This window comes from Glycine soja, chromosome 19, assembly GCF_004193775.1.
Source record: "Glycine soja cultivar W05 chromosome 19, ASM419377v2, whole genome shotgun sequence".
Taxonomy (NCBI): Eukaryota; Viridiplantae; Streptophyta; class Magnoliopsida; order Fabales; family Fabaceae; genus Glycine; species Glycine soja.
In genome coordinates, this window is record NC_041020.1 from 10,735,419 (window position 1) to 10,807,507 (window position 72,089).

The 72,089-nt window shown below is 35.2% G+C and overlaps 1 protein-coding gene and 1 long non-coding RNA gene across 3 annotated transcripts; one reads left to right on the forward strand and one right to left on the reverse strand.

The window, feature by feature from the left end:
- The first annotated feature begins 23,713 nt into the window (after window positions 1-23,713).
- On the forward strand, window positions 23,714-32,107 carry LOC114399576. Of its 2 annotated transcripts, XR_003663767.1 has the most exons (11): window positions 23,714-23,772; window positions 23,957-24,374; window positions 24,626-24,739; window positions 25,130-25,225; window positions 25,523-25,648; window positions 27,379-27,419; window positions 28,224-28,274; window positions 30,254-30,517; window positions 30,670-30,721; window positions 30,820-30,874; window positions 31,583-32,107. It is a non-coding gene; the product is annotated as an uncharacterized LOC114399576 (long non-coding RNA). The 2 variants fall into 2 exon arrangements; XR_003663768.1 differs by lacking the exon at window positions 30,670-30,721 and having other exon boundaries at window positions 31,583-32,106.
- A 2,580-nt stretch (window positions 32,108-34,687) lies between these two features.
- On the reverse strand, window positions 34,688-35,721 carry LOC114399575. The gene has a single exon (XM_028361774.1). The coding sequence runs from the start codon at window positions 35,713-35,715 to the stop codon at window positions 35,242-35,244; it is 474 nt and encodes a 157-aa protein (XP_028217575.1). The 5' UTR covers window positions 35,716-35,721; the 3' UTR covers window positions 34,688-35,241.
- Window positions 35,722-72,089: the final 36,368 nt, after the last annotated feature.

The following is a 72,089-nucleotide window of genomic DNA, read 5'->3' on the forward strand; positions in this document are numbered from 1 at the left end:
GCAACAAAGTGTAATTTTGCCACAGTGAGTTGTCAATTCGTTGTGGCTAAATGACCACAAAGAACAATTAAAAGATGGAAGATGATATTGATATTGAAAAGTAATTTTGCTACAATGAGTTGTCAATTCACTGTGGAAAAGTTAGCTAATCAATACCAATATACATTCACTGTAGCAAGGCATCAATTCACTACAATGAATGGTAGAGTATTTTGGATATTTCAGAATTTAAAAAAATAATGACAATAAGGTGGAGAAAGTCTTGCTAGATCTGAATTTTGTGGATTCCTTCATATGCAACCTCGAATACTGATCATGCTTCCCGTTTCAATGCAACCAAGATTTAACTAAAGCAATCTAATCCTAATTCATTAGGTAAGAGATCCTCAATTTCTTGAATAAATTCCTAATTCCTTAGGTGATCTAATCCTAGAAATTGGAACACAATAAGAAATCTCAGCAATGCATAAACTTACTTTATTCCTAGCAATAGATTCATATACATTCTACTTCAAATATGAGATTTGAACATGTTTCCACATAACTCAAATCCCTAAAAGTTAGGTTGATCATTCCTAAGCATGGAAATTAAGAGAAGTAGTAGAAATGATTGCATAAACCGAAAGTTGAACAACAATGAATCACATATGCCGAAAAATCACTTCATTAAGATCAACCACAAAAATCTATATGTAGAAATCATGGAAAATTTCGTGGTTAAAGAAGAATCTATCCTAAAAATTGAAAAAAAAAAGGAAAAGAGAGAGAGAAAGTCACCCTCAAGCTTTTCCCAAAAACAAAAAAGCATATGTTTTTTGTCCCATAAAATACCTAAAGTTTGTTATTAGTCCCGTGCAAAAAAATTTGTCCATTTTTCATCCTTGCAAAATTAAAATGTGTGACGTTTTGACCCAAGGCTAAGTTTGAACGAATCCGGATCTACATGATTTTTTTTAATTTAAATTTTAAAATGTAATTTCTAGAGTTAAAAACTGACCCAAATTAAAAAAATATATAAAAAATCAAAACATACTTTGTTGGGGTTACAAAAGGCCACAAGTTGAAGGAGAAAAATAAAAATAAAACTAAAACCTTCTCCTACGAAGAATGCGAGAGTAGTGCAAAAACTAGACACAAAAATGTTGAACAAGAAACGCTTGTAAAAGAACCATCTAAGAAAAAACCAAACCAAACCCCCCACACCCCACCCACTGTACCCTTTTTGGGGTCGATGCGGTTTTTTCTATATGCTAATATATGAATTTGTTTTGTAATATGTGCAGTGTGAACTTCTTGCTAGTAGGAGCTTACGTTATTTAAATTTATGTCTAATTATTGATACATTATGATGTTGGGGGGGTCGATGTGGTTAAGGGGTCGCAGAACTTGCTAGGGGTGGGGGGGGGGGGGGGGTGAAGGAGAGGATGTTGTCACAGATTGGGGAAAGAGAAAAAAAAAAGACAAAAAAGTTAGAGAAACACATGTTCAACTTTTAGTGATTAGACATGAGACATGGAGGTTCGGATATAATGAAACTTAACTCTGAATAAAAAATCACACATATTAATTTTGCGGGAATGTAAAATGAAATTTTTTATTTTTGCAGGACTAAAAACAAATTTAGGATATTTTACAGGATGCAAAACATATTTTAGTCAAACAACAAATACGAAATATGAACTAATGAGCAAAAGCTACCTATTTATACATTTTCATTTATGCAGAATACTCACTATAGAGAAGACAACACTTGCTATAGCGAACATGCATGTCTTCACTTGATCTATCTGCCCTTGAGTCTGTATAAATGAAGTGGCACTTTCTCATTGTGGCGAAGCTAGCACTCGTTGTGGCAAGATAGTGCTCTTGTCTTGCATTTCAGATTCTCATCTCGTTGTGGCAAGAATAGGCTTTGCTAAGGTGAATGAGCTTTCTCAAACCTTTGATTCTATTTTGAATTTGCTATAGCGAAAGTTGATTCTGTTATGGCGAGCTTGGACTGCAAAAAACTTCTTTTTATGACCAGATTGCCCCTGTGATATGCTAATCTGCACTAAAAATACTAAAAACAACCTAATTATTTCCTAAACTATAGTTTTAAATTTTATACATAAAGCAAGAGTAAAAATCTAAAAACATACCAAGACTCTGGTATCATATGAAATTGTCACGTGTGATGGGTACGGTTTTGACATGTACGATTTAGCACCATCAAAAAGTTTAACTGTTTAATAGGTAATTTTAAAATTTTCATTTCATTTGTATCATCGTTACAACTTAATTAAATTTTAGGAATCAATGTCAGTTATCTCTTCTAATCATGTACTTATGGCATAGACTCTGGTAGTCCAAATTTAATAATGTATGTCATGGTATTTTTCATTACATGTATTCATAGATATTGTTGGCCTTATCACTGGAGTTTCTTCAGAGCGAGAGTAATTCATGAACGGGAGACCAGTCAAGAGGATTTATATGGAGTTTATTGACGAATCATTTGTATTTATTACTAATCAGATTAATTATTTATTAATTTGAGTGCCTTTTTAAGTAATGTTCTCACAGTACACATACTAAACTATTTATTACTAATCAGATTAATTATTTATTAATTTGAGTGCCTGTTTAAATAATGCTCTTATAATTTTATTTTGATATCAATCATTTTGGATATGACTGAATTAATCCTTGTTATATTTTGTTTAATTTGCCTATTAGATACTCCATATGGATTAAGGTGGCTGATGAAACTGGTCAGGCTTGGTTGGAATTAACAGATGTAGACCTCCAAACTCCACGCAATGAATTATACTCAAACTCTTAGGTGTCACTACTAAAAAATAATGTTTTTACGACCCAACCGTCTTAGAATGTGTATCGGTGGTATTTTTGTAATTAATGGCAACATAACTATAAGACGGTTGTTGACACCCGTCTTTGAAGGTAGGGCGCGACTTCATTCTACGACGGGTTATAGTCGAAATCTGTCTTTGTTAATTTACAAAAATAATTAAAATAAAAGTTGTACGTATGTCGCACATATCGTTTGAACATGTAGCTAGCTGCGTGTGTTCGATCTGAACCTAAAGACGAAGCTGACAAACTCAAAGCTGAGATCCTGTGTTGTGTCGTCCCGCAGTGTGTCAGCGATCAGTGACATCGTGGCCGTGCCGCCTTGCCGAAGTCAACCCTAAACCCTAAACGAGCAGGTCGTACCGCGTGCGCCCTTCTCTGCCCTTCCCTGCTGTCGAAGGTGTGTGCTCTTTTTAATTTTTGGCTTTCACCTTGTACCATGATGGAGTGTCAATACGTTTTCTACCATTAGTATTGCTTGTTTGCTGAAATGTAGTTAACTTGGTTAATGTTTGCTTGTATTTCCATACCCAACACCTATACTTATATCATTGGTAGGTTTTTCAGAGAAATTGATTTCTGACCAAGACTAATGGTGTCATGTAGTTTAATCTCACCTAGTGAGATTAAATTATTATTGTTTTATAAAATGGAATGTAGAAAATAGCGAGTATATAGCATGAAGTGGTAGTAGGTTTCTTAAGCAGACTGCAAACTTGTATAAAGCTAGGTAGGAAACAAGGTCTCGAAAATTTAACTACACTACACCTTTCATACACCAACTTATTAGTCAAGTGAATGTTACAAATGTTGGGTCATCTTCCTTTCCCAGCATTAGCAATTGGCATCCTGCAACTTGAAAACTTTCCCTAGTTTCTTGAGAAATCAGTCCAGATTAAGCACTGTAGATCTCTCAGATAACCATATCCAAGGGACAATGACCAACTGGATTTGGAAACCATAGATTCTTAAAAGCCTTAATATTTCTTATAATTTGTTGACTCATTTGGAAGGACCTTTGCTGAATCTTTCTTCCCATTTGTTTTACCTTGACCTTCATCAGAATAAACTTCAGGGGCCAATACCTGTTTTTCCTAGAATTACGTGCTATTTGGATCTTTCAAGCAACAATTTTAGCTCTATTATCCCACGAGACTTTGGTAATTATTTGTCTTTCACATCTTTTCTTAGTCTCTCAAACAATACTTTGAGTGGCAGCATTCTTGATTCCCTCTCCAATGCTTTATATCTTGAAGTGCTTGATCTTTCCAGTAATAACATTTCTGAAACAATTCCCTCATGTTTAATGACAGTGAGTGAGAACCTTGGGGTGTTAAATCTAAAGAACAACAATCTCTCAAGCCCTATTCCTAATACAATCATAGTTTCTTGTGGTTTGTGGACTTTATATCTTCGTGGAAATCAATTAGATGGACCAATTCCAAAGTCTCTTGCTTATTGCTCAAAGTTAGAGGTATTGGACCTTGGTTCAAATCAAATCATAGCTGGCTTTCCATGTTTCTTAAAGGGGTCTTACCCACGCTTCGTGTCTTGGTTTTGAGGAACAAAAAATTTCAAGGTTCCCCAACAAATTTGGCATTGTACAATAACTATCATAGATAGAAAACAAAAAAAAAAACTCACAAATGATTTGCTCATTGCTCTTCTTGTGTCCTCATTTGCATCTTGATATATTTCACAGAAAAATTTGTTCAACGCAGCATCACCATCAAGTTTTTCTTCTTTCTCCTGAAATGAAGTGTTAGGGCAGGGGAACCACGTGTACCAACCTATAAAGAACAAAAACATTTTATATATGTACAACTAACAAATCTCTTTCTTAGGTTGAGGTTCAAGCTTATCCCAATCTGTCTTTTTGCTTTTGAAGATGGATAAGTAGGTTTTTCACCTCTTGCAACTGCCAAATTCATGGTATGAAATAATCCATGTTACATGAAAGCCGTGATAAAAAGGATTCAAGGACAGTAATATGAATCCATATGCCTACAGGCTACAGTCAACCACCCTATCAGAAAGCATAACTCATTTCAAATCACCAACCCAATATCAACACTGTACTCCTATCAGCATGCAAAACACTGCCTAATCAAATAACCTAGGATGTCAATTAATTATTAAAATGTTGACACCACTCCTTGCCATAGAAAGTTCTACAATACTATAGCTAGGGTTTCATAAAACATAAACAGAACTAGAATACCTTGAGGAGCATCCAACCATATGCCAAATGTGAGTAGTTGTAATGTGGTTTTTATTCACTAATCAACTAAATTCATCACACCATTCAACAAATAAAAAATTAGATGACTAAAAGCGAGTGAGAAAATACCTTGAGGAGCATCCAACCAAAGGCCAAAAGTGAGTAGTTGTATTGTGGTATATATTCACTAATCAACTAAATTAATGACACCATTCAACAAATAAAAATTCAGATGACTAAAAGCGAGTGGGAAAAGTAAACAACGAAATAGAATTAATATCAATCAATATTAGAAAATTTCACCACAAAAATGCTTTCATATATGCCACATTAATGAAAAGAACACCAGTTTTTCTGTAGTCACTAAAATGTAAGGAGGGGGAAAAAGAGCTAAATACTGAGTCTTAAGTTTCCTGGCCAAACACTAACCCTCTGTGCAACTGTGCTACCCTTGTTGAATTCTAGAGATGTCCATTGGATATGATCCATTTTGCAAGGCGCATTTCAATTTTGGTGGACAAACACTACTAAAAAAAAGGCTTTCTACATCAGGCAATTAACATTGGTTATTGTAAGAACCGATGTTAACAAAAGCGCGGTGGTATTTTTGTAAATAAATGGAGTTACTTAACATCGGTTTTAGAAAAATCGATGTTTACTATTTGATGTTAACATCGGTTATTTAAATAACCGATGTTAACATGATGTTAAGATGAATATGTTAACATCGGTTTTGGAAAAACCGATGTTAACTTCATAGAGTTAACATCGGTTTTGACAAACCCGATGTTAAGGAGTTGAACTTAACATTGGTTTTTTAAGAAACCGATGTTACCTTGTTGATGTTAACATCAGTTTTCTAGAAACCGATGTTAACTATATTCAGTTAACATCGTTTATCCTTTAAAAACCGATGTTGTTATGTTTATAAGTTAAAACGCTAAAATTTCACAACCCGCGCGCTCGAAAACCTTGTAGTCTCTCTTCTCTTCCTCCTCACACCTGAAATCTGCCGGAAACTGCTCGCTCAACATCCACATTGTTTTCAATACTGCCAAAAATCGGTCGCTCGAAGCCTACACTGCTCTTGGAACTGTGCCTCGAAGAAAACTCTACATACACTCCTCCGCTAAGGACCAAGGGTGCTGAAACAGTCGTCGGTACTCAAAGCTTTCTCCGTGAGGTACGTAGGTCAACTTCGTGTTCTTTGTGTTCTCATCTAGCTTTCACCTTTTCCTTTCAAATTCATGCCTCATTCAAAAACTACGAGATTGAAGTGGAGTGTGTCCTTGGGTAGCCTATGGTGCTGTGTTACTTCAGCTGAACAACAGTGTAATTGATAATTTGAGATAGGTGAAGATGTAACTTTGATCAATATTTTTGGGATGTGGGACTTCTAGATTGAATTGTTGGTTTTTTTATTCCCTTATTTCTGGTTTGTGTGTTTTGTTGTTCATGTGTTCTCTATTGGGTTTCTGATGTGCCATTATTTTCTCCTATTTCTTAACCCTTTTTGCACCATTTTAAGTACTGATTAGTCTTAATTGTCAAATTAATTAGGCAGTTTTATTATTTGGGCCCATTCAGCTAATTTGATGTTTTTAATCTAATTTCAGGAATTAATGAAGCATTGGGCTTGAATCTAGAATTGGGCTTGGGCTTGAATCCAGAATTGGACTTGGACTTGAAGAGGGCAGACTATTTTATTCTACAAAATTAGATCTTATCTTATCTTATCTTATCTAGATATTATTTAGATTTGATCTCATCTAGATATTATTTCATCTAGATCTTATCTTATCTTATCTAGATTTGATTTTATTTTATTTATGCGCTTGGATTTAAAATAGATTTGTAAGCTTTGGGGTTGGAAAACTATATAACAGCACCAAGGTTCTAGTTTAGCTCTCTCTTCTCTCTTCTTTTTCTCCTTTTTCGTTTTTTGCAATTCCAGTTCTGACTTTTAGTTTTATCAATAAAATTTCGTTCTCTATTGATTAATGGAAGGCTAAGTCCCCAGCGTTGTTTTCTCTTGAGGATCAAGCACAATTCTCTTTGAGGTTCTATTGTTATTGTTAAATTCTGTTCAGTTTTTCCTCTTCACTAATTACTCTGAATTTCTTGCTATTAATTCATGCATGCTTAGTGCTTGATTAATTGTATCTGCGCTTAATTTACGTTCATGCTTAATGTTCATTTATGAGTAGTTGGTGTATGTGTTGCTTAATCACATAATGAATGCCTTATGTTAAATTTCGCTTAGTAATTTAATTTAGGGTTGGATTAAATGGTTAAACTGATAAAGGATAAATTCTCGCAACCCAGGATAAGAGACTTGCTTGTGAATCAAGGGGAAGCAACGTGATCGAGGCTGTACCCGAATCAAATAAACATGAAAATGCAGTAACTAGGAAGTGATCCTAAGTCGTTTCCCAACGAGCAGTGACAAGCCAAATGTTCATAATATACTTGCAGTAACAGTAACGATGGGGGGGGGGGGGGGTTTGGTTGTTTGGTAATTAAAGAGCAGAACAAATAAAATGGAATACGAAACTACTAATACTAAAAACGGGTTGTTTCCTCTGATTCAGAAGCCACTCTCTTATCCTGGGTTATGGAGAATTCGTCCCTAACAGTCAACCACTTAATCCAACCATATTTCAATTTACTTAGCGAAAATCAACTTAGGGTTTTCAATACGTGATTAGGCACCACATACACCAGTTAGCCCTTCGTCCATTAAGCATGAACGCAAGTTAGGCTCAGAGGCAATTAATCGAACACGAAGCGTGCACTGATTAATATTCACGAAATTGGGATAACTGGTGAAGGGAAAACTGCCAGGAAACCACATTACAAACGAAACCTCAAAGAGAGTTGGGCTTCGTCCTCAAAAGGAAACAACACCAGAAAATCTAGCCTTCCATGGATTCAAACAGAAAACGCAAATGAAACATGAAGCAGAAACGTAAATGAACAGAAACGTAAATGAAAGTAGAAGAAGAAGCAAGAATGAACTCGTAATTAGAGGCAGAAAACGTAAAATTGCATTACGAACTCAGAAACGTCAAAACAGAAAAACCAAAACCCTAAAACAAAGCTCTGAATAATGAATAGCATAACAGAATAGAATACCCTGCACGAATCCCAAGGCAGCTATTTAAAAAGAGTCACTCAGAGTCACTGGGCCCTATTACAATACTCTGGCCCAAAACGAAATAAACATTGAACAACATAAAATAAAATTGCGAAATTTCCTAATTAGAAATTAACTAAGGTAAGCGCTGCTTTATTTGCCCTCTTCAAGTCCACAACCAAAATCCGGATTAAGCCCAATGTTTCATTAATTCCTGAAATTAGATTAAAAACATCAAATTAGCTAAATGAGCCAAAATAATAAAACTGCCTAATTAATTGACAATTAAGACCAATCAATAATTAAAATGGTGCAAAAAGGGTTTAGAAAATAGAAGAAAATGATGGCACATCACAACTCATTTTAATTCTGATATTTTCTCATTCAATTTTACTTGTTGTTTAATTTACAAAAGCAAACAACTTCCCCCCCCCCCCCCAATTTGTTACTATTTCCTACTATCTGTTATGAACATTTGGTTTATCATTGTTCGTTGGGAAACGACCTAGGATCACTTCCTAGTTACTATGTTTTAATGTTTATTTGATTTGGGTACAGCCTCGATCAAATTTGGCGTCGTTGCCGGGGAGCAATGTCCAAAGGTTCATAATAGCTAGTGATTCATGTTTTATGTTTAGTTGTTTTAAGTTTTCGTGTTGTGTTAGTGTTGTTTAGTATCGTTTAGTGTCTTGTTATTTTGTTTAGTGTGGTGTTTTGTTGTAGTTTTTCTGTTCAGCGCTTTCACTATTTCAGTTTTTGTGTTTCGCTGTGAATAGTTCTTTGCGACGGATTTAGCGACCACTTTTGCTGATCTGGAAAACAGAGTAATAGTGCAAATCCCTTAGCGACTGAATTAGTGATTGTTGCTGACAATTTAATTGGCGATTTTTGTTTTGATAGTTAGGGTTGTTATTTTTGGCTGAATTTTGGTGTGGTAGGTTCTTTAGACTCATATATTGTGTGAAAAATACCAGAAACACTTGTTGTGGCCAGATTTGAGAGATTCAAAAAAATTTGAGAACTTGTGTTTACCAAAACTTCGAACGGCCATAACTTTTGCTCTGGGTATTAGAATAACTATTATTATATATACATTTGGGGTAGAAAAAAATTTCCTATACTACGACAATTGGCTGAGGCTGGTTGGGGACTCCCAAACTCCAAAAATCAGCCGTTTACTAAGTTTTTATTTTTATTTTTTTAAGTATTATTGTCCTATTTTTCAAAACTTTGCTTAGGTAGTTTTCATAGTTAGATTTTGAATTTTTGTTTGAAATTTTTGGTGCTATCTTTTCATGATTTTAGGGTGTTCTTCACAAAATTTCAGCTCATTTTGATATCGTTTGAGTATAGTTGTAGTTTTACCCCCTTGTTAGGTGCTTGTTGAGAAACACATTATTTGCTGCATATAGTGCATCACTAGGGCAATCCAGGTGATTTACAACCCTTTGATCCTGAAATAGATAGAACCTTTCGTAGATTAGTTAGACATAGTGTGCATCCTGGTCATTCTGTGCATTTTGAGCATTCTGTTGAGGGTGATTCTGTATATTCTGATTTTGAGCATTCCACTACTAATTTTTATACTAAGAACATGGCTCAACCTCCACCTCGTGAGAGGACTCTTAGGGAGATGGCTGCACTTGATTTCACTTATGAAAGCTTGTGCATTCAATATCCTGATGAGGGTGTTCCATATGTTCTCAAGACTGGACTAATACATTTGCTGCCCAAGTTTCATGGTCTTGCAGGTGAAGATCCTTATAAGCATCTTAAGGAGTTCCATATTGTTTGTTTCACCATGAAGCCCCCTGATGTCTAGGAAGATCATATCTTTCTAAAGTCTTTTCCACATTCACTGGAGGGAGTGGCAAAAGATTGGCTATACTACCTTGCTCTCAGATCCATCTCCAGCTGGGATGACCTTAAGAGAGTGTTGTTGGAGAAATTCTTCCCTGCATCTAGGACCACTTCCATCAGAAAAGACATTTCAGGCATCAGGCAACTCAGTGGAGAGAACCTATATGAATACTAGGAGAGATTTAAAATATTATGTGCCAGTTGCCCTCACCACCAGATTTTAGAGCAACTTCTTCTCCAATATTTTTATGAAGGACTCAGTAACATGGAGAGAAGTATGATAGATGTTGCCAGTGGTGGAGCCCTTGGAGACATGACCTCTGCTGAAGCCAGAAATTTAATTGAGAAGATGGCTTCCAACTCCTAGCAATTTAGTGCCAGAAGTGATGCTATTGTCATTAGAGGAGTGCATGAAGTAGCCACGAATTCATCTCCATCAGGTGAGACTAAGAAGCTTGAAGGTAAACTAGATGCCTTGGTTAACCTAGTAACCCAACTGACCATGAATAAAAAATCTACACCTTTCGCCAGACTCTGTGGTTTTTGCTCCTCTGTTGACCACCAAACAGACCTTTGCCCTTCTGTGCAACAATCTGAAGCAATTGAACAGCCTGAAGCTTATGCTGTAAACATCTACAATAGACCTCCTCAACCTTAGTAGCAAAATCAGCCACAATAGAACAATTATGTCCTCTCCAGCAACAGGTACAATCCCGGGTTGAGGAATCATCCCAACCTTAGATGGTCGAATCCTTCACAACAGCAGCAACAACAACAACAACAGCCTTATTTCCAGAATGTTGCTAGCCCAAGCAGACCATACGTTCCTCCACCAATCCAGCAACAACAACAACAGCAACAGCCCCAGAAACAGCAAATAGTTGAGGCTCCTCCGCAACCTTCCCTTGAAGAACTTGTGAGGCAAATGACTATGCAAAACATGCAGTTTCAACAAGAGACCAGAGCCTCGATTTAGAGCTTAACTAATCAGATGGGACAATTGGCTACACAGTTAAATCAACAACAATTCCAGAATTCTGATAGATTACCTTCTCAATCTGTCCAGAATCCCAAAAATGTGAGTGCCATTACATTGAGATCGAGAAAGCAGTGTCAAGAACCTCAGCCAGCAAATGAACTTGTCCAACCTCACTCTACTCCAGAAAAAGATGATGCCAAAAACAAAAATGTAAAGAGTAAGTTATCTAACAATTTCTATGCAGGTGACTCTAAAGAGAAGTAGCATATCCCTCTTCCATTCCCTCCAAGAGCAATTTCCAACAAAAAAATGGAAGAGATAGAGAAGGAGATCTTGGAAACATTTAGAAAAGTAGAAGTAAACATACCTCTGTTGGATGCAATAAAGCAAATTCCAAGATATGCTAAATTCTTGAATGCGTTGTGCTAAATTCTTGAAGTAGAAGTAAACATACCTCTGCGGAAGCTTAAAGGAAGCGAAAGAATTAGCATGGGCAGAAATGTTTTCTCATTGATTGGTAAATCTGTTCCCTAAATCCCTGAAAAATGTAAAGATCCAGGTACATTCAGCATACCTTGTAGTATAGGGAACAATAAGTCTGACAATGCCATGCTAGATTTAGGAGCTTCTGTCAGTGTTATGCCTCTGTCTATTTTTAATTCTCTATCTCTAGGTCCTTTGCAGTCAACTGATGTGGAAATTCATTTAGCTAATGGAAGTGTTGCCTACCCTGCTGGTTTCATAGAGGATGTCTTAGTTAGAGTTGGTGAACTGATTTTCCCTATTGATTTTTATATTTTGAATATGGAGGAGGGATTTTCTAAAGGATCAGTTCCTATCATTCTAGGCAGACCTTTTATGAAAGCTGCTAGAACTAAGATAGATGTATATGCAGGCACACTATCTATGGAGTTTGGTGATATAACTGTTCATTTTAATATTCTTGATGCGATGAAACACCCATCTGAAGATCTTTCTGTATTTCGTGTTGAAGTAATTGACCATATTGTTGATGAATACATGACTGATCTTCATTCTAATCTGCATGCCTGTCACTCTTTATGCATTGAATCTGAATTTGTACTTGATCATATGTCTGAATTTGATGCTGAGTGAATCTGAATTTGATATTGATTACATGTATGATGTTTTACCTCTTGAGATTGATTTTATAAAGTCAGATAGAACTAACCATGTTTCAAGAAGTACACATACTTCTAACTTTCTTTATGAGGTATAGGCTGAGAAACCATCTCTTTCTACCACTATCCAGCCGGCCACACCAGAATTGAAGCCTCTACCATCAAATTTAAAATATGCTTACTTGGATGATAGAAAAAGTTTTCCAGTAATTATATCTGCCTCCCTTGATGATGAGCAAGAGGAGAAGCTGTTATCAGTTCTCAAGAAGCATAAGAAGGCTATAGGTTTGACCCTGGCGGACATTCCTGGTATTAGCCCATCCACATGTATGCATCGAATAAATTTAGAGGATGGGGCTAAACCAGTAAGACAACCACAAAAAAGACTCAACCCGGTGATTCTTGATGTAGTGAAGAAAGAGGTAACCAAGCTTTTGCAAGCTGGAATCATTTATCCTATCTCCGACAGCCAATGGGTGAGTCCTGTCCAGGTAGTCCCGAAGAAAACTGGCCTCACCGTGATCAAAAATGAGAATGAGGAGTTGATTCCTACTCGGGTGCAGAATAGTTGGAGAGTATGCATCGACTATAGGAGGCTGAACCAGGTTACCAAAAAGGACCATTTTCCACTGCCATTCATTGACCAGATGCTTGAACGCCTGGCAGGTAAATCTCACTACTATTTCCTTGATGGTTTTTCTAGTTATATGCAAATCACTATTGCTCTTGAGGATCAGGAAAATACCACATTCACCTGCCCCTTCGGCACTTTTGCCTATAGGAGGATGTCTTTCAGCCTATGCAATGCCCATGGTACCTTCCAGCGGTGCATGATTAGTATTTTTAGTGATTTTTTAGAAAATTGCATAGAGGTGTTTATGGATGATTTCACTGTATATGGATCCTCTTATGATATTTGTTTGGATAGTCTGGAAAAGGTTTTGGATAGATGCACTGAAACTAACCTTGTTCTAAATTTTGAAAAATGTCATTTTATGGTTGAGCAAGGTATAGTTTTAGGCCACATTATTTCCAATAAAGGCATTGAAGTATATCCTGCAAAAATTTCTGTTATTTCACAATTGCCTTACCCCTCTTGCGTGCGAGAGGTGCGATCTTTTCTTGGTCATGCAGGATTCTACATGCGCTTTATAAGAGATTTTAGCAAAGTAGCCCTTCCACTGTCCAACTTGTTGCAAAAGGAGGTGGAGTTTGACTTTAATGATAAATGCAAAGAGGCTTTTCATTGCCTCAAAAGAGCACTGACTACCACCCCTATCATTCAGGCACCTAATTGGACAGCCCCATGTGAGCTAATGTGCGATGCATCCAATTACACATTGGGGGTTGTCCTTGCTCAAAAGATCTCCTTACTTCAGCTTACTTCTTTTCCACCATGACTTAGAGAGTTTTTCTTTTCCTATCTCCTCCTTTACTTTTATTACATTTGTTCGATTCTATTTGATGGTTTAATTGCCTTTAACCTTTTAATGGTGCTACATTGAGGACAATGTGTTGTTTAAGTATGGGGGGGGGGGGAGTGTTCTTTGGTTTTGGTTTTGCTAGTTTTGTTAGTTTTGCTTGTGTTAAATTTGTTAGTTTTGTTGGGTTTCTAGTTTAATATTCTAGGTCAATTCTGTTTGCATGTACAACTTTGCATATTTTTCTTTGAATTATAGGATATGTTCAAGAAATGGATAATTGTTCTGAAAATAAAAGTCTCTTGACATTTTGTGATTTGAAATCCTTGTTTTTCCTCTACATGTCATGATAGTTTTGAAAGCTCAATTTGAAAGTAATAAGTTTACCTTTGTGAGAATTTGAGCCATCCATTATCATAATATTTTGGTGTGTTTTGCCCCATTGATTGCTTGCACAATAGCCTAGGCTTGATTCTTGTTAATGCTTCCTAATTCACATGCATATTTGGAAATGATTTAGGCAATTCTGTTCTTATAAGCTTCTAGCCAAATGGACTTACCTTGAATTAATTCCTTTGATAGCCCCTTTGAGCCTATGTTCCCCTTTATTTGTTTTGAAGCTCATTACAAGCCTTCAGTGAAAAACCATGATATCACCTTACCCTTAAGGAATTTTGGAGCTTTGGAATTGTTTTGGGAATAAGTTGGGAATAAGTGTGGGGGGTATGTTTCATTGGAAGATATGATTTTTGGTCATGCTTAATGTTTTATTTTGGCCATGCTTGATGTGTATATATATTGCCTAGTTCTTTCTTTAATCTTCAAATTCGTACTGTTTAAAAAAATGAAAATGAAAAAAAGAAAAAAAAAATTTCAATTGCTGCAAATTCTGCAAATTCATACTGTTTAAAAAAAAAAAGAGAGAAGAAGAAAAGAAGTGAAGTTGAATAAATGAGGTCTTGTTATGAGGACTTGATTTGGGAGCCTTGGTTGATTTTGTTGATATTAGAGGGTTTGGGTTTACTACTTGTGCTTAATTTCCACTTATTCCCCATTGCTCCTCTATTCCTTTGGGATTTAGCTACTTATTCCATATTTTTCTTCCCTACCTTGTCCTTGGCCCCATTACAACCTTTAAAGACCTTTTGATCCTCATGTACATGTGTTTGTCAAGTTGTTGTCAATTTTAGAATTTTTACAAGTCTATGTGGTGCTTGTTTTCATGGGTGCTTCGAGAGTAAACAGTAGCCTAGACACTTGAGAGATAAAGTGTATATCTTGTGAGGCTTTATCACTTTTCATTCTTGAGCTGATTAACTATTTTGCCATGATTGGGTTGCTTGGATGATTTACACGAATGTCTTGACTCTTTGGATCTCTTCATGTTAGATGTTACCCATTCCTTTCATTCCTTGATGTTCATTGAGAAATATGTAAATGTTTGTGTTTGTCTCTCTTTGATATCCTTGGCTTTTGTTCTTTATTTCATTTTTCCCAGGAGTGCAAAAGGCTAAGTATGGGGGGTTTTGATGTGTCATTATTTTCTCCTATTTCTTAACCCTTTTTGCACCATTTTAAGTGTTGATTAGTCTTAATTGTCAAATTAATTAGGCAGTTTTATTATTTGGGCCCATTCAACTAATTTGATGTTTTTAATCTAATTTCAGGAATTAATGAAGCATTGGGCTTGAATCCAGAATTGGGCTTGGGCTTGAACCCAGAATTGGACTTGGACTTGAAGAGGACAGACTATTTAATTCTACAAAATTAGATCTTATCTTATCTAGATATTATTTAGATTTGATCTAATCTAGATATTATTTCATCTAGATCTTATCTTATCTTATCTTATCTAGATTTTATTTTATTTTATTTATGGGCTTGCATTTAAAACATATTTGTAAGCTTTGGGGCTGGAAAACTATATAACAGCACCAAGGTTCTAGTTTAGCTCTCTCTTCTCTCTTCTTTTTCTCCTTTTTTCGTTTTTGCAATTACAGTTATGACTTTTAGTTTTATCAATAAAATTTCGTTCTTCAATCTATAATTTCGTTCTCTATTGATTAATGGAAGACTAAGTCCCCAGCGTTGTTTTCTCTTGAGGATCAAACACAGTTCTCTTTGAGGTTCTATTATTACTGTTAAATTCTGTTCAGTTTTTCCTCTTCACTAATTACTCTGAATTTGTTGCTATTAATTCATGCATGCTTAGTTCTTGATTAATTGTCTCTGCGTTTAATTTACATTCATGCTTAATGATCGTTTATGAGTAATTGGGGTATGTGTTGCTTAATCACATAATGAATGTCTTATGTTAAATTTCGCTTAGTAATTTAATTTAGGGTTGGATTAAGTGGTTAAACTAATAAAGGATAAATTCTCGCAACCTAGGATAAGAGACTTGCTTGTGAATCAAGGGGAAGCAATGTATTTTAATTCTGATATTTTCTAATTCAATTTTACTCGCTGTTTAATTTACAAAAGCAAACAACTTCCCCCCCCCCCCCCCCCCCCAATTTGTTACTATTTCCTACTATCTGTTATGAACATTTGGTTTATCATTGCTCATTGGGAAATGACCTAGGATGACTTCCTAGTTACTACATTTTAATGTTTATTTGATTCGGGTACGGCCTCGATCAGTTTCCCAGTTTGTGTTACTCGAACTGAACTGAGTGTTGGTTTTCCTGGTTGCAGCTATTGTTTCTGAGATGTATTTCTCTATTTATGTCCTCTGTCATTTCTTGCTGGCACTTGGTTTGTCTTTAGTAGTTAGAACCTAGAAGCATTTGTTTTCATAGAAGGCTTGTCTTGTCTTTGGTAGGTTAGACTGTTAGAGGCCTTTGTCTTGTTATAAGGCTCATACACATTACATGATTTTAAAATATTATCAAGCAAAATAATTAAATGACATAGGGAAAAGGACAAGTTTCAGATGTATTTGATTTGATGAATAAAGAGCCCAAATTTGACTCCTTAAATGTACTATGATTATAAACTTGTAGTTGCAATTGTGATCTTGTATTGTACACGTGGGTTGTTAATTTGTGTTTTGAACTTGTTAAAACATTTGTTTAGATACTTGTGTCATTAATATGTACCCTTTGTTAAACATGTGTTTAGCTAGTTGCAACAACAACAAAACCTTATTCCACTAGGTCCAATATATTTGTCTTGTTTAATATGTACCCTATAATATCATGATTGGGCAGATGCAGATTTGGGTTTAGTGTTATGTAAATGTCTTAGGTTTAAAGGTAATGAATTACAAAAGGGTACTGGTTAGACTACTTTCATCATGTTACCCCTTGTGACCCCTATTTGGAAAATTACAACACCTAGAAAGCTTTACTTGTGTGAAAATTACATGTTTCGTGAAGTGTCATGACCAAGTTGTGCTCTTTCATTGTCTCCAAAGCCAAATATTTGTCCCCTGCTAGTGATGAACACAGTGTGGTACAAGCCAGTGCTAATTTGGGAAACATGGTGACCTATCAAGGTATCTAAGATTCTAGGTTTCAATACTTTATCAGATACCCATCTATCCAGGAATCCGAGGCTGCCAAATCCCATTGAGCCAAAGCCATACATTGAACCATAATTAAATATAATTAACCAATTGATAAAAGAAAATAAAACTAATTAGCTTAACATTTTTCATATTTGACCCAGTGAAGAAAAATTTTAAATGCTAAATATTACAGTTGCTGCATGGGTTGTTCCAAGAGCACAGGGCACTGGTAGTCTATTCTGAATGCAGAAACCATAAACCAGAATATAGAATTCAGAAAATTACAAAAATAAATACATAAAATTCTGGGGTAAAATATTTCCAGTTTAGGAATAATTGGCTACTCATTTACTCGCTTCTTGTTATTGCTGCTTATTGTCTATTAATTGAAACCTGAAAGCTACATAGATACATAGATGCAGTTCAAACCTGAAAGCTACCAAGATGCATAGATGCACTTCAACAAGTTCAACTTTATATGCTTAGAAATACAGGCATTCATGAATTATAAAATTAACTATTGCTGCTTATTGTCTATTAATTGAAACCTGAAAGCTATGTAGATACATACAGTTATTGGCAAGTTCTATTCTTTCTTGCTCAGCTGAGATTCCCATTGACTTAGCGGTTGTATTCACAAGAGGACAAGGCAAAGTTAGAAAAATACTTAATTAAGAAAAATTCTTATTGTATGTTAATTGTTTTTTATTGTTGAGATTATTAGCTCTGATTGATGTATGTTTTTTTGTCTTTGTCATGACAAGTTGTATTCTGTGTTTGTACTACAGCATTGTAACCCACTGTTGTTCAGTACAATCTAGCCTCAACACAAGACTAGCCATAAGCAGTCTCTGCTTGAAAAGCACAGGTAAGCCTTGTACCCTTCAGTCTTTTCTTGCTTCTAAACTGTTAGTTTGTAATGATGCCTTTTCATTTTCAAGTAAGATGCAACCAATAAAAAGCTTATATATACTATGAAAGAACTGAAAAATTAACATTTTACAATAATTCATTTTCTTTCATAAAATACTCTAAATAATCTGCCAGCCTTTCTCCTTTTTTTCCGGTACTTGGTAGTTGCTAGCCCTTCTTTGTATACTAGGTTAAAATTACAAGAGCTTTGAAAAATATAGCGTGGCAAAGATCAACATAATATGAAATTTAAGTACCCTGATGCCTAAACATGAATCAACTTCATAAACCAGCACTAGACACCTCTAACACAATATGAAATTTAAGTACCCTCCCCATTTCATTAATACTGCATATACTTGAGGAAAGACATTTTGGTTGAGATTAAACCAGCATCACAAGTAAAGATGTAACAGACCATTATACCACCCCAACAGCACAAGGAATTAGAATGAGGTGCGTACGAATGAAACAATAGACCCATCAAGGAGCTGAACATCATGATGTATGCACTTTTATGTTAGACTTCTTCCACCCACTTGATCCATTGGATAAATAAATCACTAAACTTCTATTATATGGTACGTATTGATATAACAACGAGAACAAAAGCCTTATCCCACTAGGTATTGACACAAAGAAGACAAAATCCGAGTCATGCTTCATGTACTGAGGTATATATGATAGAACAGGGCAGCTGATACTGGACTTGACATTACTACTAAGCTCTTCCTGGTCACAGCTTCGAGTACTGAGTCATTTATGTGGTAACAGAACTGATATCAAAGCAAGAGAAAAATTACCATACGAGCTTTGTGTTCAAGTAACAGAACCATCGGTCAGCACCTTCCCCAGGACAATGAAGTACTTGTTTCCAGCCAAACTAAATATATATATATATATATATATATATATATATATATATATATATATATATATATATATATATATATATATATATATATATATATATTCTAGGAATTGGTATATTTAATTTTTTAGCTCATTCCACCATTGGAATACTATATGTTTATCACCAACCCCAAATGCCAGATATGGAAAAAAAAAAGTTGAAGCATTAATGAACCAAATATTGTCTCCCAACACCTCAGGCAGTGACATAAGTGCATAACCCATATTTATGTTAGAGCCCACCTCAGCTCAGAGATGAGACAATGATGTGAACCTAGTACTTGTAGCATTTGTCCAATCTAAGGAACATGACTTAATTAGCTCTGCCTGGATTATTTTATCTATTTTTTGTCCTTGTGTTTAGGGTTTGAACTTAATATGTTTTAATTGGTGTGAGTTGTGTGTCTGATTTCAGGAAAAACTCTATCAGTGGATCTTGAGGCAACAAGAGGGTGGATCAAGAGTTGCAACTGTTGATATACTCAACTACATTCAGGTTGATTTCATGCTTTGGTTATTCTCTATTTTGTATATCATTGTTTGGCGTACATTACAACGAAATTAGAGGGAGACAAAAAGCGGGTGGGGAATTATAGCTGTGGAAGTTAGTGAGAAGAAGGTGCCTTTGTGTATCTTTGAGATGATTTTCAATTTTACAACTTTAAGCCAAGCATAACAAAATCATCATTTTTTTGCCCAAACATGTTTTTAACCGAGCTGAAAGGTGTTGTGTAATCCATGTACTCGAGGTTGCTTGGTGGAATAAGGCTTTGTTTTTATTTGCCAAACCACACTCCTGAACAATAATGCTGATGGAAAAGAAAACAGAACAAGAAAATAATTTATAAAATATCATGTTAGTTTTGTTGTCTTGAGTGGAGCTTTTGACTATTTTTTGTAGAATTGTTCTCTGGTATTGATGCTTGCTTAACTGATTAGTTGTATTTTGTTCTGTAGGCTAGTTAATGCAAGCCTTCTTTTCTAAATTGCTTTCCTTTTTGTCCTGTTAGTGTTGCAGTTTTAACTTTTTATCATTCTTTCTTATGTCTCTGTTCTTTGTGGAATGTCTAATTAGAGTGTTTTTTCCCTTTTCAATTTATTGATGATTTTGTTAATGAACTGAAATTGAGAAAGTGAGTGTTTGTTTTAGTTTTCCTATATGCAAGTTGTAACAGAGAATGGTGGAAAATTTTCTTAACATGTTCCTTTATGCCATAGTAAAGATTTGTAGGATAAAAAACTTCCCACAAATTGAAATGGCGAGTATTATGATTTTGTTACTTGGATATCAACTCATGTACAGAACCTAGTTACATTGAGGAATTAAACTTAACCACAAAGTGATCATGAAAATTATTGTTGGATCGAGTGGCCTCAAAATAATTAAGAAGGGGGTTGAATTAATTATTCCTAAACCTTTACTAATTAAAAACTTTACTCTTCTAAGGCTTTTACTTATGTTGTTAAGAGAATAAGGAGTAGAAGAGAAACTTAACCAAAAATTAAAATGCATAGCAGAAAGTAAAAGAGTAGGGAAGAAGGAGACAAACACACAAGAGTTTTTATACTGGTTCAGCAACAACCCGTGCCTACATCCAGTCCCCAAGCGACCTGTGGTCCTTGAGATTTTTTTCAACCTTATAAAAATCCTTTTACAAGCAAAGATCCACAAGGGATGTACCCTCCCTTGTTCTCTTTGAACCTAGTGGATGTACCCTCTACTAGAACTGATCCACAAGAGATGTACCCTCTCTTGTTCTCAGTCAACAACCCAAGTAGATGTACCCTCTACTTGTACCACAAAGGATGTACCCTCCAATGTGTTAAGACAAAGATCTCAGGCAGTTAAACCTTTGATGCTTTGTGAATGGGGATACAAAATAATTCTCAGGCGGTTAGTCCTTTGAAAACTTTTGTATAAGGGAAAGGGAAGAATCAAAAGAATTCTCAGACTGTGTCATTTTGAATTCTTTGATAAGGGAGAAGGGAGACACAAAAGAATTCAGGCAGTTAGTCCTTTGTTCTTTTGGAAAAGGGAGAAGAGAGACACAAAAAGAATTCAGGCGGTTAGTCCTTGGCGAATTCTTTTTGCCAAAGGGAGAAGAGATGAAAAGAATGAATAGCACAAGTTTTCAAGGTTTAGAAAACTAGAAAACTTTGGAAAGCTTTTGGTACAAAGAAGAAGAAGAAGTTCAAAGAGATTCAAGGCTTGTAAAGGATTGTATGAATAAGTGTTCAAGTTGATTGAAATGCAAAACAAAGCCTTGTATTTATAGACTCTTCATGTCTGGCCAAGAGGACCATTTAGAAGAGTTATAACTTTTAGAAAAACTTAAAACCAATTTGAAAAAGTCAAAAACCTTTAGAAGAGTTACATCTTTTGATTTATTCAGAAATAGTCACTGGTAATCGATTACCAAATCAGTGTAATCGATTACACAAAGCTTTTATGTGAAAGGATGTGACTCTTCACATTTGAATTTGAATTTCAACGTTCAAAGGCACTGGTAATCGATTACTGAAACATTGTAATCGATTAGAGCTTTTTGAAATTAATTGGAACATTGTAAATTCAATTTGAAAACTTTTTCAAAACAATTTTGCTACTGGTAATCGATTACAACAATCTGCTAATCGATTACCAGAGAGTAAAAACTCTTTGGTAAACATGTTTTGAGAAAAATCATGTGCTACTCAATTTTTGAGAAAAACTTTTCATACTTATATTGATTAAGCCTTCTCTTGATTCTTGAATCTTGAGTCTTGAATCTTGATCTTGATTCTTGAGATCTTGAACCTTGAATCTTGATTCTTGACTATAAACTTTCTTCTTGAGTCTTGAATTCTTCTTGATTCTTATCTTGAACTCTTGAATTGTTCTTGATTCACTTGAATTGATCTTTGATTCACTTGAGTTGTTCTTTGATTGATCTTTGAGCTTTTTGTCATCACCTTTGTCATAATCTTTTGTTATCATCATTGTTATCATCAAAACATCTTTGAATCACTTTTGATTCATCATGAAGCTTTGCTTCTACAATTATCAATTCCATGGGGTTTTAGGGGACAAAACTGAACATTAAAATAAAATGTATGTCTAGAGAAATAAGCTAATTCTAACATGTAATTATAAGTAATCTTTGTATGCATCATTTGAGCACAAAGTAGGTTACACTTATTTTATTATGAATTGTTTTGGTACATGAATATTTAAGTCAAGGCATATTATAAATCTTAAGGAATTAATAGGATATATCATCTGCCCAAAGAAAACAACCAACAAAAACATCTCAGTTGAATTAAATTCCACTACCTAGTTAATCTCTTCTTAAAATAATTAAATAAAAGATTTGAATCAAGAAGTGTCCAAAATTGATAACCCTGTGAATGACACATATAATTCAAATTTTAGACCCTTTTTAGCTGAATGTGTCACTAGCCCTTGAAACTTGAAATTTCAAGAAAATAAATCCAATTGGCTCCTAAACCAAATGCACCTTGCTTTCTCTCAGCCATGATCCTTCATCTCCAGGCAAAGCTAGACCAACATAAGCATTGTTAGCAGGTTGAGCTCTCTTTCCCCTGATAAACAAGTTAAAGGATGGAATTTATTAACTTGTTTCTATATAAGTTAATACTATGTAATTAAAGAATAAAATGAAGTTAAATAAAGCATATACATATACCCATCTAGGACTAGTAGTCGTCCTGTCACTGTTCCCCGTTGATTGGGTGGAAGGAAATTGAGATGAATTGGCATATGCTATTAAGAAGACAGTTGGGGACAAATGGAGTGACGAGTTGAGCAGTGCTTGGGAAGTAGCCTATGATGAATTGGCAGCAGCTATTAAGAAGGCATTTTAGGATCTATAATTGCCGTAAAGTGTAATAAATAAATATTATTTCACTAAAACTTGTTATTAAACAAGTTCTCGATATAAATGTTGGTTAAAATAAGTAAATTATATGGTATTGGATAAACAATCTTAAGTTTTATATTTCCATAGATTTATGTTTGTGAATCATGCATAATCGATCCTTTATACAAATAAGTTCAAAATAACTTATAATCGATCCTTTATACAAATAAGTACAAATTCAAATAAGCTTAACTAAATGGGATAGATGTTTTTCAACGAAAAAAATAAAAATAAGTAACAGTAAAATGCTTTAGAAATAGTTATTGTGGTAGATAAGTTCAAATACATTGAAAATATTTGTAAGAATAGTAAGAGCAAGAGGGGGATTAGTACTAAAAAACTGACATGTAGCAGGAATGTTATCATAGTAACAAGCGATCAACTATTACCACATACAGTAAATCTAAAAGACTAAAATTAATGAGAAATTAGAAGCTCAATTACATTGCAAAATATACTAAAATCACAGTATAATAATTTATCACGTGTAAATATAGGGGAACAGATTGCTGAGAAATTTAGAAAGATATTCAAGGTCCACCTTTGTTATACATTTCCGCTACTAATGAAAGAACATTACTACGCAAATGCCTTATAGAAAATAAATATTTACCCTTCTGAATACTCATTTGCAGCAAAATCACACTTTTTAAGCTAATTGATTGATTAAACTGGTATAGAATTATAAATAAATTAATAAAAAGAGATCAATTCACTACTAAAAAAGATAGTTTTTACGACACCAATTTAAAGACGGTTGTTTAAAAGCTGGCATCGTTTGTGTATAGGTGGCAATTTTGTAAATATATTCAGCATTTTAAAAATAAAATCTTAAAACGACGACAGGTTTTCAAGAAAATCATAGTAATCGAGAGTGAGTACAAGGCGTGTGTTCTCCTAACCAGGTAACTCAATCGACACAGACTTCTTCTCATGTCTCTTTCTCTCTCTCCCTCTCCCTCTCTGTCTTTCTTCCACACACATCACACATCTTATAGTCTTGCTTAGTGTTAATGGCTCTTAGATCTAACAGTGCGAGCGATTCAAATTAGTTTCTTGAGTTTGTTCTTGAAGGCTAGGGTTTTGTAGGCGAATGACTGATGGATGGGGATGAAACGCAACTCAATTCGGAGAAGTCTGAAGCGGTGGTGTTGTTGGTGAATAGCCTCCACTCGTGAGACATGCTCGAACTCCTCGACGCATGATGTATGGCGAGACGAGCATGTGGCAATGGCGCTTCAGGAGGCAGAGTGTGAAGTTGCGCCTCTCCTCGAGGGAGTCCTGCACAGTCTCCACGTGGTGCGTCCATGTGATACGGTGGCCACGAAGGCGTTGTGGACAATGTGGTTCAACACAACAGAGAAGGAGACGCGATTCGACAACAGTGAGCGGGGGAGAGTTAATCGGCGGCACGCGGCGACAGGGATGTAGTTCGCGGAGTTGACTCTGTTCGAAGCATTATCGCTAGGTGCATAGGAAGTCCACAAAACCGTGGAGATTATTATTAGTAAGTCCACCTCGAAATCAGTGTTCATACTTCCCCTTCAATAGTAAATCTTATTTACATTCTCTTGATAAATCGTATTCTCTAATCAATATTCAATAATTTGGTAGCTATATATTTAAATTCTCTTGCTAAGTTTCATGTTCTATTTCTTAAAGTTGATTAATTGATTTTTGTCTTTTCCGTTTCAAGAAAAATATTGTAAGTTGTAAATCTCAGGCTCATCATGTTCTTCAATTCATTTATTTCTGAAGTTTGGGGTGAATCTTGTGACGAGATTTTTTCTTTATGGACCTCCTGGTTGTGGTAAAACACTGATTGCCAAAGCTGTTGCCAATGAGGCACGGGCTGATTTTATTCATATTAAGGTCAGTCTAAATACTCCACCCTTTCTCATTACTTTTGGTATTGCCTTGTTTTGAATAAATCATTTTTAAGAGAAATTAGAGATATCTAGTTAGCAGTAACTTCATATAATTTGTAAATAAAGCTATTGGTGTTATGGTGATGTTGACATGTTAACTTTCCTATAAAAAAAATAAAATCGAAGGAAATATTAAGATGATTAAATTGATGAAACAAACTGAAATTGATTAATTTTGTTTCCATTATTATACAATATAGGCTTGTCCCTGTATTTTTGGGTTGTATTCATGTTTTTCCCTACTTTTATACTGCATTTTTATTTGTCGAAAGTTGTTTCTCTTTTTCTTTTTAAGTTATTCAGTTCATTTAGCTTATATTTGTGGTTTCAACAGATTAAGTTGGGAGAACCTGGCTGGAAAGAGAGGTATTATGAGGAAAAAATTTCTGCCAAAACTCCTGAGGAACTTGAAGCTATACGTAAAGATGTCGTAAGTTAACAAATTGAAATGTTACTAATTTTGATTCATATGGAGATCTGGGTGTTCTTATTGCAATTTAAATTGAAGTGTTACTAATTTTGATTCATATGGAAATCTGGGTGTTCTTATTGCAATTTATTGTTTAGGTCTTGAAATACACTGAAGGCCTATGTTGGGTGATGCACATGGAAATTTGAAAGAAAATTTGAAATGTTATTAGTCTTGAAACATTTATTTTATGATTTATTTTTTAGCTTTTAGATTGATTGTTAAATCAGTTTAATCTCAACTTGTTTGATCCCGCAGAGATCAATTTATGAACTTATGTAGATGAATAAAGGCAAGTGATGATGAAGGGGGTGTGGCAGACTAGGGGAGCAGAGCTGTAGCAGAGGATTTTGATTATAGACTACTAATTAATTTCTGCTAAAGGTAAAAATAATACACCACTTTCTACTAATTAAATATATTTTTTTAATAATGTGTTGAATATATTTTTCAATTGATATTATGTAGACCTGTAAATTGAATTAAATTTTTTTGCTCGTACTGAAGGCACGTGCTGACATACAAGAATCACATTTATATACATTCTTTCTTTTTAACAATGTGCATTAGTGAGATGGATCTGTTTTGCTCACTTTCACTATATTGATTGCTTTATATATTTTGATTGCCATTATAGATTTTGGATGCACATTGTTTCAAAAGCTTTAGGTCGTCCTATGTCAAAATATACAAGTAATTAGGAAAGAGGAGTTATCCAGTTGTTAATTGTATAGTATGTATGGAATATTTTTCCCTGCATTTTCATTGTAGTGTTCTTGAAAGATTAATTCTCTTTCCTTGCATTGAATAATTAGAAATGTATGAGCTTGTTTTTATATAATAAAAGAAGAAATTCATTCAAACAAAGATATGAGTACAGAGAGTTAGGAGGATAAGAGATCTTGTTTAGAACATAAAATGAAAACAAGTAGAAGCCAAATGCCAAATTTAATTACCTTTTTCCTATATTGCCATGGATGTTTATTTCTCTAATAATCTTTGATGTGCTTTGTTATTTCTTGCTTCATGAAAAGAAATTTAAGGTATACTCAGCTTAGTAAGTGGATGTGCTTGAGAAATATTACTGAATATGCAGATCATCTTTATCCATGTCTTTTTCTGATTCTTGGTTCTTCAAAAACTTTTACTTATTTTTTTTGGGAAAAATGTAAATTAAATTAAACCCTAAATGATACAACAATAAACGGGGCATACCCCGCAGCTAGAGAAAATCAAAAACCTCCCTAATACAAGAAGGCCTATATCAAGATGCTAAAACAAATGCAACAGGTGCGCTTGTCTATACATAAGAAACTTAATCTTGCTAATAACCTCTATTACAGAAAATTGATAATCTTCAAAAATCAGCTTGTTCCTAGATAGCCAGATGCAGTAGACTGTAATTGCTATAGCCAGACAACGTAATTTTCCTTGAACACCTGATGTGGATCTGCCCCTAATTAAAGAGTCAGTAATGCGCTGTAAAGAAGTAAAACGCCTGCGGAAAGGAGCCAAACACGAATGTGAGCCCAAACTTGGAGAGATTTCCTGCAAGAAAAGAACAAATGAGCATTTGACTCAGCCTCATTTGAACATAAAGGGCAGAGGGAACCCTTTGTTCAAAAAAGCAACTTTGTCAAGAGTAAGCAGCCTGTTCCTTTTAGCAAGCCACAGAATGAAAGACATCTTAGGGGGATTGTTGGGTTCCATATAACAGAACACCAACTAACAGTAGGCTTGACACCTCTAATGTATTCATAGACTTTGCCAAAAACAATTGTTCATTGGTGCTCCAAGATTGAATCCTCTTTTTGGCCTCTTCCGTACTTAGCTCTTTGAAGATAATAAAGTCCCTTATTTGAATGATTTTCTTTATCAAAACTGAATCTGATGAAGAAGTCAATTGGAATTTTCTTGCATAAGCACAATGGTGAAGCAATTTCTTTTACTTTTAATTATATGTATCGTTGCTAGGATGGTTGTTGTAAAATATACTCTATTTCTTCTATAGATGAAGATAATCTAAAGTGAATGCTGCGATTGCTAACTTTAACTTTGACTAAGATTTTTATTTACTTATAAATTAAAGTTGCAGTAACATTGTTCCATTGCAGAATATTCTCCAAGATGTGGATGAGTTGTCTAGACCAGCTTGGTACGTATTTTCTCAGCCTTAAATATATAAGTTAGTTACACTTAGATCTCTAGTTAGATATCTTTTTAGATTAGAAATATACACTAAGAAGTTAGTTACATTTAGATCTCATCTCCTTTAAATCTAACCAAATAAAAACTAACTTTTTACAGCAATATAGAACATACTGAGCATCTCTTCTTTATTTAACAAAAGAAAAAAAATTACCTAATACTACGTGATCATGATTTCTATAATTTTCAGTTTTTTCAATTTTCTTCTTTAATACTTCAAATTATATAGTTTTAATTTCTAAAATCTCTCTCTCTCTCTCTTTTGTTATGTTAGGGTGCTCAATGGTAGCTTTATTTGAATCATATTTTGCAGCATATAATATCTGCCTAACTGAATTCACTCACTAAATAAAAAATGATATCATGTAAAAAGCATGCATAGAAAACGTATGCATATATCAATGAATAAGTTTTAGGTTGTGTAAAGTCTCATCAATGAATTAAAAATATATAAAAGGTATATAATTAAATAAGAGATTGATAAACTCATTTTTTTTTACTTATATAGCCTTATATTTGTTTTAAATGTATTAATATGATATTTGATTTCAAACATATGCTGTATTTAATATTTATATGTTCGATTAAAGTATATTTTTAATAGAGTTCTTAGTTACAATATAAATAAAACAAATCATGAAATAATAATTTTAAATCTAAATTTAAATTGAAGCAACACATGACATATTTTCGGTTAAATTTGATTTTAGTTTATGCAATTACTCGTTTCAATGAAAACTCTTCTATGCAGAAAGATAGCTTTTAGGTATATGCTTTAGTTCTTGGCCTACCGAGGGAAGAGGTATGCATTCTGGTTGTTATACTTCTTTTATCTGTATTAATCTGTGTTGTTGTGATGAAAATTTAGCATAGTGGTCTTGGCTATTCTCTGCTTCATCCTTATAAGAGCTTAGGTAATTAAAGTGGTTCATTCATGATTTGTTTTTCAATATTTATCTAGTTCATAATGAGCTTTTCCCGTACTAATATCTTCTCGAATAATTTCTCGAATAATTCTAACATGCGATCTATCTTTGAGGTGATTGTTTTTTTGGTCTTGGCTATTCTCTAGTGAGAGAGAAGTTATAGGAATAGTGTTTTTTCTTCTTCTAGTTTTTAGTGGAATGATTTATACGCCAATGTTTGGGTTGTGTGGGTTGCGCCTTATAGGATTTTCTGTGACACAAAAATTGATTTCACACGAAAATTTAGGGGTCATTCCCCAAAATTTTCACCCCCACTTTTAAATTTTAATGGTGTACCAAACTATCTTGGGGATATAATATGTGAAGGCAATGACTCCTGGGTTCCTCTTGTGATTAGAGAGAAAGCTCCAAGAAGTCGATGCGTCGTCTTGGTGTCTCTTCTACTTTGCTTTGTTTTTCCTCCAATCATACAACCATAATGGTTAAGATTAATTGGACTGTTTTGAACTGTATCCAAGCTTAATATATCTAAATATTTATAACACAATGTTTTGTAACTTTTGTAGAATTGACTAGCTTAAATGGCTTGTCCTAGATTGCCCATGCTACCATTTTTTAAAATCTGCGTGTCTTTTGCAGGATCGTTGGTTTTTGTCTTAGTACTTTTACATGCATCTTAATATATATGAGAGTAGGAATATTATTTTTATTCTGTCCTATACGTTGAATAGAATCGCGGAAGTTAATTATTTGCATTCTATCTCATACTTTCATGTGAATATTTTTATTCTTCATAATTTTTAATGCATGATTAATTTTACTGGAATATACTGTAACTCAAAAAGAAAAAAAAATAATGTGATAAATAAAAAATAAAAAATAAAACATAAATTATAAAAATATTATGACAAGAATAATATATTTTTCTTATGTTAGGGGAATATTTATGTAAAGGAATAATATATGTTTTCCAACCATCATTAAACCAATGAGATGTATTGCTTCTTTTTAGAGTTTAATTTTAATATATGGATAGTATTAGAAACTAATTTAAAATTCAATAAATTTAAGTTAATAACTTCTAAAGTTTCTGGTGAGTATTTCAATTAAATTCATACTTTATATTGTGAAATTATTTTATATAGTACTAGTAGTTGGCAAATTATAATTCCATTTGAAGTGTATGAGTTATGTTGATTTTGATTTAGCATACGTGAGACACATGAGTGTAATAATGTACCTAAAAAAAAATACAAACCAAGGGTGTAGCATTATTAGAACATAGTTGACATTAATTCAAGACTATATATAGCATTGAACATACATGATGAAACTAGCTAGAGAATAGAAACTGCGGATAATAGTACACTCCTTACGTAGGAGTGCAGGGAAAAGCAGATTATTTAAAAGTCATGTTGCGTAAACCATACAAGAAAGTACTTTAATTATAGTAGCAGCTAGTAATTTCTGCGATTGTCTTCATCATGCTGGCCCTAGCCAAGGGTTTGCTTCACAGTCTCTGTAGCACCTTGGGCTATGCCCTTCACCTTCTCCCCTGTCTGCTGCAGGAACCCTTTGGTGTTGTCCTTCCCTTCCCTGACTGGAGAAAAATATTTATTAACAAAAATATTTATTTTAAATAAAAACAATTTACACAAATACTAGAGAAAAATTGAAGATTTTTATTTTATTAAAAAAATTAAACAAACTCACCAAAGATGAAAAATAAGTTATTAATATATTTTTTATTTCATAGATGTGTAATACTAATTTTTTCCTTTGATAATATATTTATTAGCACTATTTGGGAATCATGTTGGAGTAATGCATGTAACAAATTTTTTTTTCTCAACAGCTTTTGGAGCGTAAGATACAGGAGGCATAGTCAAAGAAAGATACCCTCAAAGCAAGAGCTAAGTCTGCAAAGTTCTTGTAAAGTATAAGACTTGGTCGTGGTAGGTAAATTTTAGTGTTAATTAATCTTTCACAATGGCTTAACCTCAATTACTTGTCTTGTTGCTATGCTTGCTAGAAGGAACTAATTTGAGGTATAATAAAGGTTCTGGCCTTCTGGGTATTTATACAATTATGCAGCTGCTAGTGATGAAATATTTTGAAGGTAAGCCTATCAAAACCTGATCATGGATGTAGGATTCTTTTTTATCTAAATTGTTGTTTCTGATTGATGTTACATATCTCTAGCTTATTAATGCTGAGCCAATTACTATTTTTGTTATGCTGAATTGAAAATGAAATTTTGTGTTATATTAGATGCCCTTGCTACTTCAATGGTGTCATTTGAAGTTAATTGGTGAATGAGTTGGTTAGAATAAATCTCCAACCTCTGATATTTCTAGCTATTGTGAATTAATAACTTGATATCAAGCTCTTTATCATGGATAAATTTTCTTTATTATGTAGAAAAAGCAAAAAGTGGGTTCTCTCTAGGAGTTTCAAAATACAGAACCGTAGCAAGGTACTTGAACCTTGCCCTGTTCATTGCAAAATGGTTATGCAATTTTCCTTTTTTATATCTAAAAATAAATTATAATTATCTAACTTAAGTCTCGTAAGAGTGATGGAATTATAATAAATTATAATTATCTAAAAATATAACTTACTAATAGTATATTTCTTGAAAATAAAAAAATAAATATGTTAATATTATAAAGTTTGACTTTGATTTAATTGTTAAAATGTTTGTAATAACTTTTAATTCTTTAAATAAATTTTTACCATCAACACCATAAGAATTACTAGCATCATATTTTAGATAAGTTTTAAGATGTTGGCAATATAATTTCAAATTCTGATTATAAAGCATGATTAAAATCTTTCCACGTTAAACAAAAATGTAATTTTTTTTTTCGTATGTCATATAAGGCTCTAATCTTCCCTATTACATGTTTATTATCTTAGGTACATAACATATGTCAGGCAAAATTTTATTAAATTATAACAAAACAAAATTTAAATTAAATAATACATCTGCTATGTCTTTTATGAATCTTTTATATATTTAATTTACAATTTTTTAAAAATATTTATTCTGATTAATTTATAATAATATTTGTTGGGGATAAATGTCACTTATTAATTAATTCAATTTTTTTAATTTAATTTATAATAAATTAAAAACTATATCAGTCAAATACTGACTGGTCAAATGTGTTTATTGTCAAAGGAGGCTGATACAAATTTCAATTTTGGTGATAGAGGTTACTTATCTTTTGAACACATTACCTGGGTAAGTTCTAGTATGTTTATTATTAGTTTGTCTTTAGTTTATTTTCATGGGATGCTTATTTTGAATTATGTAAAAAGCTTCTGCACTTCACTCAATTAATTCAACTCATGTTGACGAAGTTGTCTAGAAGCCAACTGAAATAAAGTGGCTTTGGAGCAAGTTTATAGTTATTGTTATTATTTTTATTATTATTGTTTTAACATGTTTGTAATAGGAATCTCTTTATTAACTACTGTATTATTACAGTTAGTTACTGTCAAAAAACTTTATTAAACTTGGTTCTATCAAAATTTCTTCTGATGTTAATTAGAACTCTGTAACATATTTTCATTTTCCTTTTAAATTTATGTTAGTGCTTAGTCAATTATCAAGTTTAATGAATCAGCATATATTTCATGAATGTTGATTATGACCTGTTTTAGGTTGGTAGTTTATGACCTTTGCTGTTGTATTACTATCTAATTAAAATTGGAGAATTTTCCTTGATAATAGTGTGTTTAAATCATTCACAATGAAATACTATTTCTCATGGTATTTAAGAAGTTTCTAAGACGGTTATTACGAATAATCGTCTTAGAATGCATACTTTCTAAGATGATTATTTCTTAATAAAAGTCTTAGAAAGTATATATTTTAAGACGGTTATTTAGTAATAACCGTCTTAGAAAAACTTGTCTGACATCACTTTTTAAGACGGTTATTAATAAATAACCATCTTACAAAGTATATTTTCTAAGACGGTTATTTTATAATAATCGTCTTAGAAAAGCTTATTTAACATCACTTTTTAAGACGATTATTAGTAAATAACCGTCTTAGAAAATATCTCACTTTTTATGACAGTTAATATAACAACCGTTGTAAAAAATATTTTATTTTTAACATCATTACATACAATGACGGTTTACAACCGTCGTTAAAAGGTCTTTTTAACCTTCGTTAAAAAGCCTTTTGGTAGTAGTAATTCGAACAAAGTGGAGTTATTTTAGTAGTAGAATAATAAGGTGGCTTGAATAAAGTTTTGGATAAATTAGCCTGACCTGCCTATTTGAAATATGAGATTTATTATTTTTTTAGTCCTAAATCTTTTTAGAATTTTTATATTTGAATCCAAATTTTTAAGATTTTTAGTTTTAATTATTGATTTTTTTTAGTCTCATAAGGATGAAAAAAGAGAGTTAAAAAACTAGAAATAAAAACGAAAAAACTTAAAAAGATGTTGATTAGTAAAAAAAATTAAATCTAAGAGCTAAAAATAGAAACTTAAAAAAATTTAGGAACTAAAAAATATAATAAATCTCAAAAAATTTAAAGTTTAAGTTTGACATGCTATTTGTTAAACTTTTTTTAAGGTGTGACACTTTTTATACATTCAAAAATTAAATTTTTATTTTTATTTTTTAACATTAAATTATTACTGATTTATACATTTAAAGACTAAAATATTATTCATCCAATAATAAATATATTACATAAGTGAATTATGCCCTTTAAAATAATTTAATTATCTTATTTTAAAATATTCTTTATTATCTTAATTTCTCAATTAATATTTTTTATTTTTTAGCATTAAACTAACTAGAGTTAATGTAAGGACTTAAAAGGAATATTAAAAATCTAAAACCACACAACAACGTCATTAAAAATCTAAAAATCTATAGTGCATGTAGAAGTGGAAAGGCCATGTCAAGGTAAGATATTTCTATTTTGTTATTCTTAAAATACAGTACATCCTCAATGCTTCTAAATTATATGGTTTTTAGTGTGCTAATAAACTCTAAAATTAACCGTGTTTCTTATTAATATGAATTGTTAGGTATACTATAATTGGATAGGGAAGAACTGACATATTGAACATCGATAATTCAAACTACCAATTTACACCATGTAAGCTCCGAATTACTCATTATTATAGATGGCAAATTATGTGACATGATATGATTCAATGTGGTAGTGCTGAAGCCTATTATGAGAACGGGAAACAATTGAATGATGGAAAATGAAAGAGGAATATATGCAATTTGAGTAGGCATAACAGAGATAAATTCCAGGAGAGATTGGATTTCAAATTCTATGATTCCAAGAGGAATTGGCATATGCATAAACCACAGGCGAGTGCAGTTAAGGGTAATAAGTATATACCTGTTCTACAACATCTGACCAGAGAGACCAAAACTGAGATTTGTTGGGAACAAAGTTAAGGTAGACAAAAACTGGGCCAAAGAGTTATCTCTCCCTTAAATTGTGTCTCAGATGCAAGAGTTAAAAGAACAGTTTCAGGATACGACGATATGTGTTTTCAAATTGTAGAAAAAATTAAGGTCTGGAACAACAAAGAAGTCCATTTCATAAATATCAGTTGAAGGATCATACCTGAAGTAGAGTCAATAGTCAAGGACCAATATGTGTAAATTGAAATCTTCATAATCAAAGAAATTGAAAACATCATCAAACATGAGGGGAATGAATTCGAGAGGAAGGAATCCAAGAGTGAGACTCGACAATGTCATTTAAAAACAACATGTAATTTGCAAAGCCAGTAAAATCAATTAGACATACCATCACGCCTAAGACTAATTAACAAATCAACATAACTAAAGCAAGTCCTACTTCCTCAAAATCATCAAAAACAAATTTCATATAAGCGCCAAAGTCCAAAACAACAAAAGAAAATTTTGAAACTACCATATTTATAAACTAGTTAGCATTTGGTTCAAGTCAAAAGTGGAATGCAGCATAAAGGTAATACCGAGGAAGAGAGGTTGTTGGACTAGATTTATATGAATACTTACATTTTCTTGATCGGGAAAACAAAAAAGAAATTAGGATGTATGTTGAAATGTGTTATTTTATTTCACCCAAAACTTATTCTCAAGAATTATGCAATATTTCTTTTTATATATAATATCATACCATTATTGAAAGTAAGTTTTGAGTGATATAAAAAATTTGTAATGATAGAGTCAAGCATTTTCAGATGATAGACTTGATGACAACACAAATTTTCACTTTGACAGAAATTGCACTGACTACACAATGCCATGGTGCTCAATATTATATCATACTAATCTCTGATTTCATACAAAGCATGAATATTCACATTAAATTTAAAGTGTGACATACAATAGGCATTATGTGCAATTTCCTCATATAACTTACATCAATACAACAAAGAAAGTGTGTTCAACTCTGAACCACTAAGACCCTATAAATAGTCATCCCTCTTATCTTGTTCCTCTGCTTCCTTGTTAGCAGCTTAAACATACTTGAACCACAGAAAAGCCTAAAGAATTAAACATTAAGACATCACCACTAACCAACAAGTTATTACTATTAATGTTAATTGATTTCCTTGATTTTACTTTGGGCTTCTCAATCTGAACATAGATGGATAATAATTACCGATGAGGGAATGTCGGTGAAGACAAAAAAACCAAGCAAGGGAGCATAAAACAGGCTGTCAAAGCTTAATACTCCGAAAATAGGCTTTTGATATACATATTCGAAAAGGGAACCTATCTTGGAAGCAAAAGATAAATAATACAAAATACATATGAGTGAAAAGTAGGAAACAATCAAAAAGAAAAACAATTATATTAATTAGTAATAAGATGTCGGTTAGTTACAGTGGCAATTGCAGTGATAGCAGAGGCAAGCAAATAAGCATAGAACGGGATCTCAAATCCTTCTTGTTGTGAACTGTTGTTGTTGGGCTCGTCCTGGGCCCATGGCGGTGGTTCATCGGAGTTCGGTTTGGCCCACGAAGGGATTTTTTCATCGGACTTGCTTGATTCAGCAGAGCCTTGAGTCACCGCAACCACAACTAACCTGTGCGGTGTTTTCATTTTTCTCTGATTGTTCTTAGGAACTCCCAAAAATGCTGTAGGGTGTGATACATGTTGATTTTGCACTGCACCTGCACACAACAATGTTAAGAAGCTGTTGCAACCCCCACTTGCTGCCATTGGTGGAACCCTAATATAGTGCAACCAGCTTGAGGGGAGAGGTTTAGGGTTTGGAGAATTAAATTGGGGGTTGGAGTGATGTGGGAGAAGCTCAAGTTGAGGCATTGCGAGACGGAGAGAGCGTCCGAGTCTGGCTCTTTGAGAAGCTCTGAGGAGAGAGAGCTAGCAATCTTATCCGTTTGGGTTTCCGATGAGAAATGTCTTGTTATGAAGAACGAAGGGGTGAAGAGAGTTCGAGAATAGAAATGGGAAGAGGAATGTCAAGGAAAATAGAGGAGGGTGATGAATCAGAGAGGGAGATGTGAATGGTAAGGAACGAGAATGGAGTAAAGGCCTCCGAAGTTGCAAAGATGCTAATGGCGGCATGATTAGAGTTCTTCTTAGGAGTCCCACAAGAGAAAGAGAAATATAACATATATATAGGTGCAAAATATTCTAAGATGATTTTGACAAAACCGTCTTAGAATGACAATTTTCTAAGGCGGTTTTTGTAAAACCGTCGTAAAGCTGTTGCATTTAATTTCAAAAATGCCACCGTGTTCTTTCTAAGTCGATTTTTTTATCGACCGATGTAAAAAGAATGTCGTAAAAAATACTTTTTGTAGTAGTGTACGAGCATCTGCAATTGACAACAGATGAATATGTCTATCATTGGTAGAGGAAACTACCTAAACCTATTTATAAGTGGAATGCATATAAATTTAGCTCAGCACTCAAGCCTCATCATCTTCTTAAGTTGAATAATATATGCTTCGATTTCTGTCATAGGTGTTGTTCCTAGTGCTATTTTATTCGATTTTTAGATAAAAAGTTATTCAAATCAAATATAAAATAAAGATACAATTTAGGTATAACATCAAATTCAAATCAAACCAAACCAATTTTTTGTGGTTTGATATGGTTTGATTTATCAGATTTTTTTTAATATATTATTATAATTCAAAATCTATTAAGTAATCATACATAATAATTATTATGTTATATTATTTTAAAAATAAATTATATTTGTATTAAGTTTTAGAAAATATATTTTAGTTGATTTTTTTTTTGTTTTACTTTTATTTAACATTATTATAAAATGATATTATCAATTTTTTTTGTACATAATAGTAAATTATGCATCACTTGATACACTAATTTTTTTTTAAAATATTGGCACATTATTTTTTAACATATGAAAATAATATATTAGTCTTGATTACAAAAATATCATAAATTATTTACTACTTATTATTAATTACCACAACAAAAATCACATATTATAATCTAATCTAATACTATAATTATTTATTATTATAGAAAGAAATACACTATAAATCACATACTATAATCATTATAAATTTAAGATAAAAGTAATGCTAAACAACCATTAAATAAAATCATTACAATTATAATACCTAGTTTTGTTACGTTTTATAACAAGATTTGAAACCAAATCAAAATCAAACTACAAAAAATATATGATTTTTGAGATTTTTAATTTTTACAATTTTCAATATTTTTTTTGAATGGATCTGTTTAGTTTGGTTTTTAATATCCTTACTTTAGTATCAACACTTCATGTGTTTAATGTTATGCATTACCCTAAATCGCACTACTTATTCCTGTCCTATGATAACCGTATGTTACTATTATACAAACAAGTATATATAGCCTAAAACTTTATAACATTAAAGTATTCTTGAATTTAAAATTTAAAATCATGTCAATTCATGTGTAAAGTTTTATTTTTTTTCCAGCAGAGATGTGAGCATTATTTAGGAAATTGACCATGGTGAAGAGAAAAGGGGTACATTTAATTGTTGTTTTCTATGGTGTTTGGGTTTTAGTCAATATTCAACATTTCAATGTTTACTTATTTTTTTTTATAAATGTTTCATTTCTTTTGGATCAATCAAATAGAAAAACTTATTTGTCCAGTAAGAATATAATGTAGATAACTTTGGTACGAATGAAATAGGCAAAATACTATACCTGGGCAAGTATTGGGGAAGCAAGAATTGTAGTTATCATAATATTTTTTTAACGTCTATAGGATAGTGTCGTTTTCGGAATAAAATATATTTTTACTTATTATAAGGACCGTTGATATTTTTGAACATTTTAATTGTATCCCTAATTCAGATTTTTCTTTTTCTTTTTAATGACATGCATGGTAGAATGTAGTAGTCGACCTTTTTGTCTATCCCACATACAAGAAAAATGACCTATACCTACAGACAAAAACTGTCACTATAAATAAAAAAATTCGTAGGTAAATGTATGATAGACTTTGTCCTACAGACATTTTTTCTGTCAACTTTGAGGGGGCGTATAATGACGACTAATTGTCTGTCACTATAGATTTTACCTACTATGTATAGTGTGTAGGTAAAAGTCATTAACTTCTACTTACATTTTCTAACTGTAGGTAAAAAGTCTTTAATATGTATCTATCATCTTCAACTGTAGGTAAAAGTCATTAACTTCTACTTACATTTTCTAACTGTAGGTAAAAGTCTTTAATATGAACATCACTTGAGACCGCAAGAACCTTCTTTCCCATTAACTGATGCCACAAAACTGTACTATTTAGAAACAAGGCCAGAACCTAGGATTAGATATGTTCAAACATGATGTAATAATCACCAAAAATCTTCAAGTAACCTTCAAGGAAAAAAAAGTATTCTCTTTTCGTTTGTTGCAATTTTCAATTAGTACTTACCTGTAGTAGTCAGGATTGAGAGCAAAGGTGGTGGTATTGAGAAGACCATAGTTCCCTCCAATTAAAGTCTGCCTGCAATAGACTTTAGTGTTGTAGCAGGATGCTATTCCAAGTTGATCTAAGTACCCGAGCCATTTAAATTTCAAAACTTACAATAAATCACAACCAATTTAAAAAAGAACCAATTTTATATTTAGCAACATGATTTAGGGTGGATATTACCATATTCCTATGCCATAGTTCAAAAATTCAAAGCTCTCAAGTAATGAGGCAGAGAAATTACAATTTTACACTGATATTACCACTATCCGGTCTCACTAGCCATGTTTACCATCAGAGGAGGCAATCCAAGTACTTTTTTCCACATACAGGCAGTTGATTTACTAATAATCAGACATATGAGTACAGGTTATTCAAGCTCCTACTTGATAAAAAGATGCATTATCAGTTAGAGAGTGTTTGTATCATACTCCCTAGTTTTGAGCATGCCTCAAGTCCCTACATGCTGCAAACTGGACCTGAAATGACCCTTAAAGATCAATTAAATTCCTTATAGAGGACTTGTTAAATTAAAAGGTAGAAAGGGATCCAAAGCACAATTTTTAAAAAAATAACACATGATGATGGGCTAGGACCTGAAAGCATTGCCGCAGATGATCCAGCTTTCCTCTTACTATTCCCAAATGAAAGCAAGAAAACTTAGAAAACCAATTTATTAATTTGACAATCTAACTTCATCTGCATAATGACTATTAAAAAATGTTATAGAAGAAAATAGCACAAAGCCAGCAAATAAAAATTTGAGAAAAAAAAACAAGCAGCATAAGCTAATGATAAATATATTTAGTGTTGGTGAGGAAGCTGAAGCTGAAAGTGGTTAGTGGGGTCCACTTGAGATGGATGAGCATCGTGATGTGTTTCGGAGATGGCAGCCAGGCTGCTGTTGGATCTCCAATAGGTATCATTCATGAGAACTTGTATATATGATTAAAATTTAATACAAAACAAATCAGTCCAATTAAAAAAACAATTCTCTATTGCAGATGCCGAAAAGCATAAGGTCTTCAAAGGTTAGCATATGATGATCCTCAATTTTATATATTTTATAATTAAATTCTTAAATCATGTGACCTATTCATTTTTTCCAACGTTAAATAGCTTTTATTAAGATATGTTATTAAACTAAAAAAAAATAGTATCACGCCATTGTTTGATTTGAAATTTCCATATCAATAATATAAGAAATTTGATATGATTGTTCTCATGAAAAAGTTATAAATCAACATGTTTTTATGACTACAGTTAAAGAGAAATGTTTATTACAGTAATGATTATAAGAAAATTAAATTTAAAATATTTATTAAAAAAAGTGTTAATTATTTCAAAATATACATGCCATTACATTTGGAAGAAATTGCTTTAAGCATGTAAAGATAGATCACCAACAGAAAACTGAAGTTAAATTTTCAGTAGAACACTGCTCAATTTCATAGCAGAAATAGTCTGTTTAATGATATATTTGGAAAGGATATAATATACTATAGAATAGAACATTTCATATTTCTTTTAATTGGTTGTGCATCCTATAAACAGTAATATTCATACCCAAGTTTATGATATAATCCAATCCGCTTTAACAATTGGCTATACTTATTATTCATTCCAACCACATGACATGACCAGCAACATCTATCCGAAGCCAATCAAAGCAATAGCCACTTAACCATATCGAGGGTGCATTGGGATAAAAGATAATGAATTCATGTAACACATAATCAACAGGATTATATCAAAAGATACTCTGCCAAAATCACTGAAAATAATAAATATTATAATAAAGAATGGACAAAACCTGGTATGCCAAGTGTGCGTCAAAGTCCAGAAGCACTCATAATGGGTGAGAGAGGATTCGGCAGTTGAAGTTGACATAAGAGAAAATGTAATCACACAATAGAATAAAGAACTTGAATGAAATAAATAAGGAACTTGGCACATACAGGAGGCTGCAAAGATCCTAGAGATACTGGTGCTGGGGTCCAAAGCTATTACGCGATCTATCAGACAAAATCCGCAAACCAGCTTGTTCGTGTTCAATAGACTTTCCCATGCATCAACACTAAAATTTCATATCAGTAAACTTGATGATGGTTGCAAAGGAGGTAAGCTCATCACTCGATCCCTTTTTGTTCACTTTCCACGAGGATATTCTCTTCCTTTCCATAGCCTTCTAACTAGCACTAGCAGTCAGAATAGAAAGTTGCTTAACTTTGGAATAGGAATTTGTTAGGCTACATGATATGTTAGTATGGAATCCAGTATCAATCAAGGGATTTAGAGATGTATATCTCACCTGCTGTCTCAAATTGTTTATAAGCTCTGACTCAGCCATATCATTCCACCAACCATTTTTTTCTATCGACTTTCTAAATCTAACCACAGGATCACATACCATATCATTTAATTAGTCTGCCATGAAAATGCCTTAATATTGGACTACACACTACCACTTTTCTTTTGAACACACCCAAATATTTTCCTTAGAAAGTTATCACTTATCACTTTACTTCTATTAGAATTGGTCTCTCTTCAGTAATTGCCATTTGAAGAGCAGCTTGAATAACACTATAGATAGCCAGGGCACCCAAAATAATACTACTATTCTTTAAAGATTTTAAACTATAGCAATGAGGCCGCGTGTATCATGTAGTCCATATTGCATCTGGTGGGAGTATATGTGTTAGCTCTTAAATCTAATAGAGCTTTTTTCTCAATTTCAAAAATAAAAAATTATTGCAAAGACAGTGGTAGCATGAATCGCACAAGAGTGTGGGTGAAAAAAGAAAAAAACTATATATATATATACCAGAAACAGAGGCAAAGCAAAGAAAAAACTATATATATACAGGACAAAAGTGTATTGACAAACTTCAATTACCATGTGCTGAAAAGTGTATTGATTTGATTTTTAAATCCTTGATAATTACTAGATTGAAAAGTGTATTGACAAAGATTTGTTTTCAACTCAAAAGTTGGTAGCATTTGAGTTGAGTTTAGCATAGAAGCAGAGAGATAATCAGCAATTAAACTCTTTTTCATGAAGTTACTTAGGTGGCACTCCTTGACAATTCAAGAAAAAAAATCCTCTAAAATGAGCTTTCAGAAAAAGTGCACAAGTAAAAGTGTCTCCACCCTTGAATTTTAGCTGGTTAAGCTCACAATGTATGAAATTAAGATTAAATAAAGTCATGTATGTACTTATCCATAATCCAGAAATTCAAAACTGCCAACATTAGATATGATGCTAAATAATCTAATTAGGCAATCAGAAAGCTAATTTTCCATACAATGAGTCCAAAGTCCCTCACATATAATTTCTATTTAGAAAATGGAAGAAATGACATACCACTTCATATAGGTTCCAATCAATCCACGTTTATATATGGCACCAAGTGTGTTGACCTTAGCCGCAACAGGGACAATGTTCATCACCCACACAAGATCATCAATCAGTGCAGCTGCAAAGCCTCCACCTCTCTCTTTCTCTCCTCTTTCGTCGCCGTCAAATCCCTCTTGGGCCACTCCCCGCTGTCCACAGCCTCTCCATTTCCCTCATCTCCGCCACGATCTTCGTCGGCATCCTTCTCTCTGCCACCGCCGAGATTCGCAAAACACGATTGTTCTGGCGGCGCTCCAAAACCCCCTTACAGTGGCTCCTTTGCAGGGGATGACTGAGGCTGTGGGATCTGAAGCGGAATTGTGGTAACATCAGCTTCCATCTCAATCGCGTTCATATGAAGTGGAATCAGCGCTGGAGGATCACACCTTCCGTACACGTGCGGTTGGTAGCTCGGGATGTCGGGGTTGTCCACGATCCCTGGATCGGAGATCACCGCGTAGACCATCGGCGCCGAGGGGAGGAACGCGGTGGTCAAGCGTGCCATCGGTGACAGATGCTTCGACAGGGACACCACCCTGTCCTTCCCGAAGTATATGCGCTTGGAGAGCTTCAGCCCATCGTCGACCACTTTGGAGAAATCCTCAGGCCATCGCAGAGAGAAGAAAAATTGCAGTTTTGGTGAGTCAGAAAACTTTTATATTATGAAAAAATATGGTTGTGGTTGTATTGTAGTGTGTCAAAAGACATTTAATGTATTAAGAAAACTATTATCATATATTTTTTATAAAAAATAATTTTATTTATATAATAAGAGTAATTTTAGCTACACCAAATGATTGTAGGTATAAGTTTTTTGAGATTTTACCTACACTCACCATTTGTATGTAGAAGTCTTTATGATTTTACTTACACTAATTAGTTGTAGGTATATATTTTTTTGGAATTTTACCTACACCAAATGATTCTAGATGTAAGGAGATTTTACATACACTTACTATTTGTAGGTTGATTTTTTTTTTATTGAGTTTTTCCTACACCAAACAACTATAGGTATAAGTGTTTGATTTTACGTACAATGAGTATTTGTAGATAAAAGTTTTTTCTAGGCTTTACCTACACTAGATTAAACATGTAGTCAAAAGTGTTTATAGGTATATGTCATTTTTCTTGTAGTGTGTACGTATGGTTTATTTTCATGTGCATTTCAACATTCACATGTCAGATGTTTTGGCCTTTTCTTGTGAAGTGCATGCGGCATGTGATAGCTGACTTTTTAATATAACCTGGAAAATTCATACTTTTTGGTAAGTTTACTTTAATATGAACTATTTGATGTTAAGAAATGCTACATAGGGCGTCTCCAATGGGAGATGTTTAAGATACTTATTTTGAGTATCTTGGACAATATAAAATTATTTAGGTCGTCTACATAATACCATGTCATTCTTAAGATACACATAATGAAATTTCCTTCAATGATAAAGAAAGTTAATAAACTTTAAGAATCTCACACTTTTTATGTTTTACTTAATTATGATTTAAATGAAAATTTTAATTTTTTTTATAATTATATATAAAAATATTAAATATTACAGATTGATGAATTTTTATTCAATTTTTTCATGATAAAAAATTAAAAATAATAAAAAATGCATAATATATAAATTTTCATTAGCAGTGTGTCACAAGATTCATTGGATCACCTCTTTGTTTTTTATTTTTCAAATTTATGGGTTATTTTTTTAAGAAAATTGATATTTCCTAAAAAAAAGTTCCACAGTTGGAGATAGTCATTCATATGTTCTTTCTCTCACAAGCTCACGCACTCACGCCCGGGAAATGAATTGTCTCATTCCCAAACAACTCCTTACGAAAATAATGCCAACTTTCTCTCACATAGTAAATTATAATTTCTTTTATGCTTAGGGAACAATTTATTATATAGGATGCATATATTCAATTTAAGAAGCTTTGTTAGCCGCCTATGCTGTCTCTAATGGTAAAAAACAAGGTACCGTATATGCCCTGAAGAAATCGTGGAAGATACCAGTAATGTAGATGCTCAATGTTCCAAATTTTCAAATAAGATCTGCAACCCGCACACTCTAATGCATTTCTATTATAGGGTTGGTTCACTTGAATTTATTGCAGACATGAATTTTCCGTTTCATAAGGTATAGTACATTGGTGTTTACTACTAGCATACTACGAGGAAACTAGTTTCTCATGTGCACTAAGAGGTTTAAATGTATACATGATAAATAAAAATAGTGTATTGCATATAGCATCAACAAGCTCTTGCACGTTGACTAATGATAGTGCATCCCAACAGACCAACGCGTTTCACTTTCATGGACGCAAAAAGGGACACATGAATAAGGACAACAATGTTGTTTTAGATTTCAAATTGAAGAAGTTCACTATCACGATATCACATATAGGCATAACCTAGGCTTATTTGACCAGTCTGAAAAGAGGACTTAAAAGAGTTGGATATTTGCTTTGTTCCACTCCTAGTATGATATTTTGATGTGATCCAATGCGAGATAAAAGTGTATGTGCTTATATGTGAATATAATTCTTTTCATGTGACTCGGAATCGACATAATAGTCGCTGCCCACACTCCCCACCAACTTTATTTAATATTTACTCCATGAAAAGTTCATGACATTAATATTATTTATTTTAGAAAATTCTTCCTAAATTCTTTATACAGAGATCCCTGTGGATAGCATGTTATGCAATTGTAAATTTACTAATTGAGCATTGAGTCATCAATTAGTCACCAACCATCCTTCTTAATAGATTCATAACATTATTTCAACATAAAAAATGTTGTAAGTGAGGACTCTAAGAATAAGAACATCAGAATGATACTCTTAAGACATATTAGAATGAAGACAAGAGAGATTATGAGATGAATATGTTAGAATGATGTATGAAAATCAAGATCATGTAATATCTATGCATCAAAATGATCAAACAACTACATGTCTTCCATATGAAGTCACAATAAAGAGCCGACTCATTAGAAGATTGAAGTTGACATCATAATGGGATACACAACAACATCATGTCTTCCATATGCCACCACATATACAGAGGGAACATCAAAAGATTGGGGTTGACAACATCTTACTTTTCATATGCTGCCACACACACTGAGGGCACATTACAAAGTGAATGCTAAGTACATTAAAAGATGCATAAGTTGAAAGTTGAGAATGTTCTTAAGATGTTCTAGTGTGAAACATCAGAATGAAGACTGAAAAATACTTTGTGAAGTTTGAATCAAGGACAAAACACTAACACACCAACAACAACAATCTTCACATGTGTTACCTATGTTGAAGTATGTTACTCAAAATGATTTGTGCTATGATGAAGTGTTTGGATTGATGGAGCTGAGCTATCTACAATGTCATATCATGTTATCTTCATCAAAAGGAATCTACATTAGAATAGGTCCTTTCTCAACAATATCAGAATGCAATTCTGATGTACCTTTATAAGCATATCATATTTGTTCTTTAGAATGACATATTTCTAGTCCTTTAAGAAGTTGTTGTAGAGCTAAGGGCCCTACTTTCAACAACTATTTTATTGGGGTATTTTAGACTTGAAGGAAGCTTTTTAAGAGAGAGAAGAAGAGCTCAATTGTCACATAATGGCTAGTTTGGCCTATGAGCCCTATAAATTGACAAATGACAACTACAACTCTTGAGAGAAAAAGTAAGAGACAACCTACATAGTGCAGAAATGAAGTTCACATCCCCTCCACCTCCATCATCCTTTTTTGAGGAGAAAAGAAACAAATGGAGAGAATTACCACCAAAGGTTCAATGAAGATTCAATCCATGAGTGTTGTTAAGCTGTAAAATTCCCTCAAACACATTTTCCATGTGTTTAATTTGTATGTATCCCAAATTAATTAACCATGTGGGTTAAGTTTGATGAGAGAGAAGTGATAGGGAGAACCCATGGAAGGTGGGTAGCTTAGAGAGAGTCTCTAAGAGTGTAGCCTGAAGAGGCTAGAGTGAAAAATACTTATGTAGCATGAAGAGGTTAAGGTAAATACTTGTATTGTCTCTCCCATGACCAAGTTAGTGTCATGGTTGAGCGGATTATCTCCAAGACGAGACTTGGTGTGGTGTTGTGGTAAGGAGATGTTGAAAGTACAGTAGGTGGTTGACAAGGTGAAAATCCAACGGATTGTTGGTTTAGCAGTTGACTAGTTTGAAAGTTCAATATGTGGCTAGTAGTTGTAAAAATTCAGCAATTGGCTGGTCTAGCATGTAGAAATTGTTGAATCCACATCCCCAGTTTTAATTATAACAAACCATTAGCAATGCAAGTTGTAAAAATGATTGATTTATGTGATGACTAACCTTCTACTTAAGTGTTTCGGTGTTAAAATTATTAAGAAACATATACGTACATGTATTCTGAGGTGCTCATAAAGGTTATCTCAGTTGACTGTCAAGAGTAAAGTATTCAAATGATCCTTTGAAGCCCATATGCATGATGAAGAATGCTTCTCTTTGAGTACTTGATTTTGGAAAAGTACAAGACAACAAGGCCTTACATAAAAGATACATTAAAGGCTACAAACAAAGCATCCAACATTGGAATGAAGTTGTATCAGAGTTTACATCAGAAGGATGAAGACCTTGACTCTAAAGAATGAACTTCAGAATAAAGTTTAGAATGGTTAAGAATACATCTCAAAACAACATCATGTCTTCCATATGATGCCACACATATAAAGGACACATCAGAAGACTGGAGTTGACAATATCTCACTTTGCACATACTACCACACACCCTGATGGCACATCAAAAAGTGAATCTAACTGCATTGGAAGATGCAACCAAGTTGAAAGCTAAATCTGTCCGTGAAAAGATCTGATGAAGAACATCATAATGGAAGACTAAAAATACTATGTAGGCTAACCTTTTACAAAACACTAACACACTAGTAATTTTTTCTTCACTGTGTTTTTATGAAGTAATATCTATTTCAGAATGCTTTATGTTGTGAATATGTTAAGATTGATGAAGTTGTGCTATTTCAAAAATATATTTATCGGCTGAACTTCATCATAAGGATCTACTTGATTCTGGATCCTTTCTTAGCTAACATCAAAATTTATATTTTGATGTACCTTTAAAATGCTAATCAGAATAGGAACCTTAGAATGAATCTACTAGCTGTCATGAGTTGACAACTATCACCTTTTTTTGCTTTCTCCAGAAGTCTGTCAGTTGAGTAGGCTCCACTTAACAGTCTTCTATGGAGCTTTAAGAGTTCTTCAAGGACCATTATGAAGCAAAGTTGAAGCCTTCCAAGTAAGAGAAACTCGAGCCAAGTTCTCTGTGTGAGGAATCTTCCATTATTGCTTCAACCTTCTCAACAAAGAGTGACCCACTTTTGCAAAAACTTGTAAACTAATATAAATCTAAGATCGAAGTGAGATATTACAATTTATTGAGTGGAAACCCTCTTGTTAGGAGAAATGTCTATTTGTGTAGTCAAAACATAGAGACCCTTTGGTGTTGAAAATACCGTCGCTCCCCTCAATTGGTCAATCAAATCATCTATCCTTGGTAGAGGATATTTGTTCTTGATAGTGACCTTGTTTAACTGCCGGTAGTCTACACACATCCTCATACTTCCATCCTTCTTTTTAACCAACAAGACCGGTGCTCCCCACGGTGATGCACTTGGGCGAACAAATTGTTTGCTCAAAAGATCCTGTACTTGTGCCTTCACCTCTGCTGGTTCTACCGGAGACATTCTATAAGGCGCAATCGACACAGGATTCGCCCCAGGCACCAAGTCAATAATGAATTCCACTTCTCTCTCAGGTGGCAATTCACAAATATCATCAGGAAAAACTTATGGAAATTCCGACACCACTGGTATACTACTAACTTCAACGTCCTCTTCCACATCCATAGAGAACAACACCATGTAAGCTCGAACATCCCCCGTTCCTTCGTTGGCCGCATCCCCTTTCAAAGATTCACTTGGGACTACATCCCCACCAAACACTAGCATCTTCTCCTTACAGTCTAGAAAGATATGGTTAGTAGATAACCAATCCATCCCCAAGATCACATCTAGATGAGCTAAAGGTAGGCAAATCAAGTCCGCCATAAAAGATCGACCCTCAACAATTATAGGACACTTCAAACACACCCGAGAGGTGGTTACAGGCTCGCTCGTCGGAGTAGACACCACCATATCATATGGTAACTCCGTCGCACATAACCCCAACCTCTCCACACATGCATGAGATATGAAAGAATGCGTGGCACCTGAATCATAAAGTACATCTAGTAGTTTATCAGCAATCAAACACTTACCCCGTATCAAATCGTCGGAGGCAGCCGCTTCTGAACCACTCATAGCAAACACCCGAGAGGGTACTTTTGGTCTTCCACCACTAGTGTTGTTGTTGCTAACATTACCGCTCCTTGTGGAATTAGTGGGTCCACGATTGACGGTGTTGGAATTGGCCGTCACTGTCAGCCTCCCGGTCACCCTACATTCTCGAGCATAATGGCCCACCTTGCCACATACATAACAACGGTTCTCCTGTGTCTGCTGGAGCTGTGGGCAATTCCTCTTAAGATGCGGTCCTCCACACTGAAAACACTGTACTCCAGTCCCCCTTGACTGGCTCATGTTGGAGGTAGCCATAGGTTGCTTCCCCTTGTTGTAGCATACGGCTTCATCCTCTTGTTACCATTTCCTCTAAAAGGATGGTTCCTCTGAGGTCCTCCAACCCCTCTAGCTTGCCTCTCCTTCATCTTGTCCTAAAAAATCCTGCACTTTGTCACCAACTGATTAAAATCTGTGATCTGCATGTAGCTAACCGCCTGTTGGATCTCCAACCGAAGCCCATTCTCGAACTGAGCACACAAATCTTCCTCACTCCGAGCATCTTGGTATTGAGGCCAATACTGCAGAAGCTCATTAAACTTAGCCGTGTACTCCCCAACAGACATGTTTCCTTGCTTCAAATCCAGAAATTCCCTCGCCTTCCGCTTCCTGAGATCTCGCGGGAAGTAATTCTCCAGGAATTTGTCCTTGAAGGCATTCCAAGGAATCACGCCTTCAGGTGCAACAAATGAAGGCTTCATGAACTTCCACCAATTCTCGGCCTCCCCTTGGAGCATAAATGTTGCATAAAGGACCTTATGCTCCTCAAGGCAACCCATCGCCTCGAAAATCTTTTCCGTCTCAGCTAACCACAACCTAGCACCTTCCGGATCATAGTCTCCACTGAACTTTGGCGGGTGGTTCTTACGGAAAGCCATGAGTCCCCGATACTCCGCCGACTCCACATCACGTTCCTGCACTAGAGTTTCCAGCACAACGGTGATGCGGTCAAGGACATCACGGTTCTGATCCCTACCACGTCCTGCCATACCTATCCTGTAGGGAAACTATCAGCACCCAAGAAATCCTAAAGAGAGAGTGTACCACACAGGTTATGACAGTTATAACAACATCCTTCTCTTTATACATACTCATACACACAACAATCCTGTGAATCAGTCACACATCCATGCTCAAGACTAGAAGGCAGAAATACACACAATGTGTGACTTAACGTCACTCCCCGAAACCTAATCCCAAGTTTCAGAGATACACAACATTCACACAGCAAGACCATAACAGGTTCACTAGAATCCAACTTTTGCTCTGATACCACCAATTGTGGCGTTCCTAAATTAATGACTGGTTTAATAGTAATAATTTAAATAACAAAAACCATGGTAATTTTTTTTTCTTCTTTTCCCTTTTCATATCTTTCTCTTTTTCACAATAACTAGGTGTAGAAGGAAAATCCTCACTATAAAGTCCTGAATGGACAGTTCACAACTCTATTCGGAGTCATTTCTTTCTTACCGCTCATAATTCTCTAAATTATTTTGCTGTTTCAAAAGGAAGAATATACCAGCCATTACTTTAGGTCGTCACGTGAAAATAAAGGATAAATTACAGTCGATAAACTCTTTTACAAATAAAGTTGCTAATACTTCCTTTTCAAATAACAAGATGGATCATAAATGCATTCATCATTTAAAGCTGTCCAAAATATGGGAGTTTTACAAAATATATATATATAGTGTCATCCAGAGCAAAGGTGTTCATAGTGGTGGCTTCAGCCACATGTATACAATCATCAAATTCCTATACATCAGGTCTACCCATATAAAAACAAAAGAGTAAACCTAACAGTTAGTCCTAGATACACCCACCCTCAAAAAGTATACAGAACTAATCCGAAGAGCTGTCCACTATGATGAAGAGCCTCCGCTGACCGCCATCTCCCCCGGGCCGCTATCCTCCGTAGAGTCTGCCTCAGATGTCGACATGACTTCCTCGGGAGAATCCACCTCAAGAAGTGGATCCTCATCACCCTTTAGAAAGTCAAGAGCATCCGCAGCAGGCTCAGGAGGTAGCTCCTCGGGATCCTCCTCAGGGTCTTCCTCGGATGACGTCACCTCAATCACTTGGACGGGCTCCACTAGACGATATGGTGTAGGCGTGGGTAGTATCCACTCCACAGTGCGCTGAAGCGTCCGTGCAGGTTCATCTGGATGCACCAAAGAAGTAGTCGTGAATCGAATGGTGCCCCGAAATCGGCACCTCGTGTTGCCTTCGAGGGTCTCCCAGGCTCCCTCTAGGCACTCCATCTCTACTCGATCATGGATTAGCTGCGCCGCCATCACGATCTACAAGGAAGAAAAGAAAGGGGTAGACTCTTTCACAAGAATCTAACTATGCCGCCGCACAATACGTTTCATAACCATTACATGCAATTAAAAGGAGTATCTTAAGGCTTTTCATCTCTGGTAATCGATTACACAGCCTTGGTAATCGATTACCAGAGGCTAAACTTGAATTACACAGCCTCAGAACATGAAATATGCAAAAATGCACTGTGTAATCGATTACACATACCTGGTAATCGATTACCAGTGACCCATCCCTCTGTGTAATCGATTACACAGGCTGGTAATCGATTACCAGAGGCTCCCTTAGCTTCCTGACTTCGTTTTCAAGCCTGGTAATCGATTACACCCCGTGGTAATCGATTACCAGAGACCATCTTAGCCTCCTGTCTTCATTTTTAAGCCTTGTAATCGATTACCCACCCTTGGTAATCGATTACCAGAGGCCACAATCCACATGTCACACAAAATTCACAGCTGGCCAGCCACCACAAGCCTCCTTGCTTTGTGGTCTTTGTTCCTTTTATCTGTTGACTGTCAGGAGCTCGCCTGTTTAGGTACATCACAGGTTCTCACTGACCGACTATGCCCGGGTTGGGTCGGGATTGGTCAAGCTTGATTTTGGGCAATAGCACCCCACCTGACGTCCCCAAGGTCTCTTGACCCCTGCGACATATCTCCAGGTACCACTCTGTGGTCAACAATAAAAGCAGGAAGTTTCACCCTTCAACACTTCCTCATCTCAAGCTTGTAGGATTATGGGGTACCCATCACATGTGGTACTAGGTGGCGGTCGGGCGATGGTGCACAACAAGTTTTCCACATCCACAATGCGCGCATAAACCCACCATCCCCTGTTGCCCACCTCCATCTGAGCTCACGTACTCCCACGTAGCCCGTATCCTCGTTTCTCTCAACACCGGGTCCCCATCAATCCTCCCAAGCTTCCACAACATCCAAGCAAAACAACATTCAAACAGCACAAGCTATCACAGCCAAGCAAAACAGGGCAAAGGCAGAAAACTCTGCTCAACACACCAACCAAAATCACAGCCTTTCTCACTTAAAGACCCCAGTAACAATTCCTTTGATCCAATTCGTTAACCGTTGGATCGACTCCAAAATTTTACTGGAAGTCTATAGTACATAAGCCTACATTGTGACCGTTGGGATCTACTAGCAAACATCCAGAACTCATTCTGCACTAGACTTTCCACAGCCAACCACACACAAGCATTTTTCTGCACAAAGCCAAAATCCTGCTGCACCTATTTTGACAGCAAAATTCTGCATAAGTGCAGATTTCGAAAATCACACTTCCTCTCATCCAATCTTGCCCAAATCAATTCCTACAAGTCCCAAATCATGTATCAACCATGTCTAACCCAAAATCAAGCTTCAAAACACAGCAACACAGAATCTAGGTGTCCGAAACCCCTCAATTCAATGGGTTTTGTAGGTTTGAAAAGTGAAATTGAGAATGAGGTAAGTTTGAAGCAAAATCTCACCTCGCACAAGTCCATAACCTCAATCTAAACTTGCTCAAACTGAATTTACACCTAAAATTCCACCGAATCAAAATTTGACTCTTCAACATCCAATTTTGCCCTAGAAATGGCTCTTTGTTCACTTTGATCATTTGTTTTTCTCTCTAGCACAGCCTAACCTTTCTCACATGTTCTAAATGGCATTTCAAGCTAAGATTAACTCACTTTAACCTCCATTTACCACAGAATCCAGATTTAACCTTGCAACTCTCAAAGCCTCACTCTTTTTCCACTCACAACACCACATTCTCACTTTCTAACCCTAGGTTAACTCTACCCTTCATCTCTAACAGTTTCCATAAGCAATTTCAGCACATGAACATCACAAGCATCATCATAAAAACCCTAAAACAGAATGGGTATGTCTAACTCATCGAAACATGGCAATTTCAACAAGCTTTCAACAAATGTCTTCACAAATAATCATCACACAGCAGAAACCTAGCAAGACTACCCATCATATCTCCCAAAACCCTATACCCACAAAATTTAAGAGAGAAAGAAGTCCACCCAAACCTGAAATTTCGAAGTCCCACTCGTAGCCACGCACTTCACGACTCCAAAAATGCCCTCCTTTCGCGATTTGGAGCAGAAATGATGGCCAAAGGTTGGAGCTTTGTGTGGAGCTTCAATGGAGAATGAGGGAGAAGAGAATGGCAACGTGAGGGAGAGAGAGAGCTGTCTGAAAAAGTGTGGGGGCTGAGTGAAGAGAGAGAAAAGCTTTTTGGTTTTTAAATAAAGGGTTTTCTCTTTTTCTATTATTTTATTTAAGCAATGCCACATGTCTCCATTTGAGTGGAGCAAAAAGGGCCCAGTTTCCCTTTTTGACTGTGACCCATACTCAGCCACAAAAGTGAGAAAAATCTGACCTTTGAAACGCTAAAATCCTGCCTCGGTTTGCGTGTCGTTTCTCTGGTTCCAGTTCCTCGCGTTTCTCTGCGTCCGTCGGGGCCAGTTTTCGAAAGCAAGCAATATATGTATCAAAATGCTCAGAATAAAACCCCGAGCGTGGTTCAGAGGTTGGTTTCATTAAATTCTAAGTCGCACGCAAAACGATGATTTTTAGACTAATTACTTAAGAATTAACCCATAACCTCCCAGTTATGGATTTCTCTTCCTTAATTAGCCTAACCCGCGTATCTTGCCCCCACTACTCCTATTTCTACCAAGAACATATATATGCATATACACTGAATAATACTTATATATATATATATAATCATTCAAAATACATCGTTTCCGAAAACTCCGTGTAGAAATTTCTAGGATGTTACACAACTCACCAACAGACAATTCCTCGTGACAAAGACAACCTGACAACCTCCCATCACAACATGAACCAAATCCTAAGAGGGAGGATGTCAATGTTGTGATGACTAGAAGCAAGAGGATTCAAGAGGACTCTGAGAAGAAGGAAATTGTTTTCCCAAAAGTTGCAGATGGCATCCTTACTAAGAAGGACAAGGCATCTCGGAAAGTTGAGGTTCCTACTGATGAGAATCCAGTGGCAAACAAGGAGGGTGAGAATGAGGTAGTGACACTTCCCTAGGTAAGTTTTCCCTTCCCTTAAAGATTGAAAGATACGAGTGAGGATGGACAATTTGCTAGATTTTTTTAGATGCTTAAAATGGTGCATATTAATATCCCCATCATAGAGGCAATTGCTCAAATGCAAAAATACACCAAATATTTAAAAGAAATTCTTTCAAATAAAGGAAACTTGGATGATTTTACTACAATTGGTCTCAACGAAGAATGCTCTACTATAGTTTTAAGGAAGTTGCCACTTAAGCTTAGTGATCGAGGGAGTTTTTCAGTCCCTTGTACTATTGGCAACTTGCAAATCAATAGAGCTTTATGTGATTTGGGTACTAGCATTAATTTGATGCCTTATTCTGTCTATAAGAAGTTGGGGTTACAAGAACCCAAACCACTAACGTTTCTCTTTTGCTAGCAGACAAGACTTTTACTCATCCACAGGTAATAGTGGGAAATTTTCCAGTTAAAGTTGGAAAATTCATTTTTGCAGCTGATTTTATGATTCTGGACATGGAGGAGGATGAAGAAATCCCAATTATTTTGGGACAACCCTTCCTTTAAATGGAGGGGTTTTGATTGATCTCCAACAAGGGAAAATAATTTAGAGGTTGGGTGATGAGGAGGAAGTGTTCAAAGTGTTTGATCTGGAAATTAACTCCTCCTCCTCCCCTACATGTAATTTTGTGCAAGCCACCATAACAAGATGAACACTATTATGGCTATACCTCACCCAAGTGTGGGGAAGGAATACCCTCCAAGGAAGAAAGTCATTCCAAAAGACCCTGGATGGAGTAAAAAAAAAGGAAGATAGCATCATCGTTCAAGCTCTTAGTTATGGAGTGGATGATTATACTGGAGGATCCACGCAAAAAGGGAAAATCACCTTGTTTAGGAGTGGTTAATTTTAAACTCCATCATCACACGTAAAAGATAAGAAGTTTTTGTCATCTTCTTTAGCATTTGAAATAATAGATTAATTGACTTATGGAAAGAGAAGAACATGCCTAGATTTTATAAGTTACCAAGCAGTTACTAGAAGATAAATCTGCCTTAGAATTAGTTGGTTGAAATCAATTGCTGCTTACTGAATTCAATTGCCAAAATTAGCCGAATTAGTGTAAAACTAGTCGAATGACCACCAAACATAGTTGTATAAATCCCAAACCACATTCTAGGAAGTTATGAACTAGAAAAGTGTGGTCCAGTAGGGGATGTGAGTTTGTATCCTATAAATAGACATTGTACTTCAAATTTTAGACACAACCAATCTAATAAAAGCCCACTTTAGTCAATATTTTATCTCTTTGTCCTTTGTCTCTTTACATTACATCTTTACTTTATTGTTTCCATTTTTCATTTACCAACCTTCCTTTATAGCTTTCAACCTTTATGTTCACACAAATCTTATCCTACTTCATCTTCTTTCTTTTTCTTTGTTTACCTACACTAAGCATTTGTTGGAGAAGCTTAGGAACCATAGCCAAGGAGCAGATTCCCCTTCTTAGCATAAATCATTTAATCATTATTTGGGATCATGTTGAAGCAAGGTAGGCAGAAACATATTACAGCTAACTTTACATTTTTACACTACAACAAATTGGCACGCCTAGTGGGACCAAATAGGTGAACATTTACATTCTGGCCAAAAATTTGAAAACCATGGAGTTTGCACCTAAGAAAAGTGGTTCCTACAAATCAACTGAAGCAATACCCTCTATTGTAGCGGAAATTCATGTGGAAGAACAACCAATCACAATATGGTTTGTATGACAACAAATTGATATAGAGATACATAATATTATATATTAGTTATCCAAACAGTTAACAGATATTGTGAAACCCATGGTTCATAACGAGGTTCAACATGCTAGGGAGATAGAAAAAAGACAGGTAGGATTGGTTCAACTAGTTCAGTTGAATTTAGTTCGAGTAGGGTTGGTGCAATTAGTTCAGTTGTATTCAGTTCAGGAAAGACTAGTTCGACTAGTTTAGCCGAATTTTGATTAACTAGTTCAGTCGAATTTGGTTCAGCTAGACCAGCTGAATTTGGTTCAACAAGGCCAATTGAATTTGGTTCAGCTAGTTGAATTGACTTATTATTAGCTAGTTCATCCAAATTTGAGTAAGCTAAGTCAGCCAAATTTGGTTTAACTAGTTCAACCGATTTTAGATCAGCTAGTTCAATTGAATTTGAATCAACTATGTCAGCCGAATTCAATTTAGCTAGTTTGGTCAAATCCTATTCAACCAAGATTGGTTTGTTCCATTCAACTACATCCTTCTTAGCTGATTGACCCAAGCATGATAGGTAAAATTATGAACAGATACTTCGGCATTCAGCAAAAGCTGCTAGACAAGCCCACCTATTGGAAACCGTATCCTGAGTGGTGGACAAGATGAGGCCTTTTCCAAGTGACTTTATAATTCCATATTTCACGAATTTCTCTAGCAAAGATGACAAGTCTACAATGGAACAAATTGGTTGATTCAGTACTCAATCTGGGGACACTAACCAAAATGAATATTATAAATTATAGTTGTTTATGTTGTCTTTAACAAGAACTGCATTTGCATGGTATTTGTAATGCACTACAATTTTGATAACTTAAAATTGATGTTTAATGTAATTCTTGTGTTATTTGATTGATTTGGATGACTTGAGGTGTTGTGTAAATTAGCTATGTGTGATTGTTTGACGTGGATGTTAGGTTATGTGGAGTTTGATTGACCTATGTTGAAACTGTGAGATTTCAAGTTTTACATAAACCTGTTGGATCACCTTCAAATTTGGATTGTCGGTTCATAACTCACATCTTCACACTTTCACTGTTAGGATTTGAAAAATAACACTTTTGGTCATCTCGCTTAGTGAGACAAGCGCACTAAGCGCAATTCCAACACGAGAGGAATTATGCTCAATGCAAATCCCTACTCGAGAGGAATTTGTGCTCAACGCAAAATGTCGCGCTCGGCATCAAAAGTAGATTTCTGCTTAGCAAGACGAGCATGCTAAATACGTTCTTCAATGTGAAAGATAGGATTTCACGCCTCTTTCTCTCAAAACTCCACCCAAACAACCCTAAAAACTCTTCCTCCCCCACCCATGACCACCGGTGGCCACCATGAGCCGCTGTTGCATGCCGTCAGACCACCACCTGGAGAGGAACGCTTTAATTGAAGTGAAATTCTCAAAATCCACCTCAAGGATTCAGTGGAGAACAAGCTCCCAATTCTTTCTTTCGTAGTTTCTTTGAGGTAATCTTAACTTCTATGCCTTTCTCCTAGTTAGTTTGAGCTTCTCTTAGTGTCTCCCTTGTGATTTGCATACATTAATGATTTTTTACACTTCCTTTGAAAAACCCTTAAAAATGAGACGTTGCAAAAATTACCTTTTTATAAAATTGATGTTATTTTTGTGACCTTCGCTAAACCCTAGTTACATTGGCATGGTCGGAATTTCAAAATGACGTCTTTTTGTAGTAGAACCCGAAACAACCCTTATCCTATTTTTGTTTTGACAAGGTTAATTGGCCCTGAATGTTATTATTAACCTTGTTTTTGGAATTTATACTAAATTCACTTTGATTTGATATATAGAACTCTACGTTTGGACCGACAAACGGGAACAAGAGAGGCCTCTAAGCGACATAAATAGTAGCTTACAGAGAGCTCACGATAGGTGAGGGGAGTTTATTATAATTTATGGAAATGTATGTCTGTCCCTGTGCATGCTGGTTTTCAAGAAAAATAATGTTTTCGACTAATGGGATGCAATACATCAGCTATTGATAAATGATAGTATCATTTTATTAGAGTTATGTTGATGATGATAATGTCATTTAGATGAGATGATGTTGATGTTGAAAATGACATTGAGATGAGATGTTGATGTTGAAAATGTCATTGTGATGATGAATGTCGTGTATGTAGATAAGGGGTGCAGTGACCATGATGGATATCCCTGATGGGAGAAATAGAGTGGTTAAAGAGTTTTAAGTATCTTTGGAGGGGGATGACTTATAATATTTAATTATCTGCAATCAGTGCATTGATGGTGTCCATGTTTCATACTTCATATTTCATGGAAATAGTATAAACTTTGTCAGTAAGTACTTGGAGTTTCTCATGAGGGGAAATACTTGTAGTTGGGGGCATGTCATTCGGTTTGAAACTCCTTTGAGACTCAGGCTTATCACCATTGGAGGGGGGGGAGGGAGTTACCTGCACGACAGAGTGACCTTGACACTTGCTACCTAGTTTTCCTATGTGAGAGTGTTGCAAGGACATGCTTAGCCTATTTCCTAAAGAATGGTACCACATTACATTTGAGAGTTGAAGTCGGGTGCATGCATCATATCGAGCATGATTGATTGGAATTATGGAAAAGTTGATGAATAGTTGTTAAGTGTATGTTATATTGATTGATAATTGTTCATGAGCATGGTACTTCTTATTATTTTCTTGCTAATTATGGTTATTTGATAATTGTTGGTTTCTTTTGTAATAAACTCATCCTTGCAATTTTTGTACCGTGTGGTTGGTACCTGTGATGATCGTGAACCTTCGTTCGTGGGAGCAAATGGACAACAGTAGATTACATGGAGTGAGATTCTTTTGTTGGAGCTGCCAAGTTGACATGATGACATTGTGCTTATTTTGGGAGAGAGTTGTGTTTTGTTAATCAACTCCTCTGTAGCTGGTTCTATAATTCTTTTTGAATTGAGGATGTAAATTACAAATTTAATTATATGTATGAACTAATTTACCTTCCATCATGTGAATGATGTGTACTGAATTAATATATCTATATATATATTCATTTAAGTATTTTTGCGTTGTTTGGTGAACGTATATTGCAAAAAATGTACTTTCATTTTTCATAAGCAAATTAGTGAAGTTTTCATTTTAAAAAATTTAGATTTACACGGTTTAGAGTAGTGATATCGTAGCAACCAAGTGGGTCATTACAGTATTCCTCCTTGTTGCCTCATTTTATTCAAAATTGGACAAATATGGAAAGGTGCTTCCATTGCAGGTTTCAGAGAAACCAACTTAAGGCTACAGTAGTTGACTTGATGAATTTGAAACAACAAGTGAATGAGACGGTTGTTGACTTCATAGAAAGATTCATATAGCCAAAAAGAAAATGCATGGTACAACTTCCAAGGTCTGAACGTGTTGCCATGGTTGTGGGTAATATGCACCCCCAACTAAAAAAGATGTTGTTTACACAAGAATATTCAGACTTGAACCACTTGGCAACCAAAGCTTCCATCATTGAGCATTTTGTTATGGACAAGCAAAGTAGATCTAACTAAGAAATAAAGCCAAGTCTAGTCTCTACTAAAGATCATGATGAATTTCGATAAGCAACTAATTATCATGATGATTAGGCAACTAATGTTATCATGGCTGTAACGACCCACGTCGTTGCTATGATATAACTAACTCTAAAATGTGACGTTTTAATTTTAAGTGAAAGCTCCATTAATTTGATTAAGAAAACAAGGGTAATTTTTTTTGCAATATACATTCACTAAACGATGCACAAATACATGAATAATTACACACACACACACACACACACACACATATATATTAAACCACTATACATCATTCACATATCATAGCATAATTCAGTTTTTACGTGTATCTAAACATGGGATTTACATGCCCAATCAAAAAGAGTCAAGGAACCAACTAAGGAAGAGTTGATAACGAAACATAGCTCTCTCCCAAAATAAATTCCAACATTATCACGTCAGCTTGGCGGCTCTAACAAAAGACTTCCCGCTAAGACACCTACTGCGGCTCATATGCTCCCACGAACAAAAATTTTAAGATCATCACAAACACCAACCACACGGTACAAAAATTGCAAGGGTGAGTTTATTATCAATGATCAACAAACACCAGATGACAATGATTAGCAAGAAAGCAATAACAATAACCACAATCATCTTTAATAATCCATCAGTCCATCATACATTTAACAAACTAGTCATCAACCTTTCCACAATTCAAATCAATTATACTCAGAATGATGCATGCACCTGACTCAACTCTAAAATGCAATGTGATACCATTCGTTAGGAAATAGCCTAAGCGTCTACACATGACATTATCACTTAGGAAAACTAGACAGTAAGTGTTGAGGTTACCCTGTCGTACACAGGCAACCCCCCCCAATGGGGATCAGCACGAGTTCAAGGGAGTTCCAAACCGAGTGATATGTCCCCAAGTACCTGTATTTTTCCTCATGGAAAGCCACAAGTACTTACTAACACAATTTATAGTATTCCCATGCAATTATGAAGTATGAAACATGAGCACCATCAATGCGTTGACTGGTGATAGTTAAAAGTTCTAAGTTGTGCTTAGCGAGTCCGTGCGCTTAGCCTAATTCCAAAAATTAAATTCCAGAGAATCTTTTGGGCTTAGCGCAACAGATGCGCTTAGCGAGAATGTTCAGCCAATGATCAGGGGTCAATGCGCTTAGCGCAAGCAAGAGCTCGCTTGGCGCGTGAAGAAAATGGCGCTTAGCGCGAAGGGTGCGCTTAGCGAGTGGACTACTGAAAGATTTTTCTAAGTTATTTTTCTTCCACTGCTTCTTAGAAGCTTGTCAACCCCTTTATGCAATGCAAAACAAGCTGATGAATCCAAGCAATCACAAGCAAGATGATCCTGACTAAATGCAAAAGTAAACAGAAAAACAATAATTAAAAAAAACTAAAGGAAAAGTTGGGTTGCCTCCTAGTAAACGCTTCTTTAATGTCATTAGCTTGACAAGTCAAATGCCTTCAAGGTGGCATGAAGGTCACATAGAACACATCTTCCTTACAGTTTCGCCTTTTAGCTAGAAATTCCATGAACTTCATGTATTTTGGAAGTACATTCCAATTCATTGCAGGAGAGGAGCTGGTGATCAAGGAAGGAATGACACTTAAGGTTTTCTCATGTTCTCCCTACCTTTCTTCCTTGACAATCTGTTGATGAGGAAAGGTATTGACTTGGAGAAACTTTCTTGTTGATTTTCTACTGTTGAGTACTCCTCCCATTGTTGCACTTTTTCCTCACCTTTCTCTTCATCTTTTTCTCTTGATTCATGCTCTTTTACAGGGCTTTCCTCTTGAGCTTCAACCTCTACAAAATCTTCTTTTCTTCTGGCCACAAATTGAGTCACTTCTTCTGCCAGCTGACCAACCTGAATTTCTGCACTTTTGAATGCTTGTTGAGTTGATTCAGTTGTTTCCTTGAATTGCATCAACAAATTATCCAGATTGGAACCTCTTTCTGCTTCATTTTGATTGTAGGGTTGTAACTCAGGTCCTCCTTGGTAATCTTCTATGGAGTAGCTCTTGCCAAATTGAAATTCATGATTTTTCATTGAAGTTTGATCGGCTTTAGAGCTAGCATGGTATGCCATGAATTCTTCAAACACACTTTCAAGACTAGGAGTTTTTTCTTCTTCATGTTGATTGTAAGGACTTAACTCCCATCCCCACCCAAAGTTATTCATGGAGTAGAGATGACAATTGTCATTGTAATGCTCTCCTCCACAAAAATCACAATTTGTCAGTGGTGGTTGGCTGATCCTTAAACGTGTGCTGTCAAGATGCTCATTCCACCTCTTAAAAAGGTCTTCCATTTCTAAAGTTTAGTCATGGAATAAGTTCTTATGGATTTCCACACTGCAAGGATAGGTTCTCAAGAATGAAAGAGTTAAACAAAATAAGTAAGTAACCAAAAATACACGTTAGAAGACAAAACTTATTGCTTAAAGATCTAATGGGTTCCCTCGGACTTAGTTGTGATGTCCTGTATTGCAAGATTTTTTTTTCTTCTTCGCTCTGTGTTTTTTCTCCTACAAGTGGCTTAAATCTCCAAATCTATGGGAATCAAAACACTTGCAGAAGACCTTCTAAGCATGCAAAACAAGCAGAACAACAGTTAACCAATTCCGAAGAAAAATGAATTATATAGTAACTAAATCTTCACAAAATAAACAATGAATAAAAAAAATAATAAATGCCTGCAATTTGAACTAAACTTTTCTAAATAAAAAGAAACTTTCCCGGCAACGGCGCCAAAATACTTGATGTTCCGCCCCTAGGAATACTACTTGTTTGTGTGGGTACGAAATCTACTGGCAAGTGCACCGGATCGTAAAGTAAACAATTAAAATGGAATGATCCGAGTATCGAACTCGGGGGACCTGTTTTACTTGGAAAAGCGTCATTCAAAATACAACTGTTTGTAAAAAGAATTAAGTATCATGAATTGAAAACAAAGGTATATTCTATTGTAATCAAAGAAATAGTAAATGTGAACAATTGAGTGTGAAAACAAATAAGTAAAAGCGTTGGGTCCTTCCATCGAGATACTTGATGCAATTAGGGTTTTTCTCTATTTGAAATTATTCATGTGTTCTATGCTGAGGACAAAAATACCAACACCAATGTCTTGTGCGTTTGGACTAATTTAAACTAAGCTTCGTTCGCAGATGTCTCATGTTGAACTTAGCCTAATTTAAAAAGAATTATAAGGACAACATAATAAAAACTAGAACCCTGTACACTATGTCTAGCACTACAGTTATCTAGCCCTGCTCTATCAAGTTCCAAGGAAACAGTACATTTGTCAATGCTAAAGTTCCTAACAGCACACACCAATGGGTGATCAAACCACAAGCATGCATACAATAAGCATTGATAGAAGCAGTGAACAGATAAAACAACCTTAATTAGATATGAAAAAGATTTTACATCAACTACTCAATAAGAATCTCCAACTAAGGGTTTTAGCCTTTCATGGCAAGGAAGCTCCTTTTACACTGAAGAAGAGGAATCAAGAGAAATTGTTTGCTTACAAAGGAGTGGGGATGTCTCCTCCACCTCTAGGAATCTCACAACAACAACAACAACGCCTTATCCCACTAGGTGGGGTCGGCTACATGGATCAACTTCCGCCATAATGTTCTATCAAGTACCATACTTCTATTCAAATCATTAAGTTCGAGATCCTTCTTGATAACCTCTCTTATAGTCTTTTTGGGTCTTCCTCTGCCTCGAATTGTTTGCCTTCTCTCCATTTGGTCTACTCTCCTCACTACAGAGTCTACTGGTCTTCTCTCTACATGCCCAAACCACCTAAGTCTATTTTCCACCATCTTCTCTACAATAGGCGCTACTCCAACCCTCTCTCTAATAGCTCCGTTTCTAATTTTATCCTGTCGAGTCTTACCACACATCCACTGCAACATCCTCATCTCCGCTACACCTACTTTAGTCTCATGTTGGCTCTTGACCGCCCAACATTCTGTTCCGTACAAAATCGCCGGTCTTACCGCAGTCCGATAAAACTTTCCCTTTAGCTTGATCGGTACCTTTGCATCACGTAACACCCCCGATGCTTTTCTCCATTTCATCCATCCTGCTTGAATGCGATGATTCACATCCCCTTCAATTTCTCCATCATCCTGTATTACAGACCCAAGATATTTAAACCGTGTGACTTGAGGGATAATATGGTCTCCTATTTTCACCTCTGAGTTAGATACCCTCCTACTTTTGTTGAACTTACATTCCATATACTCCGATTTGCTTCTGCTTAGGCGAAAGTCATGTGTTTCTAGAGCTCGTCTCCAAGTTTCCAACCTCTCATTCAACTCCTCCCTCGACTCTCCAAGGAGGACTATGTCATCTGCAAAAAGCATGCATCTCGGCGCTATCTCTTGGATTTGTTCCGTGAGGACATCCAAAATTAAGGTAAAAAGGTAGGGGCTAAGGGTTGACCCTTGATGCAAACCAATTGTGATGGGAAAATCGTCTGACTCTCCACCCTGTGTCCTAACACTAGTCGATACCCTATCATACATATCTTGGATAGCTCGAATATATGCAACCCTAACCCCTTTCTTCTCTAGAGCTTTCCACAAAATCTCTCTAGGCACTCTATCATACGCTTTCTCCAAGTCAATAAAAATCAAGTGCAAGTCTTGTTGGTCCATGCGATATTCCTAGAGGTTATGACATGGACCTCTAGGAATCTCACAATCACTCAAAAAATCACTAATCTCCCTAAAAGATGAAAACTTGGCCCCTTGCTCTGCTTTATGCTCTCTGAAATTCACACTCTTCAGGCCTCTGAGTAGTGAACAGTTCTCTTCGCCCCATTTCAATTTTGTGCAAATTAGGCTTAAAAGGGGCTTTCTGACCTTGACGTTGTGCTTAGCGCCATTCTGGCGCTTAGCACGAGTAAGTGATATTTGGCATAGCGCCAATCTTGCGCTTAGCGCAGAAGAGACAACCTCCTCAATTAACAAGATGCATACGCGCTAAGCGCTTGCTGGCGTGGAATAACTATCTTCAAGCTTATCCTCATGCGCTAAGCCACTGCTGTCTCGCTTAGCGGTTTGGTCTCGCTAAGCGCATGGTTCAAGCTTAGCGAGACAACACTTTTTGAACCTTCATAATTTTCTCCTTTTTACCTAAAATTGAAGTGAACTTTACATTAAATTCAATAGGAAGGCTTCTACTGAGCACAAATGAAAAATAAACTAGAAATATTTACAATCCTACCAAAAAATAACCATAAATTGGGAGATTTATTTACATTTTGGAAACTTTTCTATACAAAAATTAGTTGTAAAAGACAACTAACAAAAGCAATCCCCTTCGCTCTCTAGGGGTGCTCAAAATTTTTAAACCAATCTCTTTCCCTCTCCAGGGATATCCAACAAGTCACTGCACCCCCATGTACATACACAACATACATCCATCATGATGACATCATCAACATCAACATCATCTCATCTCAATGTCATCTCATCTCACTGTCATCATCAACATTAATAATCATCTCATCTCAATATCATCAACATCACAAGCAATCATATTCTACACACACACACACATAAATTCATGCCTGGGATTCACATTCCCCAGGTCTTCAGACAACACAAATCTCATACAATAATAATCCATAATACCACGAGACTGATATTTTAGGAAAAAATCTATATTAAAGAGAAGAACTATGATACACAAAACAAACTCTTATGCCCTTTTAAAATTTGATAAAGAAGTAAATAAAAGAACAAATATAAAATTTTGTGCAGAGTGTCATCTGTAATTAAGATTTTTCCCAAAAATTCCAATTATTACAACAACAACATCTTTCTCAATTCCATTCATCAATATCAAATATATCGTATCCCATTAGTTTAAAACACAATTTTTCTTGAAAACTAGTATGCAACAGGGACAAACATACATCCCCATAATTGCGTTCCCTAACCCCAACTATGGCATCAAGACCTATAAACTAACAATAAACTCATTTCACCTATCTATATCTCTTTGTTAGTTCCTTGCGATGTTATTCTAAGATCTCTTAGGTTCACGTCTATTCATCTGAATGCAGAGCTCTATATACCAAATCGAACACAATTTAGCATAGATTTCAAAGACAAGGTTAATATCAACTTTTGGGGTCAAATACCCATTGAATTTAAAAAGGGGCTAAAGGTGTGTTTTGAGATCCACATAAAAGAGACATCATTTTGAAATTTGGGCTTAGCAAAGGTTATAAAAATGAAGTCTATTTTATATAAAGACAACTTTTACAACATCTCGTTTTCAAGGGTTTTTCAAAGGAAGATTAAAAACATCCAATAACGGTACCTAAGTCATAAGAGATGCAAAGACAGACTAAAACTAACTAGGAGAAGGCTTAGAAATCATAGTTACCTCGAAGAAAATATGAAGGGGGGATTGGAGGCTCCATTCTCTACTGAATTCTCGAGTTGAATTTTGAACATTCCACAAGTGTTTCTTTTCGTGCAATGGTTCGGCGGCAAGCAATAGGAGCTCGTGGTGGTCACCAGTGGTCGTGGGTGGTGGAGGAGGATGTTTGGGGTGTTGGGTGAGGGTTTGGGGGAGAAGATGGAAGAAAATGTGTGTTTTATGCTGCTTGATGTATTTGTAGCTTGCAAGACTCGCCTAGGTGAAACTTTGCTGGCCTGGGCGAGCTGACCCAACTTAGACTCGCCTAGGCGAGTTCTGGGCAAATTCCTAATCCAACATATTTCACTGCTTCTGTGCAAAGGTCATGGCTCAGACTCCAAATGTTATTTTGCAAATCCCAACAATCAAAACCTGAAGAAGTAGGTTTTGAACTTATACTCCAAATTGGAAGGTGATCCAACGGTTAACGAATCAACGATTATGGTTTCACTGAAACTGATTATGGGTCAATCTCAAAATCACATAGCTCTAACGCAGATCAATCAAACTCCACAAAACTTAATATCCGCACCAAGCAATTTGCACAAGGATAATTCACACAATACTTAAACTAATCCAAATTAATCAAGTAATCAAATAACACAAGAAATACATCAAACATCTATTTTCAATTATCAAAATTTCAGAATGTTACAATGACAACCTAGTTTCTTATGGAAATGTTGTCTAAAAGTGTTGATCGGATGGAGCATATTGAATCACTTTAAGTTGGGGGGGGGGCATTCAACAATGTTATCTTAACATTGTAAGTTGGCCTTCTACAAACCCAGTCAATGTGAAGTTGAGGGGAGCATATAGAAATTTTATTAAAGCATTACAACTCTACTTTCTACAAATCTAGTAGTTCTAGAAGATCCAAGTTTTTGCATAAAACAAAACAATGTTAGCTAACAATTATAAGCACTTGTAGCAAAAAGAATGGTGGCAACATGATTCGATTGATACAATGCATCTTTCATTTTCCTTTTTATGTGTATTTAGCTAAATGATGCAGGGGAACATTTGTTAACACCCAAATTTTGCTGCAAAATTCATTTGTTAAGGATTCAGCAGAATGGCTACCAACTAAGGTGGAATTTGGCTAACTTTTATGTTAGCTAAATGAGGTGAAGGCTAGTCTGGTTGAATACAAAATTGACAACTTATCAATATTAGCCAAACAAGAAGGTTAGCAGAACATGAACAAGGTCAATACAACTATCTATAATGTTAGTCGAATAGCAGAATTCGATTAATATTAATGTTAGTTGAATGAGAAGGAGTCTAATTCTGTTGAAAGCTCAACTAACTAATTTTTAATGTTTGTTGGCAATGAAGGTTAGTTGAATATAGACAAGATCAATACGACTACCTCCAATGTTAGTCAGTAGAGTTCGACTAATGTTAATGTTAGCTAAATAAGTAGAAGATCAATTCGACTATGTTCAATATTAGCTTAGTGGTAGATTCAACTAACTTTAGTGTTAGTAAAGCATGGATAAGGTCAATTTGACTAGTTATAGTGTTGGCCGAATGACAAATTTCAACTAACTTCAAGTATTAGAAAATTAGCTAAATTAAGTCAGATTTAAATTCATAAAGATAAAATGATATTTTACATGATTTTCTAGCATTCACAAGGCTTGTAGCAGTTAAAACTAATCGATGATAATGCTCCCTAAAAAATGGGAAGCATTTTTCAATTGTTACTTACTGAATTCAATTGTCAAAATTAGCCGAATTAGTATAAAACTAACCAAATGACCCCAAACCTAATCGTATAACTCCGAACCAGAATTAGTTAGTCGAATGAAAACTCTAACTTCCGGTCTATTTCCATTTCTTTATTCCACATTTGGGAATGACCAATTTATAGGGAAACTGCTCAATTTTAATCATGCACTTTACTTAAGTAGATGCATCACAAAGGGCGAAAATGACACTTTAACACTAAATTCTAATTAAAGAATAAGAAGAGGAAGAAAGTTAAGAGAAATGTTTAAATATAAAAGTGTGTGTGTGTATGAATGTTTCGGTGGAAAAGCAATTAGGAACAAGATTTCTGTTTTGAAATCCACTCTTATGACAACTAAGTTCTAATACAAGAAATAAAATGCGATAGGAAATTGAGGGTGAGCATTCGGTGAGGTTAAGAAGGTCTAGAACCAAAGAAGTTTTTACTGTATGTTATACTTGGAAATAACTCAGATGCAGTAAAACAAATTAAAATTAGATGCGTATGTTTGAGACTGCCTCAGGTAGGTATAGATAAAGGGGTAGTTAAAAATTTATAAAACTCAATTTGAAACAATTTAATGAAATTAGAACTGTGTTAGAGACTGAGTTCATTTTCAGTTTTGAGAAATAAAGTAAAATTGAAGTTAATTTCTTAAAGTTAGTAGAATCCTCACAAGATGTTAAATGAGAATTTTATTACTTGGCCCGAATGTATTTGGTTACCAGGATCAAAGATTAAAATTTTATTAGTTTTATATTATAAAGGTAATCTTACTTTTAAAAATTCTACCATCGTAGCCTTAGTATGTTAGTGGAAAGATTTTGGTAATGATTTATTAAGGTAAATCAAAATAGATTTTGAGCTTCTTTACCCAGAAGCAGTCCTCCTGGCCAGTTTACAGAGTTTTGATGTTTTAAAATCGTTAAACTATTTTCTCACCTCTAAAGATCCTTTGCCCGCAAGCCCAAGTAATATATATTTTTCTAATCAAAATCCATATGTTTCCTGAGTGTATTCATTTTGTATGATCATTTGCTTTTGCACTACTAGTACTATTGGTTATTTCAGTGCTTTTTACTATAATGAAATAAAATTTTCTATTGAGCCTGTAGTGCTTCTGCAGGTATGAAACCAATTTTATTGAAGAGATTGTTGAGAAGGTTTATAAAAATACACATCCAAAACCATTACATATTGATCTGAACCTTATTCGACTTTGTCCCGCGTAGAGGAGGCAATGCCACTTTTAGACATGAAGCCTGGTGATAAAACTGTATGCATGTTGGGCATATATGACCGAACTTGCCAAAGCATTGTATGACAAGATTGTGCAACATTTTGATGCCGCATGTTTTCTTGGTGATGTTAGAGAGAAATCCAACAAAATCAGTGGGCTGGAAGATCTACAGAAGATAATTCTTTCAGAGATGTGAGAGTTAGAAACTGAATTCGGCAGTACAAGTGAAAGGAATGTAAGAAATAAAATGCAAGGTTCACATAAAGGAAGTTCTTTTCGATCTTGATGCAAAGACAGGTTGGAAAAGTTGGCAGAAGGATGTGATTGGTTTGGTAGAGGTAGTAGGATCATCGTAACAAGGAATAAAGATATGCTAATTGCTCATAAAGATTTATAAAATAGAAGAGCTTGATGAGCAATTAGCATATCTTTATTCATTGTTTTTATGATGATCCTACTACCTCTACCTAACCAATCACATCCTCCTACCAACTTTTCCAACCCATCTTTGCATCAACATCATCAAGAACAAGAAGAACTTTCTTTATGTGAAGCTTGCATTTTATTTCATACATTCCTTTACTTGTACTGTCAAATTTAGTTTCTAGCTTCTCTCACATCTCTAAAAGAAGTATCTTCTCTATTGAAACGATTTATGAAATGACAAAGTTTGATGAGTAGCTTTCCCTTAAGCCCTTCTATTAGAATGCCTTGAAACAAAGCCATCCTAAAACCGGTTTCGAAGATGTGTCTTTGCGTGCTGCAGATTATGCCAAGTGTCTTCTATTGGCTTTAAATGTAATAGGCTCTCATTTGGCTACTCTTTCATAAAGAGTTTAGGCACTTGGGAATATGCATTGAATGACTGTCATACCCTAATTTCATTTGGGGACCATTGTTTGTTGGCATGCGACTTTCGCTTGACTACCTCAAAATGTTTAAACACCTATCGTTATGTAATTTGTAAAGTTTCGCAACATTCCGAAAGAAACAAAAACAAGCATTGTTGCGCAATCCATGAAGTTCTGCAACATTCCGGGAGTCAAAAAGAGCATCGTTACGTAATCTGTAAAGTTTCGCAAACATTCCAGAAAGAAAATGGATGTCGTTACATAATCCATAAAGTTCCGTAACGTTTCGGAAAGGAATCAACAAAAAAACACAAAAGGGGGTGTATTTAGTAAAAAGGAGGGTGCAAATAGAAACCAGGCCCACTTGGGCCTTCTAGAGGGTTCCAACAGAAGGCGGTGCCTTCTAGTGGAAGCAACCCTGCTCACCTGGGCGAGCTGGGTGGCAACCACCTCCCTCTTTTCTCCTATAAATAGGGGAATGAGGGCAGAGCAAATTGTTCAGCCCTTCTGGTACTTGAGGATTCTCTCGAAATTAGTGAGAAAAATTGTTTCCGTGAAAAAAAATCCAAGTCGAGGTGCTTCCGTAACGCTTCCGAGACGTTTCCGTGAGCGATTTCGTGAAGATTCTTCACCGTTCTTCGTCGTTCTTCATCATTCTTCGTTCGTTCTTCATGGTTTTTCGGTCTTCAACCGGTAAGTTCCTGAAATTGAATCTTTCAATTCATTCTATGCACCCTTAGTGGTCCCTACTTGTTTCGCATACTTTTATTTTCATTTCATTTGTTTTCCGTACCCCCTTTTAACGTGCTTTAACCGTTTATTTAAGCTGTTTTCTCACCTAATAAATGATAAAATGAATTTCAACCGATCATATGTGTTGTAATCTCGTTTAATCACTGTTAAAACAAAATCTAACCGATTGTTCACGCTATAACCTCGGTTAAACCAAAAAAAAGAGCAAAATAATAATAAAATAATCAAAATATCTTTGAATAAAATAATCAAAAAAATCAATCGGACATTTTTTTCTTTGGAGGTTTCCTTGAATGAATTGACTAATAACCAAAGTGAAACTAAGGCTAAAATCAACTCCCAAATCAAGCTTTGTCCACAAAAGTCACTTAGAACCGTTTTAAGGTCCAACGCCTTAAACGGTCTTCTTTGCTTTTATCAGTTAACATGGACCGTTCAAAAGTATAAAATCAACCCATAACTTTACCGCTTTTGCAAGAACTACGTAGGTCTAATTTCCTCATCGCAATTGAGGATACGTAGGAGCAAAAGTCCCGCTTTTATCGACCACCCCAAGAGATCGTTAATAGTTCAACGCCTTAATGTTTCTCTCCTTTCAAAAACAAGAGATCGTTAATGGTCCAATGCCTTAACGTTTCTCCTTTCAAAAACAAAGAGATCGTTAATGGTCCAACGCCTTAACGTTTCTCTCCTTTCCAAAAATCAAAAGATCGTTTTATGGTCCAACGCCTTAAACGACTTTTGTTCGGTTAAAATCGATCTTGCGGAAAAAAGATCAAAACAACTTAACCAACATTTAGTTCTCAAAGAACTACATAGGTCTGATTTCCTCATCGCAATTGAGGATACATAGGAGCGTGAGAAACACCCTTGTCGACCACAAAAAGATAAAAAATACAAAAAAACATAAAAAGCATAAAAACACAAAAAGACATAAAAAAAGGGAAAATATAGCAAATCGAAGACATGATATTGCACACCTGGTTAAAGGTTGCCGTCTCTTGTGACGGACGCGTGCGGTGCTAATACCTTCCCCGTACGTAAAAACAACTCTCGAACTTTTCACGATTAAAGTTCGTAGACCACACCTTTCCGACATTTTGCTCGAATAAACATTGGTGGCAACTCCGCGCGCCTTCCTCCCTTGGAAGACGCACCCATAAGCCCTCGCGTCGCCCTCCCGCCAAAGGGTAGGTTGCGACAGTTGGCGACTCCACTGGGGACTTTTTTTAGAGAGTTAAGTCTTCTAATCTCGTGCAATATCATGACTTCCTCTTTGTCTGTTTCCTTTTATTTCTCTTACATTCTGGTATATAACTCTTTGATTCTTTTAGTGTGTTTTTGAAATGTATGCATGAGATAGATATTTATTCATTTGATGCACATAAACACCAACACCATTTGTACACACAGTGAGTTGAAAAGGGGCCCTATACCCGAGTCCATGGGAACATAAGGAGTGGAGGTAAGTCTGTGGTCATGCTGGGTCTCCGACTTGCTTGATAACAGTGAACCCTCATGTAGAGTTTTTCTCTTTGATAACATATTGTTGCTGGTAGTCCCTACTGCCACAATATGTTTTCTCGAAGCGGATGATACCTCTAGAAACCATCAAGAGAGATATTACCACCTTAGGAATTATCACTAAAAGCCTTTTAGTTCCTCCCATTTAGGTCCCTAAAATATGAGCACGAACGAACACGTTGCGTGCCTTTTAAACACTGCCATGCATATAACCTAAATGTCATGTACGCCTTTGCTGTATGATTATTTGTGGATATTGCCATATTGTGTACATCCCCGTGTTGTGCTTTTGCGCATCTGCATCATGTTGTCACGCACCCATTGTATGTTGGTCTCGTCTTTTGTCACAGGAAGTCGGAAGGTCCATATCACCTTCTTAACTACACACATGTGGCACTGCACCCCCGAATGCGCGAGAAAAGATGATTTTCCAGGCTCTTGTGTTCGTAAATGCATTCATATCATGCATCGCATAAGCATCTTTTCATGGCATCGTAATGGACATATCGTTCCTACATTTGTCACTTATCATTTCATGCATTGCATTTTGCATAAGTCATTTCATCACCATGCGTCTGCATCTAACATGTTTTTTGCATACCATTTGTTTTCATGTTTACTTATGCATGATCTTTGCATTTTCCTATGCAA

Bases quoted from the DNA above. Each gene is read 5' to 3' on its own strand.
- LOC114399575 (XM_028361774.1), bottom strand. From the start codon at position 35,715: ATGCCTCAACTTGAGCTTCTCCCACATCACTCCAACCCCCAATTTAAT.